A 62,527-nucleotide genomic window follows, 5' to 3' on the forward strand; every position below is an offset into this window, starting at 1 on the left:
CGCGCCACTATTGTTATGATGCGTGCTATATCTTATTCATGCCAGTGCACCATTATTATCATAAGGATCACAACATGTCACCATCATGGAGAAAACCTCTCAAAACTAAAAGACAATAAAGACAAGGGCCGAAGAAAGGGGAAAAAAACCGCCTCATATCCTAACACACCTTATGAAGTCCAGCGCTCCACCTAAACGCTTGCACGCCTAGGAGCAACACTGACTTGGGGGGCTTGTAGGGGTATGGTACTAAACCCGGCTTACGACCTTAATTTATTATGTCTGGCTTATTTTATTATATGGACTAATACAATATTATTGGGCTGGAGGGGGTTTTGTGGAGGTAACCCTAACTGGGCTAAGCCCATTAGGGTACCATGATGGTGGCCATGAGGCTCCCTATATTAGGAGGTCTCCACCTCCTTATTAAAGGCGGTTCTCAATAAGAGCCACCACCATAACCATTTTTGTGTCTGTAAACAAGAGATCCTCGAGATTTCTTAGCAGTCACCTCCACACCCCCAAAAACCATTGCAGGTCTGAGCGGAGGGAGAGCGAGATTTGGTTACATCATCCCGTAGAAGACGATCCGAGATTTGGTTAGATCTCAAGCTACCGGAGAAGAAGATCGAGGTCGTGGTTCGTTCATCTCGAAGACCGGCGAACATCGTCATGGATCAGGTCAGATTCATTTCATGTTTCTTCAGTAACTATTTTGATATTGGAGTAAGTGCAGTTTTTCCCTGATGTTTGCTCTAAAAATAACGTTCATTCAGCCTTCAAACTTTTAACTCTTTGGTTCACCAATTTGTAACAATTTTTGTCCCCTAACGTTAAATATCATAACAATCTTGTTAAGTCCCACTCTCACGCGAAAGGTATTATCATCATTTCATTTCCCTAAATCATTTCTCCCCTTTTATTTTAATAACCATCTAATCCTAGCTCTTGTGGGTCTCGAACATTTATTTCATCGAACCATCTTAATTTAAAGCTCGATGTCTTCAAAAACACGAGGCAATATTCTCATGTGGATCCAATAGCTAGGTCGTTGTTTCCAATGTCGTGAAGAACTTCAAAGTAATTTATTCTTTTTTCGATCTAATTTTTTAGGTTGTAAAGGTCAATTTTTGTGGTAACGTCCTAAGACGTCTAATGAAATCCAAATGTTCTTGTTCAATTTTGACTTTATTGTTGGCTTCATTAGGAGCAATACGTTCGTGTAAATGTTGTTCAAATCTGACTTCATTGAAATATATATGCTGCTAATCATGCATGTATCTAAAGATTAATTTCTTCATGCAAAGTACTGTAAATTGTGATGCATGTATCTTTAGATGGTTGTGGGGCACCTTGTGAAGTAGATTGTGATGCACCTTGACTCTTAACTTCTAGAATGGTGGCCCTTGTTCTTGCATTTGCCACAAGTTGTAGATGTTTTTTTCTTGTCAACTTCCTCTTAACTGAAAATCCTTGATGACTTTTTGCTTATCTTGTTTGAGGAATAGCTAGTGTGGTTGGGCAAGTAAATGTATACATACCATTGATTGGATGATCAATTGTGTTTCATGTATACTTTTTTCCATGTATTCAACCAATACCTTATAAACCATTTCCATGTATACCTTATAAACCCTTCTTTTGGAATATCAACTTCAATACCATGTCCTAAATTACTGCAAGAGATCAAGTCAACCCCCACTTCCTGCATGAACATGTTTTGAGCTACATAGCGACCACACATTGGTCAGACCAAGGTCCACTCACCTAACATAATTGCAAATAAAAACGAGACTTAGGACCAATTTAACATAGGATATCACAGCCTAATACCAATATAATTAAGCATATATAGTGTATTAGTTGAGAGGATTCGTGTTTTATGACACTGAATGTTATTGTTGCAAAATGTGTCAAATCTATCAATCAGTGGTCCTGGTTCATTAGATTTTTACAATCAACTTGCGTACAATAAGACCATACACGCCCCTTCACGTAGGAAACAGGGCTTTAAAGCCCTTATTCATAAAGTCCCGTTATGGTTTTAAAGCCCCATACTGCTCCACTATATATATACACATATATATGTATTTATGTGCATGAAAGAGAGAGTAAAAAGCATCCCATGCCCCAGCCACACCTCTCCCATGCAGCTCCATCCTTTATCACCCTCTATTACCGCCCCTCAACGGTGTTCCACACCCAAGCCACCCCCTTGCAGCCCTTATACCACTCACAGTGTGGTCCAACTATTTGTTTAATCATGTATTCCAAAATAAACTCTAAGTTCTTGTTCGTTTCAAGAATTTGAAAGGAATTTTAAAGAATGAGATTTAAATCCCATGAATTGATATGTTCGTTTCATCAAATGAAAGAATGAGAATGAAAACTAAATCCTATCAAATCCCATATTTCATGGGATTTTAAAATCCCACCTATTTGAAAGGATTGTTATGGAAAATAAAAACCCCTCCAAAAAAATTAATAAAAAAATCATAACTCAAAATATACATCGAAAATGAAAAATGTAAAAAAACTAAAACGTTTCCGCATTTGCCCTCGTTCTTAAAAAAAATAAGTATAAAAACCGGGAGAATGAACCGAAACCGAAAGTTGACGAAAACGAAACACGAACCAAAACTGAACCGAATTGATGGAAACCGAAAAAATCGATCAAAATGAAACAAAAAAACTGAAACCGAACAGAAATGAAACTGAAAAAAACCGACCACAACGAAACAAAAGGCCGAAAACGAATCCGTAACCGACCAAAAACAAACAAAAGAATATTCCAATTCCAATACATATTAACCAACCAAACACATGATAGGGATTCTCAAACATTCCATTTCATTCCAATTCCAAATCCTTTTAAAAAAAGTCCGTGAAATGAACGCAGCCCTAAAGACGTGATTACATGATTAGTTGTTACAAACCTCACACAAGTTATTTAAAAAAAACAATAATTATTGATCAAGATTTATAAGATATGAAACAATAATTTTGGATCAAGATAAATTATAAAAAAAAAAATCAAACAAATACATATAAATCATCCTCCTCCTCTTAACCATAGTTAATTAACTTCACCCTGAGTTAACTCACCTCCTCAATCTCTTCCTATACTTATTATTATTACTTACCCAACCCAACCATAGTCTCTCGTTAACTCCAAGAATCTCCCCGGCGTTTCTACACCGACGATTAATAATAATAATAATAATATTAATCATAGCATCTTCTCTCTTTTCACAATAACCCTAACCTGTTATGAGTGTTCTGATTCATCTCGTCCAATTACAATGGCGGAACTAATGAACCCAAACCCAAAACGATTCACTATCGGCTACGCCTTATTACTCAAGAAACAACGCAGCTTCATCCAGGATTCACTCGTCCATTCAGCCAAACTACGCGGCATCGACCTCATCAAGATCCACACCGACAAACCCTTGCTCGATCAAGGCTCCTTCGATTGCGTCCTTCACAAGCTGTACGGTCAAGATTGGCGTAACCAGCTTCAAGAGTATCTTCTTCGAAACCCTAACGCCATTGTCATCGACTTCCCAGACGCAATTGAAAGGTTACACAACAGGATTTCGATGCTTGACGTTGTTTCGGAGATTCGTATGTTGAAAGGCGACCAAACGGCGTCGTTCGGGGTGCCCAAACAGGTTGTCGTTTACGACCCGGAGAAGCTGAAGTCGAAAGACCCCGGTTTCGGTTTGAAGTTTCCGGTGATTGCGAAACCATTAGTGGCGGACGGGAGCGAGAAGTCGCATAAGATGCTTTTGATTTTCGATCCCGAGGGGTTCGAGAATTTGAAAACGCCTACTGTGTTGCAGGAGTTTGTGAACCATGGTGGGGTGATTTTTAAAGTGTATGTGGTTGGGAAGTATGTGAAATGTGTGAAGCGGAAGTCGTTGCCGGATATCGATGATGAGAAGCTGGAGAGTTTACACGGGTCGCTGTCGTTTTCGCAGATTTCGAATCTGACGTCTCACGAACGGAACGATGACAAGTATTATAAAATGATGGATTCGGAAGAGGCTGCGATGCCGCCGGTGGATTTGATTACGAATATTGCGTGGGGGCTGCGGAAGGCGATGAAGCTGCATCTTTTTAACTTTGATGTGATTAGGGATACCCGGGTTGGGAATCGGTACCTTGTTATTGATATTAATTATTTCCCGGGGTATGCGAAGATGCCTGGTTATGAGTCTGTGCTGACGGATTTCTTTTGGGATGTTTTGAATAAGAAAGAGGCGCGATCGTTTAACTGCGAGACGGGAGTGATGAAGCTTGTGGGTGACAGCGGATGTGATGAGGATGATGAAGAAGAAGCTTGAAAGTTCTGAACTTGCGGATGGGAATCGGGTCAGTTCTGCTAAAATGCATGCTGAAACTTGTTTTTCTGGTTATGGGCATTTCATTTTATTTTAGATAGTTGTTACTTGTTAGTACAGGAGTTACGAATAGGGTGGTTTTCGGTTTCTTTCAAAGTTTGTAGGAATGTTAAGTTTCTTTACGGGCGGATTATATTTCTTAGTTTGGGGAAGTTTTAAAAGGTGTGCCTTTGACTGTTTTGACAGCTTTGATCAATGAGTTTTGCCTTTATTCTAATTATTATTGTTTGAAACTCTTGAGCATGTTACAAACACCGCTTAATGTTGCTTAGTGTTGGTACGCATTGACATGGTAGCTAACCAAACTGTGGTTACTTGCATTTATACCACTACTAATACGGGTTTGATCCAAGTGTACATGAGTTGATGGAGTAGAGTATCATTTTCTTTAATGATTTTAGGTGCTGGATAGTTCTCATATTGTATATTCAAACAGATGGTCATTATTTCTATTCCTTAGGTATTTTGTGGCATTTTGCCATGGGGAAAGTGGGAATATATTTGTGTGTTCTTAGCCCTTAGGCATGTGTCTGGGGTACTAATTTTCTATTCTCTCACATTATAAATTAAGGAAGTTATGAATCATGTGTGATATTTACAAAATATAAGGAGTCAAGATGGTGCTAGGGCCAGTTTGCAGATCTGGTGCCGTGTCACTTCCATGCTTTGAGGTTAGACCTGGTCATAGTTAAAGGTCTTAAAAATGTTCACACGCCTTTTCTATCGAGAAGATAACTTTTCTCATGTTGAATGTTGTTTTATAGTTTGTACACACAACACATAACATATTTTTCCTCGTATTCGTGTCTTTAGCTATACTTGTTCTTGCATAAGTTCTGCTGTAACATGCTTTCATGAATAGATTGTGTTGGAATGTCACTTGGTTTCTGCTGGTTGTCTGTCTGTCTATTTGAGAGAAAGTATTTACATAATTACATCAACAAATAGGTTGAATTGTTGAAATGTGTGCAGATTTCTTTTTTTGGTGTCGGCATAAGGGAGAGTTAGAAGGTATACCAAGTGTTTATTTTCCTTTTTTCTCACTTAAAATTTATTGTTTCTGTCATCAGATCATAGGGGTTAGGTACATGGGGTCTTTCAAAATTTTACTTCGCATATATGCAAACTAGGAACAAATATGGAAAACTGAACATAGTAAGTCTAATACACAATGATAGCTCTCTCTTTTAACAGTTGGAAACATTATGTTATATATATAGTTAAGTCTTTCTTTTCGTGTAGTTTCTTTAATCGACACAATTTATGCAATCAGCATTGCAATGGGGTTAAGCTTTTCAAATCTGACCATTGATTGAACAAATGAGCAATGGGCTTTAGTGTTTAAAAGAAATATTATCTGTAAGTAACTTTTTAGTATATTTTTAGTAACAAACGCGTCGCATACCTGATGCTTGTGCTTTGCGCACCGGCTTTTGGGATCAAAACAAAACTGAGCACTGCACGACCAAATTTCCATAGTCTTGTCATGTTTGTGCTTCTTTGTTATGAAGTTTTCCAAGAAACTTATGTTCCATTGTACACTGGGCTTGTTTCTCATCATGTGCTTCGCGCACTAGCTTTTGGATCAAAACAAAACTGAGCGCCGCATGCTTTTTAAAAGCAAGGAACCAACACACTGACCAAATTTCCATAGTCTTGTCATGTTTGTGTTTTTTTTTTTTTGTTTTCCAGGAAATTTATGTTCCATTGTTCACTGGGCTTATTTCCTGATATTTGTTTTGAAATACAATAGTTGGCAAGTCTTCATAGTGGCCTATGTTTTTATAGTGTCAGTATTCACATTTTATGGTCATCCTTATGTTCATTATGAGTTCCTTCTCCTTAGCAAACCTGGTTACTTTTTGTTGAGTTTTTGACCGAGCTATCAGAGAAGATATTTGACTATGTAGCCTCCTTAATGCTTCAAATTTTATCAGTTATATGCTGTGTGGATTTTGGTTATGCAAAATTAATTTGCCTTAGTAGAGCGTCTCCATTGCTCCTTTTTTAGCTCACGAGGAGTCGAGGCATTTTTTAGTGCATCCACAAGATGTTGGACGCGCACCCTTCTAGATGTAACATAAACATATGAATTTTTCAGACGGCTTTATATATGCCATCACGTTCAAATACACATTCATACCAAGTCCTATATGGGCGTATACCAACAATCCCCCTTGTATCAAATCAATAGAGGGTTTTGTGAATTTGTATAGCCTATTATGTGTCAACTATGATTACAAGACCATACTTTAATTATCTATTATGAAATATTCATTATAAAACTACTCTATTTTAGCTATATTTTCCTTTAAAAGCTTTAACTATTTAACCCAAGTTAAAATGGTTGCTTCTATAATCGAAAATACATCCACTCTGCACCATGAAAGATAAAACAATACTCTTATGTGGTAAGGTGTAACGCGTTTGTTTATGTAACATGCTTAGTAATTCAAGAATTAAAAAGTAATCAACTATAATTACACAAAACCACAATTCTACAACTTACACAAGATTTGAACCATAATATTATATTAAAAACCACAAAAAAGTATGTGTAAAATTGATCTTATTCTTTAGCAAATCATCTTTTACTTCGGTTTCTTAAGAAGTAAAGGGCTTCTTCATGCTTTATACTTCATCGAAACTTAAGAAACTTCCAATGAAATCCTAGCAACAACGCATATTCCCATACCACGTAAAGACATGTTCTTAGCGTTTCCTGCAATTGAGATCATTTGCATGAGCAATCTTGATACTAACAAATATCTACCTATACTGTAGCCTGCCTTTTGTGAAAATATATATATATATGACAGAATTACAGAAACTGTCCTTTATCTTTACCTCAAATTTCACTTGTTGTCCCTTATCTTCAAAATTGATCTTTTTTGTCCTTTACGTTTCAAAATCCAACAGCGTTTGTCCTTTTCGCCTAACCCAGTTAACTTTTCTTGTTAAGTCAGGTCATGTGCCTGGCACATGAGGGCAAAATGGTCCTTTTACCCATTTAATTAAAAAACATTTTAATATATGTATATATATAATTAAATTTTCTTTTATATCCAACTGAACAAAACAACAAATCAAGAAAATAATCTGCAGCTTTTTTCAAGAACAAGAATAAGAAATCCACACAAATATGATCGTAAAATCAAACAAAACTTAACAGATTTCAATTAATCACTTTCACAACGAAAAACACCAGCAATAAAACGAATCAAGAAATCGACAAACAAAACCCCACCGGTTCTAACTCAACTTCCGGCGGCGGAGTCACCGTGATGGTGAAGCTCCGGTAGCCGTCCCTCTGGACGATATGAAGTGACGGTGGCAGACGCAAGGGTTCCGCCTAGCACCAACGACCCAAGTGGTGGTTCTCGCTAGGAAGATAACGAGATCTAAACCAGGATCAATCGCGAAGGACCACCTAAACCGCCGCCGAGCACGAGATCTACAACCTGCAAATTCCGATTGGTGGCTGTCAATTGACACAACAAGAACCACACCATCCCTGTTGTCTTTCTTTCTTCGACTTCCTGCCGACTGTGACGGCTGCTGGCGCCGGAGGTTAATTCTGCCACGTGGACAGGTGGCGCTGCTGCTGCTTCCATGGATTGATGAAATATACGAGGTTAAAATCCCACACACACCTTCAGATCTACTTCAATTCCAAAGTGGCCGGAGAAGGCGGCGCCGGCGGTGGTGGCCGCCGGAAAGCTTGGTGGTGGCTATGGAGGAAGAAGAAGGGGGGAGAGAGATAAAGAATATAAATATATATTAATTGTTTTTATTGTTTTTCTTTATTTATTAAAACACTTTTTTAATTTAATAGGTAAATTGACCATTTTGCCCTCATGTGCCAGGCAAATGACATGACTTAACGAGAAAAATTAACTGGGTTAGGCGAAAAGGACAAACGCTGTTGGATTTTAAAACGTAAAGAACAAAAAAGATCAATTTTGAAGATGAGGGACCACGAGTGAAATATGGATGAAAGATAAAGGACAATTTCTGTAATTCTGTCTATATATATAGAGTTAGGTTAGAATAAAAACCCACTTGAGTTGTGAAAACTCTAAAAACCCATTCTCAACCACATATTTTTAATTAAACATTAAATCTTGTGGTTCACAATTAAAGTTAATAAAAAATGTAAAAGTTAATTTACACTTTCTCTCTCCTGAAAACAATATATAAAAATTAGTAAAAAATGTAAAAAAAAAATAGCAAACATTTTATTTTTTAGTTTTCGATGTTTTGTATTAAATGTTACAACATATATTACATGTAACCCAACAAAAAAAAACGATTTTACATAGGGTTTTCACAACTCAAATGGGTTTTTCATTCTATACTTTGCCTATATATATATTAGTTTTGGTAAATCCAATCATAACGAAAGAAATGCACGCTCATCCTACTTAAGACAAGAAGATTTACCTTCAAAGACAAGAGATGTATCTACTGATTCTTCTTTATCTTAGAAGTTTTGAAAGTCGGCTTACGATCTTGGCTGGAGGCTCGTGTTATGAAAAGAAGTGTTTCTACAAGCATGCCCACAACCAATCCAAGGATGCCTCCAGCAGCATGCTGAAAATCAATCAAGATGATTTTTTGTTAATTTATTTTTCATAATGACATTATGCATTTTTTGTACAACGGTGCTTGAGTATACAAAAAGTTGTGATGGTTAAGTAGTACCATTACTACATTATGTCCAAACAATGCTCTGAATGTATAATATCCAACCAAATAGCCTGTAAACATCGTTAGCACCACATGTAAACCTGATGAAGTTCAACATTAATGTTAGACGCACGGAGTATGTGAAAAGCTAATTTAACATAATTTTTATCCCCTTTTCGGTATTTGTTTGACAATACCATTAACATTAGAGGTGATAAAATACAAGCGGAGGAATATGTCATAACGGGTCGGTTCAAAATAGGTAGGGGTCAGCCTTCAAACAAATTTTAGCTCTCCTTTTTGAATTTTTTACAAAACTACCATGAACATTTTAATTACAGGAAATATATTACAAAAACAATATAATCTTTTAATAAAACGATTTAGGAGGTTATATGTATCTTGTATGCACTTTGGTCACTAACCCATTTTCATATTAGCTAAACAATATAATTATGTCCATTTGGATCATAACTATATCCCAATTCAACATGTTCCTCAAATGAGTCGAAATTGTCACCTATGAGTTCTAATTTCAAAGCTGGAAATCAAAGACCATAACATTGAAAACTAAAAGCCCCAAAATCATTACTTTCTATAAATGCAAATCAACTAAAGGGTGTCTTGTCTTTTAAACAGAACTCACCAAATCCTATTTGATCCTTGTATGAAGAAAACGGCTCACTTTTGTCCCTTACTGGCGTAATATCCTTCACCAACTCCTTATATGCTTTCCTTTCCGCTGCTTCCTCAAATTTCCTGAGTCTTGCTTTCAACTCCTCACTCTAGGAATGCATACAGATCAACAAGAACATAAATCATCAACAACTGTTTTTGATAATCAAGCTTTACGGGTGTTTGGACATGCATTTACAAAGAGATTATAGTGATCTAGAATCAAGATAGCTATACGACTTTACATCTTAGATATTTAATTCAATAACAGTTTCCTTTTAATAATCTACAACTACTGCTTCTTCAAATAGGATCATTATGACATGCATTTAGGTGTTTGGATATGCGATTATAAAGTGCTTGGTTTAAAAAAGCAGGCTTGACACCTAGCCCTCGTAAATTATATATCCAATCATCAATCATATATAATGCTTAATCATAGCTAAATTTTTGGTTGCTAAAAACCTATGATACATATAAAAGAATCTATTATAAGTTTATAATCATTGCTCTTTTACAATCTGCAACTACTGCATCTCCAAATATGATCATTTTGAGCAGCAAAAAACCGGAATTCGCCTAACACTATCCAATTACTGATACCCAACTCAAATCATGACTTTATAAACATACCCATTAATATTTTTTGCAGGTAAAGCAACTAATGTGCACATAAATTCTACTTACTTAATTTTCTAAAAGAAAAAAGAAAACAATTAATTAAAAGTAACTGAAAGCCAGTTACCTTCTCTCGAGGTTTGGGACTGTTAAGAACAAACTGCGATCCGGATAAAAGAGCAGAGAGATCGGGTCGGGTAGAGGGATCGGATGCGACCCAAGTGGAGCGAAGAGATCTGTAGGGCAGGGAAGAGTATTGTTGGTGAGATAAGGATGAAGCGATTTGACGGAAGTGTGGAGAGAGGTGGGTGTTGTTGGCCGATGTGCAAAGAAACGATTCCAGGGTTTCTGTTTTTGAGATCATCAGGCCACCGGTGGTGGTGGTGGTGGTGGTGGTGGTGGTGGCGGTTGGGTTTGAAGACAGACACCTCTTGCTTGTTCATGGTAACCTGATTAGGATTTGGTCCTGCCGGATTTTGTTTTTAACACCCTTTGCGCGGGTGTAACATGTTTCTTTGATTTAGTCCATTAATCAAAATTAGAAGTAAAAACGTTAAACCGTATACACCTGTTGCGGCGTGTTAACACACAAAAAATATACCGAATTGTAAACCTTAGGATAACTAAGTTGACTTAGGATCTATGCTTTGTGATCGGGCAATTAAACAGGAAAAAAATAAATTTAAAATCGTTGCAGCGTGTCAACTTGCAAAATTTAGACGAAACGTCACACTCAAAAATTGCAAAAATTACAATGGTACAATATGAATAAATATATGAGTTGTGTTTGGGACAATTGAACACGCAGATCCAAAATCCGCTATCCATCCAACCAGACACTATTGACATATTAAAGGTGTTAAAACCGTATAAGATAAAAACTGAAAAAAGAAAAAACTAATAAAACCAGAAACGAAAATCTTAAAGAAGGGATGGAACCATTTGTTAACTTAGATTTGTGAAAATCATGTAAAGAAATGTACAAACCTATATGCACCGTGTAAAACCATATATGCAAAGAATCTTTGCTAATTGTATATATATACAATTGTTGGTAAAAGTTTTAATAATTCACTCAATTTTTTTATTTAAATAAAGGTGGAATTTTTAATTTAAAACAAAATAAATCTATGTAAAGAAGTAACGAACAAATCAAACGGTCTATCAATTTCAGAAATAAATTTAGGAAGTTACTATTGAAGAAAAAAAGAAATACCTGGGTAGCAGAGGTGTTTGAAGAGCTGGTCGCTTCAAATGGTTGATTAGGTAGTACCGTAGCAGATGGGTCACGATTTGGAATCGAAGAAGGAGAAAGAGTGGCGCTATTAGGTTGCGGGTTGAAAGAGAAGGAACGTTATATTAGGCTGAGGGTTGTTTTGGTTATAGCTTAATTCAACTTCAATTTCAACCTGAATAAATAGAGAGAAATAAAGCCCAATATTAAGAGGTGGTGTTTAGTTTAACTCAACCAAATGATCTGAAATCAATCTGTCCAAATGAGACCTAACTTCTTAATGATCTCATTCACACCCAAACAAACAGCCCTTACAAGATAGTAAATTTATTATTAAATTAAAAAAATAATTTTTAGATTTTAAATTTTTAATAAGCAATCATGTTTTACACTTTTTGTTAGAAAAAATAAAAGTATTATAATAGATAAACCAACGTTCCAAAACAATACCCATTCCACTGTCACAGTGAAAAAAAGTAAACATTAACATTCAGGTTTATATAAAAAAAAGTTATTTACTCTATGTTGCATCAAATCTTTTTTTTTTTCTAGAACATCTACCTCACACGCTCCAAATCTATTTCGAAATGCAAACTTTTTTTGTCCACTTGATTGCATCTGTTTTACGACTATCTTGTCACATTGTTTGTTGCTAGCGTTTTAGTTGTGCATTAGATTGTGTGGCCCTTTGGGGCTTCTCCACCCTAAACCATTAGCTCATAAGAACTTCAGCCAACACCACTGCTCACCCCTGGATTAATATTTTTACCTTCCTAATAACCCACCTCTTTCCACACCTCTCAATCTGAAGGGTTTCTGTTTTTCATGGTAACCTCAGGTTGGGATTGGTGTGGAGAGAGGTGTAGTTGCGGTGGCGGTTACGTCTTGGTTGTTGTTCATGGTAACCTCATATTAGGATTGGTCATGCTAGATTTTGGAACAAGTGTTTTCTAATTGTGCAATTGTGCCGGGTGAGCAGAAAACCGAATTAACCGAACCAAAACTGAAATGCCCTAATTGGGGGTAACTTTAATTAAACAAGCATACAACCAATTAGGATAAGAAGTTATATCAATCTTTCCACAAGAATTTAAACAACGGATCTTTTTTTTATCGAAAGATAACCCATAGATTTGATCGCCTTCCTAGTTTTAACCACACTAACCAGGATGTTGGATTGTATAGACTTATTCCTTGCTTGTCACGTGCATCAAAGGGACGTGAGTATAATTCCATGAATCATTTTAACCTTCCGCCTATCTATATTGCTATAGTTGAGATTCATCTACTGGTCTCTAACCGAGAGGCCATAAATGAGAGGAATGAAAGGCGGAATTGAATGGACCATGACAAAGGAAAAGAAGATAATTGTTGTTACAAAAAAAATAAGACTAAAATACTATTATAATGAAAAAAAATCATCAGAACAAAACATTCCAAAACAATATTCAACCCATTATCACAAAAAATCATTAGAACAAAAGTAAAGTAAACAACAACCATCATTCTCATCACTTGCCACACTTGTTGCATAAAAGTATTTTTTTAGAACAACTACATCACACACTCTAAACTAAATCTACACCCTTTTGTCTATCACGAGACTTAAACCTCACCACTTGGTTGCAACGTATCTTTTACGACTATCTTGTGATTCTTCTCGCTGCTCGCATTCCTAATGGCCAAAACGCTAACCCTGCACTAATTTTCAAAGGGAAAATATATTTTGACTTTGTTTCATGGGCATTTGACAAACAAACAGTATCTGATTGGCCTTTTGTCAATCATTTACCTATGTTTTAAAGTTTAAACTACACCAAATTACTAATAGCAAGGTTTATTGAGCATCAGTTACATGTCCATCACAAGTGACTAATGCAAGTCAAGATCGCAAATACAATCAATCCTTCAAATACATCTTCAACTACACAAGAACATGAATGGTATACTGTTGAAGTCAAGATCTACATATACCTTTTCGCTCGAAATTGACATCTAATCTGCCAACTTACTCCTATACAGTAGAAACTCGATAAATTAATACTCGATTATTTAATAAACTCTCTAAGATAATATTTTTTGCCGGTCCCGACTCGGGGATAGGGTGCTAAATTAATAATTCGCTAAAATTATAAGATAATACATTTTTGATAATTTCTTTAAACCCCATATAAAATATAAATTAATAATTTCTTATATATAGCATATTACATGAATGATTTATGAAGGTTTCTTGAAAAATGACTCAATTGTCTTTTGTTTTTTGTTGAAATCAATTTCCCCTTGAATCTCGTCTCTAATTTTTCTTAGCATGGTAAGAACTTCTAGTGTTGTTTTCTTATAGCTCAACAAGAAATTGTTCAATGTGATTGCCGCTTTAATAGCTTCGTTTCGCGAAGGGGGCTCCATTTTAGAATTTTCATCATCTTCTTCGTCGATATCATCTTTATTAATTCCAATAACGCTTTCAATAATTTCTTCATCAGTCAACAACTGTGCAACTACATTTTCTTCTGGGTGAGTTAGAACATCTTCGACATCCATTGCATTGCGATAACCCAACTCTTTGATCAAATTCTGGAGTTCTTGAGTGCTTTCACCACCTTCATTTGGGTTCTCAAAAGTCATGTTATCTGTTGATCGAAGTTTACAATGACGAAAGCAGTTCGCAATTGTATTTGCACGAACATCCATAGTCCATGCTGAAATTGCAAGATTCATTGCATCTAATACATTGAACACAAGAAGCATAATAAGGTGAGAGATTGAAGGTTTCTTTCAAATTGAGCCGTTCATTTGATATACATGTATTGTATACAATAATTAAGTGGAAGCTTGAAAGGTGTTTGTAAACTAAGTATTCTACTATAAATTAATAAAATATTAATTAATAATTATTAATTTATCGATTAATTAATAACTCTTTTAATTAATAAATTTTGGTAGTCCCAAGTGTATTATTTTATAGAGTTTCTATTGTATATCAACTCAACCACTTCAAAAAAATCCAATCAACGGGGTAACTAAGTCGATAGATGCACTAAGATAAAACGACTACAGATTACCGATGAAAATGTAGTCAATTATAAATTTCAAAAATATTATCCACTCTTTATATCATAATATCCCAAAATCATACCGAACAAAATCAAAACAATCTATCTTCTTCTCTAAAGCTCATCATGATCATCTTCCGGTGCCCCACCCGACCTCTGATAAACAGCCGTCACGATCGGGTTACAAATCGCCTCCACTTCTTTCAACTTCTCATCATACTCCTCTTTCTCAGCTGACTGATTATCTTCAAGCCATTCAAGTGCTTCCTTTGTTGCGGTTTCAATTCTCTCCTTTTCATCCGACTCGAGCTTATCGGCTAACTTATCTTTATCATTAACTTGGTTTTTCATGTTGTAGACATAAGTTTCAAGCGTGTTACGCGCGTCAATCTTGTCTTTCACCTTTTTGTCCTCCTCTGCGAACTCTTCACCTTCCCGAATCATACGCTCAATGTCTTCTTGGCTCAATCGATCCTTCTCGTTGGTGATGGTGATCTTTTCGAATTTGCCAGCCACCTTGTCCTCTGCCTTGACGTTTAAGATACCGTTGGAGTCTACTTCGAATGTGACTTCTATTTGTGGGGTTCCCCTGGATTAACAAATTTAAGTTGTAGCCTATGAGGATTAAGATAAGGTTAACATGAAAGATAATTAACAAACCTTGGTGCCGGAGGGATTCCAGAGAGATCAAATCTTCCAAGAAGCCTGCAGTCCTTTGTCAGACTTCTCTCACCTTCATAAACCTGTTACAAAAAGAAAACTAAAAATAAGTAAATTAAATAGAAGAGTATAAAAGAAAAGGAAAGAAAGAGTACCTTGATGGAGACAACAGTTTGTTGATCCTGGTATGTGCTAAATACTTGAGATTTTTTGGTCGGGACAACGGTGTTTCTTGAGATCAATTTGGTCATCACCCCTCCAACGGTTTCAATGCCGAGTGTAAGCGGAGCCACATCCAAAACAATGACATCTATAACACATTATAAGTAGCATTAGCATTGCTAGCTTTCTCAACATATTAATCTTGCATCAAACCAACCATAAAACAAATTGACATAAATTGATTACCTTTAATGTCATCACTACCCTCTTTACTCAAAATGGCCCCTTGAACAGCTGCACCAAAAGCCACTGCCTCATCAGGGTTCACACCCTTGTTTGGTTCTTTGCCATCAAAGTAATCTTTAATAAGTTGTTGAACCTTTGGAATCCTTGTGCTCCCGCCAACAAGAACGATCTCATCGATATCACGTTTCTCCAAACCCGCGTCCGCCATCGCCTTCTTCACGAACCCCATCGTCTTTCTAAACAAGTCGTTGTTCAGCTCCTCGAACCGGGCTCGGGTCAATGGCTCAGAAAAGTCAACACCTTCGAATAGTGACTCGATCTCCACACGAACCTGGTGCTGGCTGCTCAACGCTCGCTTGGCGCGCTCGGCTTCCCGCCTTAGCTTTCCAAGAGCTTTGTTGTCCTTGCTAATATCTTTCCCATACTTCTTCTTAATCAGTTTGATGAAGTATTCCATGATCCTTTGGTCAAAGTCCTCACCTTCAAATTGGTCAACTCATGATGTAAGAAACTATTTAATCATAGAAAGTTGGTAACACAATCCTAGGTTAATTACTTACCTCCAAGATGGGTGTCTCCATTTGTGGCAAGAACCTCAAAAACACCATCATCAAGTGTCAAGATGCTGACATCAAATGTTCCACCACCAAGGTCAAATACAAGAATGTTCTTCTCAACACCTTTCTTATTCAGACCGTATGCGATAGCCGCAGCCGTGGGTTCGTTAATGACTCTCACAACATTCAAACCAGCAATCAAACCGGCATCCTTGGTAGCCTGCCTTTGGGCATCATTGAAGTATGCTGCAAATAGAATCAAAAACGAAACCATTAATAAACATTAAGTGTTCATTAATTAATAATACAAAAATTTAGTAATATGCTTACCAGGAACCGTGACAACAGCATCCTTAATCTTCTTTCCAAGGAATGCTTCAGCCGTCTCCTTCATTTTAGTAAGAATCATGGCGCTAATCTCTTCGGGACTGAAAACCTTGGTCTCCCCATCCTTAACTTTAACTTGAACATAAGGCTTCCCATCTTTATTCACAATATCATACGGAACCAGCTTCATATCTCTTTGAACTTCTTTATCTTCAAACCTATCAAACAAAACATAACATAAAACACTCAACAATATAAAACATCATAATATCATTATCCAGACACAACAATATTATAAGTTCATACTTTCTCCCAATAAGTCTCTTAACATCAAAGATGGTCCTCTCGGCATTCACAGCCGCCTGATTCTTGGCCGCCTCACCGATCAACCTCTCCGAGTCTGTGAACGCCACCCATGATGGAGTGATACGGTTTCCTTGATCGTTTGCTATGATTTCCACGTGGCCGTTTTTATAAACGCCAACACAAGAATACGTGGTCCCGAGATCAATCCCGATAACAGTCCCTAACTTGTTATCATCTTCTTTCGCAATCGATGTTGCAAATAAGCAACCTGTCATCAACAAAATAAATAAACAATTGTAACAAACCAAATTATCAAATCGATATGTGAAAAACTTACCGATTAATATGAATGCTAGCACAATGCCGGAGCGAGCCATAACAATTAATAATCCTGTTGTTTAATTTGTCTGTGTGATTAAGTAAGGGGTTTTGAGTTTGAACTTGGATTCGTGCATGAAAAGGCTTATCTACACGCGCGTTCGGTTTGTTCGGTAGTGTCATTGATGATGACGTGGACCAATGAAACATTAGGAATGAGTTGTGGTGTGGGGGAGGGATGTCGTGTTTTGTCCTACGTGGCAGTAAGTCAATGGTTTGGTTTCTTCATGTGTTGGTTAATTGGATTATTCATTCCCCGAACTTTTGGGAAAAGTGACTTAAAGTTTCAATATTAAAAGTATACGGAGTATTATTTTGTTTTATGAGGTCTAAAGTTTTATGAAACCTCCAACATAAGTTTGAAAATCTAGGTCTAAAGATAGAAACATAATCACTATCAAAATATATATTAATAGTATGAAAGAATATATATATATAAGTTTCGTATTTATGCTTCATATACAAGATTAAAGTTATAATTTAATTTGTAATTTTTGGATCCGATTTATTAGTTAATAATTTTTATTTTCATTTTGGTTTAGTTAAGTCGGTTAATTTAACTATTTGCTCGCCCCCTAACACCGTTGTCTTCGTCGATCTGTTGCCACCCCACTGACCTCGCTCGTGTGAGTGTCAAGGGTGTTCAAGTGTTCAACGAAAAGAATTTAAAATTATTCGAATTAAACCTGCCTGATTTGGGTTGCAATTACAGGCACGATAATCATTAGTCTCTTCCTCAATATATAGTGTCAAAACGCATAACGGTATCTAAAATGAAGTTCAATTGTAAATAGTTATAAATTAAACAAGCATTAAAGAAAACGAATAATGATGTATCAAATGTCATAGACATTAGGGTTTAGATACTCTCATATGATGTTACAAAAAACTAATTGATCCTAAACCACACGAAAATGTATCTACTCTAGGTGATTATAATTATAATTATAGGAAATCTATATCAGATTTTATGTTCAAAATTCACAGAAATCGCAATAAAATCAATTCTTTCCAAAATTGCAAATGAAACATTCTTAGAACTTAAATAAAATGATGAAGCGTTGTTTAGAGATTGAAGTTCATGTCAAGTTCAAACTATCGACTTGATATCACGCAACTCATATGCAACCCACTTAATTATGAAAAACTAAATCTTAACGTGAACGCACTTAATTACCTCATGTAACCTATTTATCTCAAGGGTACAAATAGATGGGCATAAACAAGTTACTAGTCATAAAAAAAAAATTCATAGTTTTAACTTTAAAAGAATAATTTTGAGCATGGCTATTTATTAACAACAAACTTAAATCGTTTTCGTTAATTAAACGAGTTTTGAATCGATTTCAGTTAATCGGGTAAGAAGATTAATATTGAAAATGGAGAACACTACAATCAAATGTTGGATTTGCGAAGAAGATGGTAGACCGGATTCAGGATTTTTTAGAAAATGGTTCAATTAATCAAGATAATAGTATGAAATGTTGTTCACTTATCACAAGTAATTTTCTATTTAGCACAATATATCTTCCCCTGATTTATTAGCATTTAACTTGTTTAAACTTTAAAGGACCATGCTTCAGAAATTCAAAAATTGGGTTTTGGGCCTTCTAATACCCATAATACTTATGATATATGGTTGGGCCAAAGGGTATAAAAGAAGCCTAGATAGAGGTGCATAAATCGGGTTTTTCAAATACCCGGGTTCTGGTATGACCGAGTATTGAAAAATCGGGTATTGCCAATACCCGGGTTGGGTATTCTCTCAAAAAACCATACCCTATGCATCGAGTTCGGTTCGGGTATCGAACCGGGTATTCTAAAACCAGGTATTTGAATGCCCTATTTTCGGGCATTGAAAAACCCTATTTTTGGGTTTTTTTCGAATATAGATTGGATTTTTTTTAAAGGTTATAATTTTTAGGGGTATTTTCGGGTATTTTTTAGGTATTTTTCGGGTAATTTCGGGCATAGATCGGGTATTTAAAAAACCCGGTTTCGGATATTGGAAAAACCTAGTTCCAGGTATGGAACCGGTTCCGGTTTTCGGGTGTTACCGGGTATAAATCAGGTCCGGTTCCGGGTACGGGTTTTGGTACTGAAATGCATACCCTATCCGTACCCTACGGGTAGGGTCGGGTACGGGTTCGTTAAAAACCCGGGTATAAAAAAACCGGTTCCGGGTATTTTTCGGGTCCGGTTCCGGTTTTTTTTTTTTTTTTTTTCACCTCTAAGCCTTGATGTATGAAATTGGAAGCCTAATTCAGTTTCAACATAGGCCCAGACACATTTAAACTAGCTCATAATCATAATTTTTGGACCCCTCACCGACCGCGTGAACTCCCCCTCAGGCTCGGGCCTCCCTCATGAAGTATGTTTTGTTCATAAGGTAGTGAGAAGCAAAAGAGATCCATGAAATAGAAATTGGCCAATAGGAGGAAGAAAACAAATGAACCAAAGGAGGTTCGAGACTGAAAATTCAGAATTTGAGATTTTCGCGACTCCACAACGAATGATTCTCTAACATTATTGAATAACTAGAATTTGGTTCGATGCACCATCTTAGGTGAAGGTGAAGTGATCCCATGGAGACCAAAACGATCAAACTGGCTCTTAAAATGACTCATAATTCTAATAAAGTGACTCTTATAAGCTGAAAATCATGTCATCAACATTAGGTAGAGGTGTAAAAAAACATGTTTGGGCCTACTAACCCGGTTTATAACTCACCCAAAAAAACACCATCTTGGCTCAAACCGGTTTGGACCTGTCCCAACCCACCATTTCATAATTTCGTTACCTGAAACTTGTTTTTGGCCCGACCCAATTTAAAAAACATACCAAAAAACCGGTTTTTTTTATCCCAAACCATTCACATGTTGATGTCATACATGAAGAACTGTTTTATCTTTATGAGTATAGCATAAGCCATAAAGAACTATAGAAACCTTGAAATATTTGTGTGGGATCTATTAGAAAGGATTACACGAAAGTATGGGTGAAGCTTCCTTTAAGCCCTGGATCTACCCCTCCCCGATCACAAAAAAAAATAGAAAATAAAAACCTTTTTCTCACTACTCAGTACCGGTTTTCGTTTGAAATTTTTTATACGTAGTATGAATTTAATCATTTTCGTTCAAAATTTCAAGCCTCTTGCGTTTTCGTCTAAGCTTCGCCACTGAACATGTTATTTTGTTATCGACTTTCATAAAGTTGTGACATTCATTTTAAAAGAAGTTAACTAGATAATATATTATCAACTCATAATGAAGTTGTGGATAAGAAAAATGGATAGTATAGTTGTGTAGTGAAGTCGTCGGTAAATTACTCCATATCCTACTTTCTCATAAAAGTCCGAATTATGGAGGGGTAATATATCTTATCGTCTAAAACTAACAAACCAAAAGAAGTCAGCATTGCCTTCTTCGTTGAATATACAAAGAATTTGCATGCTTGACCATTGACTTCATAATTTTTTTCTCAAATACCTTTATGTGCAATAATTGAGCCATTTATTTTCTTCAAACAAAAGATAGTTATTGCAAAGTTTTACTTGGGTGAAATGATTTTAACGAGTTTCTTATCGTGCTTACATACACTTTTCAATTTATGTTGATAATATATAATAAGCCTTCTCACTGCATTTCGGTCCAAACCTGGACAATGTGATATAATAAAAAAAATAGCTGTTAAAAAAAACTAATAAACTTACCTATATAACAATTTAATCTAATTAAATTTAAGCATAACTAATTAACTTTCATGAAAACATGTGCGAAATCATACTTTTCATATATATTGTAACAATATTGGTTTTTACATGTTTGGTTGTTTGATTATGACTTTGGGAAGTTTCAACTTCTTTTCATTAAATGTCTTAATCATCACTATCTTTGTTTTGAAAACATGACATCCTAATTATATTTAATGAATATATTTTATTAATAATCATATACTAAAAAGTAAAGACTAGACTAACTAATCAAGAAATTGGAATCAAAATACTTTTATCATAGAAATCGGGTGCTTTTATTAAATAGGGTGTTCGGCTTTCATACGTCTCATTAACCACATTTTAGGGTCAACTTTTGTGACATCAATAGGCTTCCCAAGTCTAATCATTGAAATCATATCATTTGTTTCTTTATCGAGTCACTAATTTACAAAAAAAAAAATGTAATTTGACGAACTCGATTTCAGTCTCTAAACCCTTTTTTGCCTAGTAGTTTATGTGGTTTTCATTTTTCTCATTTGAGTCCCTAAGACCAACACTCTTACCAACTACCATTAATCTTTTGTGACATGACCAAAAATTGCAAGGAATACAAACCACACATAGTAGTAGACATTTTTGGGACTTAAACCGAGATTTTCATCAAACCACCAAGTCATAAACTGAAATTAACTCTATTATAAATAGCAAATAAAGAAATACGAGTAAATATACTACACCATCTTGGCAGCCTAAGTACACTTAAGACGACACCAAATAGCCAAAACATAACAATAAAACCAATTTCAAGCTGGTAATCTGAATATACATATAGGGTTTGCATAAAATACAAATTAAATTAACGTCCTAACTGTGAGAATCAAGTAGTGTAATTACATAACTACACTACTTGATTCTCACAGTTAGCATGTTAATTTAATTTATACATTAACTTTTCCATATATATATAATCAAATATTTAATTTCTTTTATTTTATTTGTGTATAGCAATGCAAGGTTAATAAGTAAAGTAGTGAATATGCTTTTTCATTCGTGTTGTTTTAATTATTATACATAATTTTGTTTCAATTTTGTCACCAAAATTTTGCTTTTAGTTTCATTTTGTTCGTTGACGCTTGCTCACAGTGGCGGATCCAGGAATTTTTTTTAGGTGGTTCCCTCTTAATTTATAAGGTGGTTCCTACGCGTCTTCTATATATCCGTACACTATTATTTCGAAACTCGGGTGGTTCCGGGGAACCACCCGTTTGTATGCTGGATCCGCCAATGCTTGCTCACCACGTAAATTGCCGAGTTGAAAACTGACTTGACATTGTCTCGAATTTCGTTTCAAGAAATTCCAAATTTCTTAATATTGAATAAATGTATTAGTGCCGTACTAAATGACTTCTTCTCCAAGTATGATAAGCAAGCATGGTCTTTCTTGGGATTATATCAAACACCTAAACAAAGTTTAACTAAACTAAAATATATAAGACATAGGTCACTTTTTATTTAAAAAAATAAAATAATAACATAAACACTGACGATACTCTCATTAGTAATGAGAAATAAAGTAGTACAATACCATTTACAAAACGAATAAATTGAATATAAAATATAATTTTTCTCTCCATATTCAAAATTAATATGCTCCGATGTTTTTAGCGGATTCTTTAACGGGTCTTCATTAAGTATCATTATCTTGTTTCTTCATCACATTTGGTCTTCGACTAAACACCTTGACTATCATAAAAACAAACGAAATATTGACGGTTGTGCCTGAGGATTCATGTTCAACCCGAGTCCCTTAAAACAAATTTCGCGCCTTTATTTAGACAACGCGTCTGTCTCCTAGGGTACAACAGCCGGAGCAGTATGTACAGCTAGGGAAGGCTACGCGCCCGAGGCTACACCGGATTCTTTAGTATGATAGAACTTGATAATATGAACATGAAGTTTAGAGAATTCTCCTCATACTAAGGTTTGTTTTAGATGATCATCATTTTTGTTCCAAAACTTCTCTTCTTCACCTTAGGCAAATTTATACAAGAAACATGGATGAGTGAAAGCTCTTATTTAATTTAAGACATAAACTCTAATAAATCTCATTAAGTGACATAAATAAAACTCTACCCAAAAGTTTATTTTTAATTCACCACATTAAGAGTTTCATTAATATTTCACTAAATAAAATATCCATTCATTTAACAAAAATTTCCAACAAAATATATTAGAACATAAAATGAATTTGAATTTGAAGAAAAAATAAAACCAAAGAGAAGATTCTAGAGATTAAAAACATATCTCTTGCAAGAGATGATTTTTGCAAAAATGGTAAGAATACATCATTTAACCGACATATAAAAAGCCTACACCCTCTTAATGGTTAAATTTGAAATGGACTTGATGGATCTAGTAACTTTGGATACTCTAGAACAAGTGGACATTGGACAAGATAAAGCATAATGTTCACAGACACTAGGGCTTAAAGTAGGTAAAGTAGTCGCCCATGGTCGATGGATCGACCGTGTAATTGACTGTCAGAGCCAAGCATAATAATATAATTAGATTAATTGAACGTGTTAATGATATGTTGTTGTTTTGAGGCGAGTATTGTGTGGGTAGATTTTAGATTTTTAGTGTTGTGGAACAATGCAATTCACACTAGTTATTTAGTTGAAGCCTTGAAGGTCCTTCACTCAACAGCAATGCACCAACTAACCAATGCGGTGGCGAACACGCTTTGTTGTATTTATATTATGTTATTATTTTGAGAAAAGAGTATTATGTTGGTAGGTTTTCTCATTTTAGCGTTGTGGAACAAAGTAGTTCATGTCCTATGACGTTTCTGTGTAATTTATAGAGGGTGTAACCATATAGAGGTCAATGTGGTGTATGTTAATTAATTTGTAATTCTTATAACATAATGTAATCACTATGCATGTTCATAAAGAAAGTCGTTGGATAAGCTTTATGGAGATTGCCAATAGTTTTCTTCTCTGATGGGGCATATATGTCAAAATGTGACTTTTAATAAACGATTTTATTCAGGGTTGTTTATGGTTAAAATGGTACACAGTTAAGCCATGAGTTATTTCACTTTTTCTTTTATACTCATTGATGGTAGTTAAAGCGATAGTGTGCCCCTATTGCCTTTTCTTTTAATATTGAGTAGTGATGCATTGTAGAAAAAAAAAAAAGTTATACACTAAGTCACTCTTCTAAAGCATGATTCGATTTTACACTGCGACACGTTGTTCAATCCCTCTAAAGGTTCAAATGGACAAGTTTTTTTCTCGTGGGGTTTTCTACGACACGCCCAAAACTTTTTATTTGTCATCTAAATATCATTTAGGTTTAGATATAAAGTTAAACCATTTGCGATGCCAATAGATGGAATAATAGATAACTTTTCAACTACATATATAGTTACCGGTTTCAATGGAATTGTAATGCTTGCAATAACTCTTACTTCACTCTTATTTCTCTTCTATTTTTATCATGATTCTAATCCTACAATTTGCGGCATTTTCTTACAAGTGGCATAATATGGTGACTTCACACAAGGATTTTTGTTTTAGAAGAGCAGGGGTGTACGGGTGGTGGTCTTTGCTACAAGTGTAGGAGTTAAAATTTAATTAATTATCATAAATTATGAAACTTTGTATTTGTAAGAAGTAATATCTATATATAACTTTAAAGAACATGATTACTATGATGAGTAAAGGGTAAAAAAACACTTCCTTTTTTCTATAGTTTTAAAATATGTGGTTAAAGTATATAATTAAATTAAATAAATACATAATAAAGTTGATTGCACGTGTTGCATATCAGGCAAAACAAACTAGTATATTCGAGTTGAAGTTGGATCATGGATTCATGGGATGGTTGTTGTTACTCCTAGATGTTGTTGTCTTGTTGAGCTGCCCATATTGACCCGCCCGAGATGATGACGTTGGATACTTTCTTGGTCCTTATACGGCTTCCTTTTAAAAAAAATCTTTTGGGGAAAACTGGAAAAGTAAAACATTTTTCAAGTATGACTCTCACACCAACCCCAAATTCATATACGAATTGTACCAATTCGCGTCTCTTTATATTACTCGTATAAGTCTTGCTAAGCCGATAAGTCTTAGCATATGCGAATGATATAAAGAGACAACCATATTGACGGTATTGTGCAGTCAATCAAATCGTATATGCATATACGAGTGATATACAATGAGTAGTATAAACACATATGACTCGTGTATGTAATAACTTTTTAAGAATTATTTGTTCTAATAAAACTAAACAGCCCAAGAAAAATTCTAATCTTTCATCAACATATAAATAGATTCAAAATCAAATCTAATATAATCAACAACAAAGAAAACAAAATGATATCTCATCAATCACTTAAAAACATTTCAGCTTTTTTTTATGACTTGGTTGTCAGAATATCAATATCGATTAAATCAACATAAAGTTTATCGTTATTCACTTACAGACGGATAAAGAGTGTCAATTCTATCGATAGAGTATCATTTCTTCTTCTTTTCTTTTTTTTGCAGGGAAATGTTTAAAAAAATCAAACATAATTAGGAACTTATGATAACAAACGAAATAAAAAATAAAATACCTTTCAAAAAAAACAAACGAAATAAAAAATAAAAACTTGATTAATGTTTTACGAAGTGACCCAAAAACAATTATTACGCCAAAGTCTACTCACAATCTTTGCACTCTCTTTTAATTGTATTATATATTTTTTACACCACAAAATGATAAAAATGAAAGTGAGTAACATTGACACGCTTCTCCTGTTACTTGAATGTGAAAGCGACAAAAGGGAGAACCAAAAGAGGGCAGCAATTTATTATATCCCTAGGAATAAGAATTCACGTTTTAAACAGCCCAAGGTTGTCGATAATTACTAGGGCCAGTCCACACGAACACGATTGCCAGCATTATAAAACAAAACGTGTTTTTTTTCAGTCATATATATAAAGCACGCATATATACCTTTTGTAGCACTATTATATTTTTAAAACCTTCACATGTTACACAATATTTCTCCATATCTTTTCTAACCATCATCATACATTGTGTATTCACAACAATCATGTAACATGTTAAATAAGTTTAGTTACAACTAATAAAATTTATACATAATACCAGGTTGACGTAAGTTGCGAAACAATCTAGACACAACAACAAATAACTAGAATAATTATAACTACTTTATAGTTTTAAACTAAAGTAATTACATTACGAAAAGTGAAGTATAGTTGTAGATTATAACATACTTTTAAGATAAAAAATAATATTTATAAATTAAATTGGATTTTAATAATCAAACTATTATCCATCAACTAATAATAATTTAACTAATATCAATTATAACTTACACTTAAAAAAAATCTTATATAAAAGAAATTTGGTTTACCTTAACTTTCATTGTGCACTTTTAAAATAATTCGTTACACTCTACTTGAAATTAAACCAGTTATTCTGTTGTTCAAATGAGATTGACTTTGACAATGAAAATAAAAGTTAAAAGTGTCATTGTCATATAAGGTGTGGATAAAATTGAAAAACCCAAATCTAAATAATTGAGCCCAATAAAAATCAATAATTTAGTTTTATGTTTCGTAAAAACTAACATTCTATTCAATTTCTCAATTTTACATGTAAATGAAACGGAGAAAACCAATCCAAATATATATATTACTTTTTCAAATTCAAAATTTTTTTAAGGTTTTAATAAATACAATAATTTAAGTCAAAATATATAATAATCAATTAACTAATTAACAAAAAAGAGTTAAATTCAAATAAAATTCTTTATTTGAGGCAATTTTTTTTTTCAACCCAAAGATTTAATAAAGTATAAAATAGAAAATCGTTAAAAACAAAAAATGAACCACACCCAAAACAGTAATTAGAAGAAGAGAAAATCACTGTTTGCGTCTATATGGTTTTAGGGCAGAGGCATATTGAGTCATTGAAAAAAAATTTGAACTGGTTGAGCTCCTATAGTTTCATAAACGAACAACTTGAGCCCCTATCACTAACTGAAATTGTGAAATTACTAGTTTACCATTTTTATGATCTGTATGAGTCCTTGTGGTTAAGTGACTGCTTAGTTTTAATCCCTTTATAAAAATTTTCTCCAAATTAAAGAATTAACCAGCAAACTATAACCAATCAAGCCATAAACAACCAACCAAATTATAATCAACTAAAAATAAATAAAACAAACTTTTTTTAACAAAAATAAAAATAAAAAAACCGAACTTTTTCTTTTAACAAAAATAAATGAACCGAACTAATTTTTTTAACAAAAATAAACGAACCGAATTAATTTTTTTTAAACAAAAATAAACGAACCAAACTTTTTTTAACTAAAAATTACAACCGAACTATTGTTTTTAACAAAAGTATACTAACCGAACTACTTTTTAATAAAATTAAACGAAGCGAGCCACTTTTTTTAACAAAAATAAATGAACCGAACTACATTTTTTAACAAAAATAAACGAACCGAGCTACTTTTTACTAAACTAAACGAACGTAACCACTTCTAAAATAAGTAATCGAATCGAACTCCACCTTAGCGCAAGCTACGCCGATATTTTTGTTACAAAATAAGTTCAGTTAGCTTATTTTTGTTTTAAAAAAGTTTGGTTCATTTATTTTAGTTAAAAAAAGTAGTTTGATTCTTTTTTTTTTTGGTTAAAAATAAGTTTGGTTCATTTTATTTAAAGTAGTTTGATACTTCTGTTTTTGTTAAAGCGAATTGTTCAATTTGTTTAGTTTAGTAAAAAAAAAGTAGTTTGTTTTGTTTATTTTGAAAAAAGGTATTTCGGTATTTTATTTTTGTTATAAAAAGTTGTTCGATTTGTTTATTTTTGTTAAAAAATAAGTTTGATTAGTTTTTTTTGTTAGTTTTGTTAAAATGTAGTTGGATTCGTTTATTTTTGTTAAGCGAAATGAACTAAACTGCTTGTTAAAAAAAGTGCTTCGGTTCGTTAGTTTAGTAAAATAAGTAGCTCGATTTGTTTATTTTTGTTAACAGATAAGTTTGGTTTGTTTATTTTTGTTAAAAAAATAAGTTTGGTTTATTTATTTTTGTTAGAAAAGTAGTTTGATTCGTTTGTTTTTGTTAAAAAATAAGTTCAGTTCGTTTATTTTTGTTAAAGAAGTAGTTCGATTCATTTATTTTTGTTAAACGAAATGAACTACTTGTTAAAAAAAGTGATTCGCTTCGTTCAGTTTGTTAAAAAAATTAGTTTGACCCGTTTATTTTTGTTAAAAAGCAGTTCAATTTGTTAAAAAAAATGGTTAGGTTTGTTTATTTTTATTAAAAAAGTTAATCTAGTTCATTTATTTTTGTTAAAAGGGGAAGGGGACTCAAGGTGATCAATGTATATATATAGAAGTAAAATATCGAATCTACCCCTGAGACTAACACTGATAAGTAACGATAGGGACTTAAATGATGAATTTTTGAAACCACAAAGAATCAACCGGTTCAAATTTTTCTTCAGAAACTCATTGTGCTTTCAACCTAAAACTACATGAACTCAAATTAGGGATGATCATTCAAACCGGTTCCTGGAACCGAACCGGAACCAAACCGGTTCCTACCCGTTTTTTGTAGGAACCGGACCCTATCTGATTCAACCCGATAATCCGTGACCGGTTCTTGCATTTCTGAGTGGGGGCGGGTAGGAACCGGAACCGGTTAGGAACCGGTTCCTAACCGGTTCTAGCCGTTGGATCGAGTATAGCCGTTGGAAATCGTTTTTTTGGCCGTTTTTTGACCGTTGGGGTCAAAAATAGCCGTTTTTTTGGCTCACCCAAGCACCCCACTACTAGTATAAATAGGTATTTGGTGTCATGGGTTCATCACAACACTCAAAACGCAAACCCGAACGCAAAAAAATACAAAAAAACGCTATTACAACATTTTGAGTTCCCTAATCTCTTGTTTTCTCTTCTTCTATATTCATATTTGTTGTTATGGCTGCCTCACAATCATCGGTTGGTCAAGGTTCCAACGCCGAACCAAGTTTCGTTCGTATTGTACCTCATAATCGTAATCAAGAGATTTGATGCAATTGGGATTTGGTTGAATTGAGTGACCATTCATTGAAGGCTCGGTGCAAGTTTTGTGGGGTTTATTTAAACCCACTTTCGAATTCAAATTTGAAGAAACACATCGAAAAACCGTATTGCAAGGCGTTGAAAAAGAACGTCGATTCGCAACAAACGCAAATGGATAGTGAAGGCGGAATATTTACATACCAAATTGATCGAGTTCAAGATCGTATGGCGAAGTTTGTGATTCAAGAAGCTTTGCCATTTAGCCACTTCGACAACCCTCGCTTAACCGCCATGATTCGAGATACGCTTCAACCACAATACACTCACGTAAGTCGTCATACTCTTAAACGTTATTGTTTAAAATTGTGGAAGAAGGCCAAAGAGGTACTAATTGCATATTTTGAAAATATAAATACGGGAATAAACTTAACTAGTGATGTTTGGTCGGCTCCACATGGTCTACCCGAATCTTATCTTTGTGTCACCGCTCATTGGGTAGACCCGTCATCGTGGGAAATGATGAAACGCACCATTGCTTTCGAACTCTTTGAGTATCCACATACGGGAGATAATTTGTTTGAAATTTTAGATTATGTTATAAAAACTTATAAACTAGAAAATAAAATATTTTCAATGGCATTTGATAACGCGTCGAATAATACATCGGCGGTTGATAAATTAAAATTAAAATATACGCCGATTTGCAATGGTGTATTTTTTCACTCAAGGTGTGTTGCACATATCATTAATTTAATCTTGCAAGACGGACTTGCTTCGGATGAGGTTACATCGGTTATAAACGATTTTAGACTAATGATACATGAAGTTTTTAAGAAAAGTAAAAAAAGACAAATGGATTATAGAAAATTTTGTAAAGATAAGGGAAGAAAAGCTTTGGGAGCTAATTGGGATGTACCTCATCGATGGAATTCCACTTGCATAATGTTTCAAAGTGTTTTGGAACAAAGAGAAACTTTACAAATGTTTCATTATAGTCTTGCCGAGAATGATTTGGCAATCCCCTTTTCAAATGAGAAATGGGAAATTATCAATGACTTATCGACTTTTCTTGAAGTTTTTAAAACATCAACTACGAAACTATCGGGAACGTATTATCCGACAAGTCCCTTGGTTCTTTCGGAGTTATTTTTAATCGTTAACAATCTTAAAGAATTTGAAAATAAAAGTCCAATGTTTTCAAACATCATATTACCAATGAAGTTTAAATTAAAAAAATACTTTCTTGAATTGCCACCGGTTTTTACTTGCGCCGCCGCTTTAAACCCAATGTTAAATGTTACGGGGGTTGAATGTGTGATAGACGAAATTTTTTCAGCCTTAGATATGCATGAAGTTGACCCAAACTTTTCAACAGAGGCAAAAAATGATTTTAAATTGAATTTTAAATTTATGTATGACTTTTATTTAAATAAATATGGGTCAAACATACACATGCCTATGCCGGGGGGGTCTTCATCAAGTTCAAGTGCTACTAGAGTACGAGATCCCATGATTAGCCTTATGAACACCGTTCGCAACGTAACGGCTAAAACACAAAGGGGTAACACCCCTTCAAGCGAACTAGGAAGGTATAGTGCAAATGATTACTCTACCGGTTTATCCGAAGAGGAATATGGCACTTTTGATGTTTTGGCTTGGTGGAAGGTAAAGGAAACCGAGTTTCCGATTCTTGCCACCATGGCCCGTGATTTATTAACCGTCCAAGCTTCTACGGTAGCTTCGGAATCCGCTTTTTCTCTTAGTGGCAGGGTAATATCGGTGAGAAGAACAAGACTAAATTCGGAGTCGGTGGAGATGTGCATTTGCTTAAAGGATCACTTGGACTCAATCGATCGTATTCAACACTTAACCACTCTCGAAGATGAAACACCACTTGATGTTCGAGTGCACGACGAACAAGAAGACATTTCTACAAGTAATTCCGAGGAGGAAGTCGCCGCTCAATAATTACGACGAACAAGAAGGCTTTTCTAGAAATAATATGTCACAACTTTATATTTATAAGTTTAATGTTTTGTTAGTTTGTTTTTGAAGATTTTAAAACATGTAACCTTTTTTTTAGAACTTCTTAAAGTAAATAAAATGAATTTTATGTTAATTGTTTTGTTTATTTTTCATGCTATACAAATACAAATCGTAGTTTAGAATCCAATCGCAAACGAAAAACGAAAAAAAAAAAAAATTTACACTGTAATGCAGGAACCGGGTTAGGAACCGGTAAGAACCGGTTCCATAGGTTAGGGGTCCGAGGGTGGGAGAACCGGTTCGGTTCCCTAACCGGTTTGAGCCTAGAACCGGTTTCAAATGAGGTTTTGAATATAGGAACCGGTTAGGAACCGGTTCCGGTTCCTAGTCCCAAACCGTTTTGAACATCTCTAACTCAAATGGTTAATTTTTCAAACCACCTACCTAACCGTTTCAAAATCTCAAAGTTATTTTTGAGTTCAAAATCAACCATTCTCACGGTCTTACCCCCATTCATTATCTACTAAAATTTGACCAAAATTTTACTTTTTTATAAAGTAAATTACCACCATCCACTACACTATCAAGTATCACCAGATACTTAAACAAATAAGAAAACAATAGAAACATAAACTGTATAAACACAATCCAACTAATCATTATAACAATTTTCACCCCCACACTTTTTCCTACTTCCAAAACTACTCCTTATAATCACCCATCATTCCAAAACTAACTTACCCTATCCTATCATCTGCTTCTTTGTACAAACTGACCAGCCAAAGGGCAATAATGACATTTCCCACACATAAACTGGGAGTTCAAACAAAACATAAACCAAAGGACCTTTGCATCAATGAACCAAATCTTCAGGGGGCTATTCAGTAATACTCCATTATTAATCCTCCCATTGGTGCCCTATGCGGAACCCCCTTCCTCCTCTTCGCTGTCCTGTAGCTTACCGCCGCCGGCGTTGACTGAGTCAACCTACGAACTCCGTTGCCGTACTTCATCCTCCGCCGCCCGTACGACTCATCTGAATCCCAAACTGCCGGCATCAAGTCCTTATTCTCCGACGAGCCAGTAACCTGCAACAGAATGATACAATTAAGCATTATTATTATTATTATTATAATTTGAACCCATTTTGTGGGTTTGTGGGTTTGCTTACCTTGCATCCAAGTGAGCAGAACCGGAAGGAGTCTAGAAGGCTCCGGTCACAGACCTCGCACGTGTTGGTCACACCTTTACCCGGACGCGGCTGCGGCCGTTTGTTCAAGAACGCAACTTTCGCACTGTTGATCACATAAGTCTGCACCGAGCCGATGTCTAAATGCTTCTGAATCTCAGAAACCCTAATTACGTCGTGATACGAGGATCTCCGTATCTGCAAATCAATTAACAAAATCAACAGTTAATAATCGAATTAATTAATTACTTAACAAAATTGATTTAAATATTTAATGATTAATTAACCTGAATGTGGCGGTGGTTGTGGTGGTCATCGAGGCAGAGAGAACACAAAGGCCCATTGACACAATCCAAACAGTACATATTACATTCAGATTTAGGTGAGTCCGTGTGTAATTTGCATTGACCGAAGAAGCCTTCACGGAGCATTGGCTTCAGCCATAGCGGCCACTTGTTGTCCTCTTCGGTTGGGGCCTGCATTACCTGAAAAAACAGCAGATTAATCAGCAATTAATGGTGAAGAGGAACAGAGGAATGAGACCATGATGTGGCGGTTGGTGGGTTTGATTTGGTGGATGGTGGTGGGTTGTTGGTTGTCGATAGCCAGCTTGACGGCGGAGAGTGGTGGACCGGCCGGAAGAAATAAGGGATTAGAGGGCGAAAGGGTGGTACTTATCTGCACATAAAGTTTCATAATGTAGAAGGCAAACACCGAACCTAGTTACGAGCCTGTACCCGGACCCGAGCCTAGAACTACGTCGGGCGCAAGGAACCGACCTTTTTCTGTCTTTTTTGGTTTCTTTTTCATGCCCTTTTTTCTTATTTCCCTTGTTTCATCATCATCATCGTACTCAGTATATCCCACCAATAGCAATGCTATGGTAGGGTCTGAGAAGGGTAAGATGTAGACAGCCTTACCTCTATCCCATAGGGATAGAGAGGCTGCTTCCGGAGAGACCCCCGGCTCGATAGTAGTTTTGCATCAAGCCTTGGACATAAGGCACATAGCACTCAATCATCGGGACACCGGCTGATCGGTTCATATGCCCTTGTCTTTCGGCTATCAACGCCACCACATGATGCCTGATTAACCTTCCGCCACTTTTAACGTTATTTTCACGAGATTAGTAAAATAACGTCAAAATTAGTGCAATTTTACTTTTGCCCACCCGAGGGTTCACACATATATACATTATATGCGTGCAATTTTACTTATTTCCCTTGTTTATTTTTTCTTATAATATTTCATTGTTTTCTTTAAATATAACTAGTTTTTTTATCCGCCATATTGCGACGGTGCATTAACGTGTATTCAGTTGGTATGCATGGTAATGCTCGACTGTTGCGACACCAAGCCGGTGCGAATTCTTTCAGTGTCAGTTACGTTTTTTATGTCGGTAAATCTGAGCGTTAAGACAGTGAGTCAACATGAAGTCGTTGGTATTTGTTACGGTGCCATAATTATTTAATGCAAAAACAAAGACATTAAATTAATCAAAAATACCTTTGTAACGTCGGTCTATGATATTTATAATTATAGTGGAAGTTACGAGAAAAGAATCACAGACAAAAAAAAAACGGAGCATTGGTACTGTTTCTATGAATTGGTGGCTTTTATTAAACTCTATCTATGCGATTTGATCCTATATTTATATGTATACAAATTGCCTAAAATTGAAATTTGTTTGAGTTAACCACCTCTACTATTGAGAACAAAACAGTAAACATGATACAAACCAGCAAAAACAACAAACGTTAGGTCATTACGTATACTTGAAATTAAACTCCACCCCATCTCAGTCGATATAAAAAAAATGTAGCCAAAATGACGTTCAAACTGACAACCATAGTCCAATTATGTTTACTGAAGAAACACTAATCGTACCCCGGGCAGTTTACGGATAAACTGGGGGTTAGATAGATGTTTCCCACGAGGGATTAGATCCGGCAAAGATGGTTCTTCTGATAACCTGCAAAACAGACACCGTGAGCTCGTCACTGAGAAGGGGGGGGGGTTCCTCCTTGTGACCACCCTCCGGCGTGAGAATCAGACTAGATTACTCTTGAATATAAATGTATATTAAGAGATTGCTATAGCAGTTATCAGGTATAATATGTAAGATACAAGATCAGATCAGATGAGATGATCATACCATTTGGGGTATTTATAGCCGAAGGTATGTTTCCAAGAAGGTGTAGCCGGCTGAATAGTATTCCTGTTCTACCAACTGTGGCCTACGCACGTGCCATGCTGGTAGTTGGTGGGTAGGCAGCGGCTGACAGTGACCAGGCCTGCTGTGTACTATTCCTTTTCCACCAACTACAGGCTATGCACGTGGTATGACAGGAGTTGGTGAGTAGGTAGCGGCTAATAGTGACATATAGTACAAGAGCATGCTGCTCGCCATACTGTTGTCAATGAGCTGTCGTATCTTTGGTCAGATCTTTTGCCCATACCTCGTCAGGTACAGTACAAAAGATCTTTCAGTATCGTACGGACTGGCTCATTTGGGCGGGAGTATTCCCCCTCCCGCCCTTGTGCGGGACTGATCCCGGCTTGCTCATTCCTTCAGGTGACTACTGAATTATTGAGAGTTAAGCCTTGTGCGTGTAGCCATGCTGCGCGGGTAGCCTTCCCTGATGGCTGGTATCCGTAACTGCGGGAACAGGCGGAGTACTTGGAAACCATTGGGAGGCGTTTCCTGCGGGAACAGCTTGCGTACTGCGCGTAAGGACGTCACGTCTCTGAGCGTGGTGGGTCCTGCTGATCCAGTTGGTTTCTGCGCAGACGTCCCTTTAGTTAAGTCTTGCGGGTTCAACCGCGCAGACGTCCGTTAAGGAGTCATGCGGGTTCAACTGCGCAGACGTCCCTTTTCAAGGTGAGTCTTGCGGGTCCAACTGGGCTCTGCTGGGACCTACCTCTTCAAGTCCCCCCAGTCCAATGTTCTTCTCATGAATGTTTAATAAAGTGAGGCGAACTTTTGGACTTAAGCAAAGGGTTTTTGAAAAGGGTTTAGTTTTAAGGTTTTCCATGGGGATTCTTCCCGCGGAAGTCCTAATGTCACGCAGAATTTCCCACTGTTCTGCTTGATCTTTGGGTATGATGCGGGTAGGTCTGTAACCTCCTCGCAAGTCAGGAGCGTTGAGTACCTCTTGTGTAGATTCTCCATGAGGTTTTGGTAGTTTTGAACATAGTGATCAATTATGCTAAAACCACCAATTCCCTCTTGAAGCTTCAAACAATCTAGTTCTCGACGTTCCCGCTATGCGGGGATGTTATTCCCGTTTCCGCAAGCATGGCCCAGAAGATCCTTCTTGGTTTCATTTCCCTACGGAGTGCTAGGTATGTGAAGGGTTTTGCCTTGACACTGTACCCGCACTCGTCTTATAGTTACTTTACTTCCAAGGTATTCCTGGCGTCAATTCCCTGCAGGTGCTAGGTATGTGAAGGGTTTTGCCTTAACACTGTACCCACACCCGTCTTATAGTTACTTGGTTGCCGAGGTATTCTTGGCTTCAATTCCCTGCGGGTGCTAAGTATGTGAAGGGTTTTGCCTTGACACTGTACCCGCACCCGTCTTATAGTTACTTGGTTGCCAAGGTAAGGGGTATATTCCCGCTTACTTTTGAATCTTTGAGACTTGCGTTATAAACGTTACATGAATTGCGCATGCATATTTTAGTTTATTTTAGCAATTTTCCCAGTGCTTTGGATAAGTTAACCGTTCGACGCGCGGTTATCAATAGGTTCGGTTTCTTATGATTTGTGCGGTTAGGACTGGCACTTTCATTTAGTGGAATGACCAAAGTTTACCTATGACTGACCTGCGTGAAGGTTTGCCGTTTTTTGGGTTTATGCGGGTTTTGCCGCCTTCCCCACGCAACTATTTTCCTCGTAATTATGCGGTGAAGACCGGCATATCCGGTTGGAAAGTTTATAAGTATAAATGTAAAATCATCAGCGTCAATGTTCTAAGGAGAATCATTTCCATTAGAAGTGGCTCTGGGCCTTTTATAAATTTGGAATTGATCTACATGTAACATTTGCGTAATTGAGCTCCGTTCCATGTTCTTGGGACGGGAGTGCCATCGAGCCTTTCGAGCCGGTATGCGCCCTTTCCCAGCACTTGTTTGATAACGTACGGACCTTCCCAGACAGGGGTCAGCTTTCCTGGGCGACTAGAATATGTATATTTTTAGCATGAACTAAAAGAAATGTTCAATATATACTCTCTTCAAAACCCAACATAACACGCAAGTACTAATAATTTGTGTTTACTTGCTTTTGTGATCTTCGTTATCCACTCATGTTTATCGCTTTTAAAATTGATGCATGTAAAAATGTCAATATAGTTAGTCACTATAAAAAATAAAATTAGCAAAATGATCAAAAATAAAAACCTAAATAAACCCTTGTAATACGGGGGCCAAAACTAGTGTGTGTGTGTGTGTGTATATATATATATGTATGTATATATATGGGAAAGTGAATATAGGGCTGTTGAGCATTTAACCTAAATTAGATGCGAAACTCACAAAACTACGTAGTTTTGACCTAAATCCAAACCATATTCACCATCATTCAGTTCCATATACTTTCTTGACGGTGACTTCTACGGCTCTTCTCCGCCATTCCTCTGAATTACACATGTCATGAACGAAATTCCACTTCTAAATGTAAATTTACTCATAAACCCGTTTGATTGTTTTATGTTTTTTCATTAATATGGATATATGCTACTTCGCCTTTTCAATCTGATAAACATTGATCCTTAACTGATTACTATTGATATCAATCCAAAATATAATTGACTCCCAAAGCCGTGTCTTTCTTCCTCTTCCTGTACCAATTACTTGGAATGACAATTGATATCAAATTCATGAAAGAATTTTGTTCAGTGCTTTAAAATAATGAAATAATTGTTATTAAATCAATTCTATTAGTTTACTACATAATTATGGACGAGTATTATTGCAGAACTCTTAATAATTTAAAAACTTAAAGGAACTCTTAATAACTAACGTTTTTTATAAAACTATTTGTATATTTATGTCATTTAAGTGTACTTTTATCACTTTTTATATCTATTTTTACGATTACAATTATTAAAAATTAGTTTCTACACATATGTAAACTTGTGATTTACATATATAATCAAAATTTTATTTTAGAAATATGATAAAACTACTCTCTAATAATAGTAATATATAAAAAATTTTCAAAAAAATAGTTGGTTGTTAAGAATTCTTAAAGTTTTTTAAAGTTCTGTAATGAAACTAACCATATATATATAATTATAGTGTCATTTATTCAGCATTGCGTTCATTTCAAAAATATATAGAAGTGTTAAGGCATATAACAGTTAAAATTAATTTAACTCTAGAAAACACACAGCAAAAAAGGTTTGTGACAAATACGATTTATTGAATGATAACTTGTATAAGATAAAGATTAAATACAAAGGTTTAGAAGTGATAAACGTTAAGTGATCTATATTTCTTAGGGGAGTCAATTGTTTCGGGTTGCCGGGTTGAAGGTTAAAATGTGTAACTCGAGCCCGACCCATATTACTATTTTTGTCAAGTATTACGACCCTAGCCTGCACACACATAAATTTGATCGACCTGAACACGGCTCGTTTAACTCATTCATGAAAAAGAAAAAAAAAATTAAAAACAAAGTTAATATAATCTAAAGCCGATGAAGTAATATGAATATTCTTCGACCGACTGACATTTTGGTGTTTAGATGGATAGGAGGAAAACATGCTTGTGTGGATTTGACAGGGGTTTCCCCTCTGGTGGGCTTAAAGAGTAGTGGTTTCACAGCCGGTCAAGCCGCTTTGAAAGCTGCTTCAGGCAAGGTGACCAAACATGAGAAGGCGTGTCTTGACAACCAACATGTGTTTATTCCTTTTGTTTTCGACACTTTTGGTTTCTTCGCGCCTAAAGCTGTGGAGTTACTTACCCGTGTCCAGCGGGTCATGCATAGTAATGCTATGACTCCAAGATCCGCAAATGTAGTTTTTAAAAGATTGGGTTTTGCAATTTAAAAAGGGGTAGCGGCGCAGCTTGTTGTCCGGTTACCTTCTGTTTCAATGTAATCTGAATACTTTATAACAATATGAAGGTTTTATTTCATTATTAATTTTCATAAAAAAGTTTGTTTAAAAAAAATTACAAAAGTTTTTTATATAAGTACTTAAACAAGTTAATGGGTCAAACTTGAACGCGACTTGTTTTTTAAAACGGGTCGAATTAGTCAACCAAAAACATTTCTTTTTCGCGTCAGATTCAGGTAGTGTTCCAAACAATTGTCGCCCCTAACGTTCATCTTACTATTTCAAATTTCAATAATTAATATTTATTCAGGCAATGACAACATTATAAACATATGATAAAAAGTTGCAAATGATTGACATAATAGAAAACCCAACACGCCTGTGAACTTTTCTCTTGCTGCTTAAATCTAATTTTCTTATACCTTTTAAACTAAAATAGTTTTGTTATACTTTACTATTTTTCTAAACAATATATAACAAGATTAAGAATTTTATTATTTTTACTTGAGAATAGTGTTACTATATCACTACATGTTTAAAAAATGTTGACGCAATGAGATTATAACGGTGTATCAAAACTAATTACGATGGTTTGTTCAAACCACTCACAACTAGGATGTAAATGCCCAACTCTAAATAAACGGTAAAAAATTATATAATGGTGTCTTCAAATTATTATGAAAATACTTCTTAAAAAAATTAGTAATGCAACGGAAGTATCAAATCCACCCTAAATATGAATGTCACATGACTCACATCACGTATGATTCATACAAAAGTAATCACTTTATACATGAACTATCTCACTTTAGTTAAAAGTAAGTTTTGTTTAATGATAAATATTATTTTTACTTAGCATCAAGTCACCAATAGTTTTGAATTACTCAATTGTTCAAATTTAAACTTGAAATCTACTCTCTAAGGTTATGTGTAGTGGAGGAGATTTTTGACACGTGGCCAAGGGGACGATATGTAGCCAAGGAGGGGCGATGTCGTAGCCCAAAATCGCCCAAAGCCAGCAATAAGTTCATCACCCCCCCCCCCCCTCCTATCGCTCATTTGTAGCAAGGGGACATGTTCTCACCCAATTTTCTTAGACTAGGAGTCATAAGTCTCTACACTTAGCAAGTGGGATGATTTCATATTAGAGAGAAAAAAAATAGTAGGTGAAGGATAAAATAATTAGAAAATACATATACGTATTTAACAGAAATGGTAGATGGCATTTATTCGAAAACAAATGAGGTGGCACATTATTCTTGTTTGAATTTAACGGGATTATTTTAACTTTTATTCTCTTTCATGGCATTGATGCTTTGTAAAGCCTTTTTTATGGAATGCCATTATTTTATCGTACTTTATACATTTGATCATTATTATAAGGTTGAATAATGGTCTTCATCCTCATTTTCTTTGTTTTTTTCTTGATTGCAAGGTTCAAAGTTGCCCCAGATTATGGACTTCTTCTTTGTAAAGCAAACTTCTTTTTTGTCCAAATGTACCCTAAATCAAACACTTTTAGATCATATCTTTAAAGAGATTGGGATCCTCATAATGTATATCTTTCTTTTGTTCCGTATTTACATTTGTCTACTTTAAAGTGTGCATTTAAAAATTGTTTGTAATGTATTACAATATGATTTTATTTGTAAAAGGACTCTAATACGTAACATTAGAAAACTTCACTGCAAAGTGAAGCCTATGGCCCTATACCGTATCAATCAAGTATCGTCTCGATGCTGTCATGTTCTTAGGTCGTTAGGCATTTATTTTCAAATTGTGAAGGCATGTTTATATCATCCGGAATTATATTGGTGTGGTGCCGAATTAGTTGATTTGGTGTTGTACTTGGGTTCTATGTTTCTATAAATTCATTTATATATATATATTTTCATCCAAATCCAAATCACTCTACAAAATGGAGAGACTTCGAGGATATACAAACCGAAACTTTATTATACGTGACAAGTATGAGTTACACATATCTTTCTTGTACAGAGGCGTAACATAATGATTTGTATATTGTGGTCTAATAGACAACTGCAACGTCACATAACACTTGTATAAAAAACTTACGTGCAGAATAATATCGAATATTCGTATTTTATAAACGAACTTGATGCCGGACTAACATCGATTCACCTAATACTTTCGGATACAGTAAAAATCTTGGATACACAACAAGAAGGTTTTGAAAAGTACACATATGTTACAAGATTTGTTGCTAAGGATAGTATGGTAGTTATATGATACGGCAGGATTAAAGTTTAATCAACTAAAAGGGACATCAATGTGAAAGAAGTTTGATTAAATGCTATTATCCATGGCAGCATGGCCCATGACCAAATTGAAGTGCATTTTATTATTTTATTTTCCAAAAATATTTTATTATTAATGAATTTATAAAAGAAATCGAAGCATACTATATAGTATACACCTAAAAGTACGCATTAACTTCATAGCATGTTCATTTGTCACTCTATTCTTCTTAAATCTTCACATCTTCAATTCCCTCATAAATAGAATAACATTCACCATATTCAGAACAACACAAGTGTATAGCATATCGAAGAAAACATATCTCCTCACTCTCCTTTAGCAAATCAAAGACTCACGTGGAGAGTGGAAGACGACCAACCTCCATCACCATCAATGTCACGTCTTTATTTTTTAAAATTATTTTTACTCCACCACATAAATTGAAATACATCAATAATAATTGTTTTAGCCCATGACAAATTGACGACACGAAAATATTGACTTTATTGAATCTAAACGACTTTCATAAAAGTATGAGAAAATAAGGTCTTCTTCAAAGTGTTTAATGCTACAAACAAGGGCGAAGCTTTATGGGGACGGGGATGACACCGGTCACTGTCGTTTTTCGGTTAATAGGTACATTTCATGATTTTTGTCCGAAAATTTTTATAGGTATTGAGCGTGGTCACCCCTAAGGTATTTCTCCAAAAAACTATCGGACATCACTGAATTTTTTTTTATAATATCCCAGCGTTTGATTTTTTTTATATATAAAACCTTGTATTTTTAAAAACAAATACTGGTCGAATACTAAAAGCTTTGTTTTTATAAAGCTCATTGAAGGGGCCTATTAATTTGTAATAATAATACACTTGTTTAAACAACCAAAAAAAAACGGGATTGTCATTGGGCTAGGGTTTGAAAACCATCTACCGTTCATCTCGATTCAGAACTCAAATTCACTACCTTACGGAGTCGCTAGACACCACCAGCCACCACTAAGCACACACTGTCGTCCGTCGTTGTCAGCCACCACACACAGGACAACGCACTCAAACTTGGAGACACCACACGCGCCGCAACATTGAGTAACTGCACCATTCATCTAGTATTATCATGAATATTTTATGTCTCTGTTGGTTAAAAAATTATCTAGTTTTTATTATTATTATTATTATTATTATTATTATTATAAGATAAATCATTTGTATGAATGAAGAAAAATTAGATATTTAGATACCATATTGTTTGACCCGACTCAAACCGGATCGGCGGCCCGAACCGAATCACCACCCGACCCGAATCAAAAATTTTTAGGTCCGTGACTTCGGTCGCCGCTGTGACGAAGCTCATGCTTCGCCACTGGGCCTACAAAGTTACACATCTTATTTCATCTTAAGACTCTTCATCATATTTTGGACTTTTCATCATACTTTTAGAAAACTGATGATCTCTTTAATTTCTTAGTTGTTTTAACTAAAAACCATTTTGGTTCTATTGTATAGTTTATATTCTCATCACTCTCGATATCATAGTTACGACATTAGCTAAACGCTTTCAATGAAAAACCTGTAAAATGATGTATATCCCTCGTGGTAACACCATGCACCTTGTCAATACTTCTTTCAAGTGTATTTCATAAGGGGAAAGTGAATACTCTTTCTAAGTATTAGAACGTGGATTAGTACAAGAACTTCTTAAGATTGACTGATTAACAACTTTGCTGATGTTATCTATCATCACCTTTTGATTTAGTAAATGGAGAGAAATAGGAGATATAATACAATCATAATCAAAAACTTGATCGATTATTCAAGAGCTATATGAAATACTTTCACGTCTCTGAATGATTAATATTCGTCTTGCTATATGAACCTGATCGGAATCCAATTTAATGAGCATGATTAATAGCTTCGTGCCCTACTGCATCAATCTTCGTCCTTCTTACTTGTTGATCACCGTAAACTGAGCGCCTTAGGGTTTGCACAACAGACGTATTTTGTTTTACGGATTAGTTTTTAGGAATTTTTTATGTTTTTATCAAAACTACTTAGTTTTGATGGGTTTACCGTATAAGATTAGGCGTCTCACAACACCGTATTCACTTTCCCTAAAATAATTTGCATGATTAATAGAAATATAGAATTCTTAGATTGATTTAACATATGTGAGATGGCATTCGTTTTTATTCTATCTACAATACAATCATGCAAATAGCATCTTAATTTCGGGTAGCAAAATGAGATTATATAATCAACTGGGGTTTTATCGGCGCGTTACGCCGGGTAGGTTTATCACACCCCGGCTCAGGGCCTGGGCGTGTGACCCAACGTTGGTACCTGTTTTGTAAATATATCAGAGTTTAAGGTTGTAAAGCGGAAGACTTTAATAAAATATTATTATATTTAAAAGACGGAATTTTAAAACACCCGTTAATTTGTACAAAAGTGTTTGGATTACAAAACCATGTTTCACATTATTTTAATAATAAAACATCTATTGAGCCATCAGATCGTCTAACGGCTATCCATCTTCTCCAAACACCTATTCTCCATTACCTGTAAAACAGTTATAAAATACGTCAGCAACACATGCTGGTGAACACGCTGACACAAAATATTTAAGTTACTTAGTTATCCCCTCGGGTATCTTATGACCCGGCCCATCGTGGCTTAGGAAACAACAAAGTTAGATTTACTATTATAAACCTCTAGTTATACTTGAAACCTCTCAGCGATACCGCAGCATCGAGGTCTTAACAACTATCAATATAAACGAGATAATCCCCTCTCGGACATTACTTAGGTCCGGCCCAACATGGCGGAGGCATTAGCAAGTGTGGTGCGGTGTGCCAACCGTCTACCCACATATGTAAGGATCCAGGCAAACATATATAATAGCCTGAGGGCCAGCATTACTTTTGTTTATAAAGTTTTAGGGATATAATCCCATGCAAACATTCACATACTTGTTTTATAAAAAGTTGGACGTATTCACCTTTCTTCTTGGTTGGTGTTTCTCACCAATTTGTCTCGTTACCTCGGACCTATAGTACGAAAATAACATTTTATAAGTACTAGATCAACAATCTAGCTTCAGACCTTTAGTCCGATTGCATAACCTTTACCTTGACATTTTATCTCTTTGTAAATATAAGGACCTCTAGTCCTTACTTTTGTTAATCATTTATAAACTACGTTTCTTCTTCAAGAAGAAACGTACATTTCACATTTCTTTTATCATAAGAAATATTTATAAAATCTTTAAAATAAAGACATAATATTTCATTTATAATTTTGACTTATAAAAATCTATTTTTCACTTTATTTATGATCAAGGTATGGACTATATCCCTGACTAGGGTCTACGCCATTTATAATATAATAATCGGGCAGAACCCCTACCTTGAATGGCTTATTACTCGAAATGCCTATACTCTACTTGGACCGCACTTCTATTTGGACCGCACTTCTACTTGGAAGGAGGTCGAGAGAGTAACTAGGTAGAGTTATGGCACGCACCTCGAGGTAAAACTTGGAGGGATATCGACATATCGGGTTATGGCACGTTTATCGAGGTTATATATGTGATTTGGAGTGTATTGGATGAATGAGGAACACCCCCATGGCCATTCTATTTATAGAATTTTTTCTGCAACTTCGCGTATCGCGAAGCTGCACTAGCTTCACTGAGTCACCGCGTAGGCTTGCCACGTGTCGCTACTGTCTTGCCACGTGTCCTGCATTTTCGCTTTATCGCGAAGATGCAACTCAGATTCTTCGCGTATCACGAAGATGCAAAACTTCTATTCTATTCATTTTTAGTCCCTGATCTTTTGGTAACTTACCATATCTTGATTTCGTCTCATCATCCAAAAATACAAAGGCGGCTCGCGGCGATGCGAGCGTGCGCCATCAAAGCGCCACATTGCGCCCATGCCCTTGCGCGTGCGCGTCGGGTGCTTCGCACCCTCCGTTAGGACTAAGGGAAGTGGTTTGCCACATAAGAACATTTCTATGGAATGTTCTCTCCTTATAAAGTGCTTTATATTTCTTTCTTCCTCCGATGTGAGACGGAGTCTCTTTACTTCATTTTCTTAACATAAGCTATTTCCATTCTTTGTCTTATGTTACCTATTCTTTATACCATGAATATTTTTAGTCCTTAAGTTTTATTAGTTTGTCAAATTTGGATCAAAATTTTCATGATGTTACAAGGTTGATAAAACCCAAGTGTTGTCGGTCCCGGACGTTAGGGCGATAAGTCATCATGAATTTGATCGGTTTCGGAGTCGTGCGCTATGATATAGTAACAAAAAACCAAAATAAAATGTAAAAAATATAAAAATTGAGGTGGAACAATAGGTGGCGTCGGTCGCTAAAACCCAAACGTTGGGAAGACTCGAGTGTTGTTGAGACGGTGAGTGTACGGCTGTACACAAATTCGACTGATTTCCGTCACGTTCGTTATGTTACCAGAGCTAAAACAAAAAAATTAGCATTTAGTTGGTTTTCGTTACGTGCGCTACTGTACCAAATTTAAAACAAAATGCGGTGAGTCTACTTGAATTCAGTCGGTTTCCGTCACGTTCGTTAGGATACCGAAACTAAAAAAACAAAATTAGCATTCAGTCAGTTTTCGTTACGGTAACATAGCAAAACGGATAACATAAAAATTGAGGTGCATGAATGGAGAGGTGTCCGTTGGTAAACTTGAGAGTTGTCGGTCTCGGACGTTGAGGCGATGAGTCTATGCGGAATCAGTCGGTTTCCATCACGCTTGTTACGTTACCAATTCAATCAAACAAAAAACCATAAAATTGATGTTTGATCGGCTTTCGTTATTTCGTTACGACACTAGAACTAAAACAAAAAAAAAACAATAAAAAACATAAAATAAATTGGAAAAAAGAATATAAAAAAAACAAAATAATTGACAAGTATGGTGCCGCAAAGTGACCCAATCAGGGCTTAGTGACACCAAACTTATCTGCTATTATAATAATCTACCTCTACCTTATACTATTAAAGCAATACTTTCTTTCCACATGTCATTCAACTAGACTTACACATAGACGCCAAGTGTATAACTTTTCATTTTTACAATTTCCATTTAAGGAACGATAAAATGAAAAATATGTTGTTGGTGGGAATTAAACTAACTACCTTAATTTTAAAATGTTTTTGGCTTACCAACTCAACTGCGATGAATTGATGTTATCTTTTCTTTTTTCTTAATTGATATAGATTCATAACATTCTATTTTGATTTTCTTTAAAATACAAATACAAAATATTATTACTAATCTATGTATTTTAGAAAAAATTATTTATATCTTATAAATTCATAAAGTATGTTATTATGTATATTATTAAATTTAACTCTTTTATTTACTTTTTAACCATCAATGTATCACAAGGGCTATATCGTAGTAAACTGATATATTGGGTTACATTTTCAATAAACAACAAAATATATGATTACTTTTTCTATCCAAATATTTTATCAAGCCTAACTTATAATTATTGCAAACTGTATACTATAACGTAACTATAATATGGTTATTGACCTAACAAGTGTATTTATTGTTTTCTAAAAGAATTAAGGGTATTATATACGTCACACATTTGTCTTTTGATATCTTCTAGAAACTATTAAGACAAAAGCAAGTCGTTTTTGTGTTGAGTGGGCCCAACGCTCACGGCGCGCCACCATTGACCATTTTACAGTACGGTTGACTTCTAAACCGCGTGTTATTTTCAATTTTTCATATTTTGTGGTGGTTGTGGCCGTTTTATTTCCAAGCCTTGTTTAAATGTTCACCAAAATCTGAACATACATAAACCGAATTTGATCAAACCATAATTCTATTTCCAAGCCTTGTTTAAATGTTAACCAAAATCTGAACATACATAAAACGAATTTGATCAAACCATAATTCTATACATACAATACATGTAGGTATATCCGGAGAGAGACTCGTTTTAGTTCATATGTGACAATATCTATCCTGTGTGATGATAACAAGCTGTGTTTTAGTTTCCATTAATTTTATTTGTATTTGTATTTTCTATTCATGGTATTTTATTTCGTAGTTTGTGCATATTTGGTTCACCTTATTTTAGTACATGATGTTTATGGCATGTTTTAGTTCATATGGATCATAGATCAAGTTCATAGTTTATGATAAGCTGATAACTGCGTGTGTATTACAGTTCATGGTGTTTTAGTTCACGGTTTGTATATTTCATGTTTACATTGTTTTAGTTCATGATTTATGTTCATGAGCGTTCACTATGTTTTAGTTCGTTTGTTTTATGATGATTAAAGGACTCAAGAGAGAAAATCAGCATATTGTGTTTTAGTTCAAGATGCTCGGCGTATTGTGTTGTAATTCATGATGTTCAACATATTGTTTGTAAGCTTTAAGAGAGAAAGTCAGCATATTGTGTTTTAGTTCACAATTAGGTTAGTTACCCATGTACTATGCAGGTTAAACAATTAGAATTAAATAAGTCTTATATTCATTATGAGTTATTTGGAGTTTTATATCCATCCTCATGAACATCAAATTCTTAGAAGCCGGCTGTGATAAATGTTGCTAATTTGATAATCTCGTTCTTCCACTAGATGAATGTGAAGAGCGGAGCAACAAATTCCAAAAAATCAACATACTTGCTAATCTTACCACTTACTAACAAGCTAGTGGTTGGCCTTGCAACTTTTAGCATCTCTAGTCTGAGCGTAGTGGGGCGGTATTTGGTGGGTTTTTGAGCAATGTTCGGCTACACCCCCTCCTCCCGGCGATATGTTGGGCGATGGAGGGGGATGCTTTTGTCGCTGATTGGGTTAAAAATAAAAATATTATTAAATGGACCAATAGCAACTGTTGGGGGGGTGGTTGCTACAACACTACTACACCCCTAAAATGAAAATAGCCTCTTCATTAGCGTGACGTCACATGTCGAACCCCCCTATTTTATAGCCCTCTATTACACATGGCCTAAAATTACAACCTACAATTAGTATGGTTTGTTTGACTTTTGGTGTCAAGCATACCTCTTTCATTTCCTCGAGAGTCGAGAATAATAGCATCATTTTATCCAAAGTCTATGCAATAATATTGAGTCGTAGAAAATATTATTTGGGATTACGTTTATAACATGAGAGAAATACTTACCCGTAGAGCAAATTGTTTTAGGTGATAGTATCGGAAAATTCATGCATGTTGGATAGAACAAAAACTTTTGATTCTGTGTTTTATTTTCAATTTTCATATTTTGTGATGGTTATTGTTTTTCATGTTCACCATAGTCTGAAAATATAAACCTAATTTGATCAAATCACATTTTTGCACTTCCCAAAAATGAATAACTTTATCTTCGCCATCGGATGTTAAATATTGCCCATAAAAACTAAATCTCATTATCCAAATCAAACAGTTTCCATGAGCTTTAGCTGTAACCCATTATGAACTCGGGTTCTTGTCGTTAGAAGTCGTAGCCAATCGACCAGCTAAGAGGACTATTCAAATTCGAAATTATATTTAAAGTAATGTTCGGTCTCTTTGCAGAAGGCTGTAAAAAGAGAGAAAGGGGCGGCTATCTAGCGGGAGCCGTTCAGTTGTAGAGCAATGTCTAGCCCAAAATTAATCGTGGACTGGACACGTAACTTACCAAATCAGTTGGATGTTACTGATTGTTGCTATAACTTAACAACCAAAATGCTAATATTACACTCGTTTTGTAGATATCCTAATCGAAAGTTTCTGCTCAAGATAGTGGTGGTGGTGAGGTGCAAAACTCGACTGGAAAAAGGATTTTATGAAATCTGCAAGTGTGCGATTTTGGAGCTTGGAGTTGAGACCATGTTTAGAATATAAGCAGTGGCTGACCTAAGATTTTCTTTTAATGGATCTTCTTTTTCCAATGTTCAGATATTGCACAACCAAATATTAGAATTTTCGATTAAGTCTTTTGGGTCAGATCAAGATGAGTAACATAACATACAAAATTATAAATAGCATATTGGCATTGTTGTGTGTTGACAACTTGACATCCCAAGGAGACGTATGTTAGCGATCCATAGACTATAGGTAGCTAATGTATATGGAAATATGATGAGACAAACATAAAAAGGGTAACAAAATATCAAATCAATTTCCCTTTTGATGTCGAAATTATTATAAACCTTGAAATCAATTTTCATTTCCACTATACAAATCATTTATAGCCTCAAGAAACAACTTAAAATAAAACCAATCACAAAACACAAAATAAAAGGGCTTACAACTACACAAAATTTTAATATTGGATACTACTGGTTCCATCTATTTATTCTTGTGGGTCCTTAAAATTTTAACATACTGTCTTTATCAAATTTTTATAAAATATTGGCGTCCCGGAACCCCAACCCACATAGAGTGAGTCCACCCCTGAATATAAACAAGAACTGAAACTTGAATAAAAAAAAATAAAGGAGAGAGGATTGAAACTAAAAGTGGAAGAAACCGGGATAAGAAACACGGCTTGCCCTTGTTAAAGGTTTATATGTACCTAGAGCCTTGGCTCTAATACCATGTGAATACCGAAGAGGTGAACGTCTAAGCTTTGTATGTACCTAGAGCCTTGGCTCTAATACCATGCAAGAGACTACAATGTGTAACACCCACTTCTTTTGTTTTTTATTTTTTTTTATTTTTTTTTTTAAGAAGCTTCACAAACAAACATTCTAAAATGATTAGCATATTTGAATCTTCAAACCTGTAAATTATTTATAAGTGATTTGTTTTACATGAAAAACAACATATAAAATTACGTGGAATAGGTCCCAAAGAATTAAGACCATCCCCCTTGATGATATTTTCCTTTGATCGGTTGCCACTTGTATTTAAGAAAGAAAGAAAATTACTTTCTTTGCAACCAAAACTCACGACCTGTTTGCTGCACCAACCAAAGCTTACAACTGGTTGCCCAATATTTTATTATTAAACACCAACATAGGACTATATGTTATTGGTTTCATTAAATTCTTTTTGCTCTTTTCTTTTTAAAAACTATTTATACTGTTTGACGCCTTTTAATAATTTAAAAGTTTCAAAAAATCTAAAGATGTTCGGATAGAAAATTTATAATAACAGAGTTCTTTTCAAAAAAGTTTTTTTTTTATATAATAGTAGAACTTGGGTAAACTTGAGGGTTGGTTTTTTCTCCAAATAATATTTTCTTTCTGTTTTAAATAATCATATATATATATATAATATTTTATATAAAAAAATTTTAGTTGGGTTATGAATGAGAATGAAAATTTTAGTTTGGTTGGTAATAGATTAATGAGAGAGAAATTAATTTTATAATGAAAAGTTTGATTGGGTTAGGTTGTGAATGAAAGTAATCTATACTTAGGTTGCCGTACCAAAGTCAATCCATTAAAAACATCATAAACTTGAAACTTTATCAAAGATTAGTTTTAAATATGGTTTTTACACATCATAAGAGGGAGATGTAGCTAGACGTCTTCATAAAACGAGAACAAAATATTGCCAATTTATGTCAATCCGAAATTTCCAAGCCGAAAACCACAACCGACCATTCACTTATTAAGTTCACTCACAAAACTAGCATGTGTGAAATCTATCAATTGGGCCAAAATTGAAAAGAAGGCAAACACTTTGGTCCCAAAATCAAACCCAATCCGAACCATTATTACATAAAAATGTAAACAGAAGCTTACCTCCTTGCGTTTATACTCTTTAGAGGATAATTTCAATTTTCAATCTTCATAAAACAGAAAAAAACTTTTTATTAAGAACTAGCCTCAAGGGCCTTTCAGACTATATTTATTTTGATTTCGTGTATAGCGTATCCATTATTTTACCACCATAATTTTTATAATATATCGAATCCATCATACATGCAAAGACATTCTCATGGCGTAGCAATTTACATGATGAATCCGCTTGATGTTTTTTCAATTCGACTACTTGATTTCTTAACAATAAATCCTTATTGCTATAACCATATTCATATATATTGCAACAACTCATAATTATATGACTTTGGTTGTCACCAATTTCATCTTTCTTATATCATGGTATAAAATTATATTACTTGTAACGTCCTCTTTTCTATAAATAAATAAATAAAATGTCTCGAGTTTGTTTTAGTTATCGTATCGAGTGACGTCAGTTAGATTAGTTAAATAATATGTAAAGATTGAATAAGATTAAGGGATGAGTATGAATTGGGTCTAAAAGTCTTAAGGTTTTGTCAATTTAAACCCTTAAACCCTAATTTATATCCTTATCCTCGTTATTTCATCATCATTCTCTCAATTATTATCACATCCACAAAATCTCCCGTGCACCAATATTTCTAAATCCAACCTCATCCTTCAAGTTATTCAAGTGTAACCGAATCCAAAAGGTAAACATTATAATGATTTCAATATATTTCTTATTAAGATTGTTAACAAGTAAACCGAGTCAAAACCGACATAAACGAACCATGATAAACGAACTTCAGCCAAATCTAATAAAAATAACAATAACGTGAGATTTACAAATAATATTGAATTGCAAAATATTAAGGGAAGCACGGCCGTAGCAGAGGCTCGGTGTAGGCTGGTTTTCAACGGAACCCGGATCCCCGAACGGCTCGACCCGAACCGTGAAACTCCAACCACCAGACCTAAATACTTGTTGTTCTGCATACGAATCACCAGCAGCCCTAACCCGAAGCCCGGATTTGAGTTCCGGCGAGGGGAAATTTGCCTCCGGTGAACAGTAGGTCTACGCCAAACCCGAATCCAATTAAGGACGGCCAAACAAACCAGACACGAACTCCGGCATGCGAAAAAAGACTATGCGAAAATCCCGAGCGAAATCCGGCATGCGAAATGGGTATCTCGCACAGCATGCGAAGTGGGTATTTCGCATGGCATGCGAATCCCTATGCGAAACGGATATTTCGCACGGCGTGCGAAAAGTCTATGCGAAGACCCGAGCGAAGCAAATCGTGGCTGTGCGAATCCCTGTTACGCGACTCGTTACCGGAAACAAGGAAGAGAGGGAGACGAGGTATGGTTGGTGTTGTGAGGGGACTACAGGTGGCGGCGGCGGTGAGCAAGAAGGGAAGAAGAAGAAGAGAAAAAGGAAGAAAGGGGGTAGGGTTATGGGGTGGGTGGGGTAGTTGGGGTGGGTATATAATAATAATAATAATAATAATAATGTAATAAGGAAGACGGTAGGAAACAAATGAGACTCGAATCCGAGACCCGACTCGTTTAGAACTCGTAGCCCGTCTTATGTCAAACCAATGACTTATTGAACTCGCTCAGTAACATTTGAACATTGTCACACCCCAGCCTAAGGCGGAAATGCCGGGGCGTGATCCGATTGCTCACAGCTCGAAGATACTATCATAATTATAAATGACAATATCTAATTAATTATTTTATTCAAATAATACACACAATAATCAAATACAACAAAAACAATTCAAATAAATAAATATAACAAGTTTAAATCCAAGTTTGTCTTTATTATAACCCTAAGGTCTTTCTAAGCGTCCATACTTCAAATTCAAACAACCTGCATATGTGTGGAAAATGGAGTTTTGTCAACAAATATGTTGAGTGAGTTTACCACCAAATTTTGACACCAAAAATAATGTTAATATAATAAATAAGCAAAACGTAATAAATGCGATAATGAAATCAAACCATAAGCAAATAAGTTGTCGACTGAACCATTGCCAAGCGAATCGAGCGCCGGTAAATCAACCATGAGCAAATAAATAGAATAAGACCGTTGCCAAGCGAATCGGGCGATGGTCAATAGAATGAGAACCCAATACATGGGAATATGCGGGACCTCTCCGAGCACGAATGCGCGCATAACAAGTAGATTTGATTAATCACACACAATTACACGTTTGCTATTTTTTATATGTATGTATATATAGATATGTATGTATAGTATGATATACGCATATGTCCCCAAAACATCTGTGAAAATTGAGTAAAATGGGGGAATGATAAAACTCACCTTAGATTAAAGGCAAGTGAGTACAATTAAGAATAAACGAGTCAACGGATAAGCGAGTCGTCCAATATGCGTCAAGCGAGATAACTGATAGAACCTGGAAAGTGAAAGGATCGATGATAAACGGAAGTCAAAGGTCCTAACGCAAGCAAAGTCAACGATCAAGTCTTGTATCTTTAACGAATATGTAAAAACCGAAGGGTTTACGAGATGGCAGAGACTAATGACGGCTGGAGGAGGTGTATTAGGGTTAGATTAAAGTTTACAGCAGGGAAATATGATATGTTCATATAGGAATAGCTAAAACGAACTAATTATGGCCTTTTTGGCCCGTTTAAGCAAGTAAATATCATTTTAAGGAAAGAATCATCGAAAGATTCATAAAGATCTGATCTTGGACAAGGGAAAACGAATTAGGAGTTGTATTTTAGTTATATTATGATTAATTGGTCCTTACTTCTCTCTAAAGTGCCTAAAATAACCGATTTTATACCATAAACGAGTTGTTAAACAAAAACGAACCAGATTCTGCCCAGCTAGGCCACCGCGTTGCGCGGCCAACATATGGACTAGCCACCGCGCGGCGCCTCGGGTCCAGGTGAGGGCAGGTTTCACAAGTTGTCACTTTTAGTCCTTGTTGGTCATTTAATGAAGTTTTTTCATGAATTGTTTAAGGTTTGAACAATATATAAAGTATGAGGGCTTTAAGTGAATATAAGGAAAGTTAAACTCTTATAATTATTTGATTTTTAGTAACAATAAAGATCTAAAATGTTTCATTCGGGTTAAACGTAAACGAATACGGGAAAATCCGAAATGTTACAAACATAAAGTTCAGTGCGAGCGAAAAGTGCCTTATAAAATATATATAAACAAATGTAATATAAAAAGAACGTGAAGTAAGAATAATGGGACAAGTATAGTGAACATATAAGCTTAATAATAGTAAATAAGGTGAAGTGAATCAAATTAACATGGTCGGTTCGGTTAACTTAAAAAGTTAACCCCGTTAACTTTAAAGACGAATGACAAGTGATTATAGAGAATTAATATGTGTACCTTATTAAACAGTTAGTCGAGCACAGTTGAAGAAAGGAATTACTATTAATTCAGAGAGGAATCGACTCCAGGTGAGTTCTAGCCCCTTTTCTGTGTCACGTTTTTCGGGGCTGTGTACATACTACGATGTGTTAGATTAATACACTACCTTAAATGGTAAGTGTATAGTAGATATAATTGTGTATGTATGTGAACATTATTGAATGATTAATTTAGTATGCCCGTAGTTATAATCAGGTATATTATAATTGAAGGATAAATGTATGAAACGAACGAATGTATGATTGTATGGTTGAACAGTTAGTAAAGGGTTGCGGACCCTACTAGCATCTGCGAAGAATACAGGGTTGCGGACCCTACTTACATCTGCGAAGAATACAGGGTTGCAGACCCTACTAATATCTGTGAAGAATACAGGGTTGCGGACCCTACTAATATCTGCGAAGAATAAAGGGTGGCGGACCCTAATAATATCTGCGAAGTTTATAGGATGAAAGGCTCGTTAAAATATAGAAGGGACGCGTAAGTATTAATTAAAGAAAGTCAGATAAAGTATGGAAGATTGTATGAATGTAGGTATGTATGCATGCATGTATGTATGTATGTGTGTATGTGTGTATGTATGATAGAATGATAGATGAACAAGTAAGTATTAATACGTATCTTCGGATGCGTATTGGTAAGTAAGTGAATCTAATGTCTGTTAATTAATTAGAACTCACTCAGCGTAGCTGACTTTTAGTATGCACGCAGGCAAATAGAATGAGACAAGTTGGTTGATGAGGACACGTGGCAATATGAGGAAGACTGGCATCGCTATGAAGAAGACACCCGTGTCGTTTATGTTTTATGTTTAAGACTTATGTTATGTTATTTTAGGACAAGATGTTTATCTTATGTATGAATGAATGACTTTTATTTTCGCGAATGTTTTAATTAACTCTGATTTTACGAATTATGTGAATGAGTAAATCCAACCAGCATGAAAGTATGGCACCCGGGTTGGGGGCCTTACAAATATACAACATGGATTCTAGCAATGCAATGTAGTTGGACTCTCATGTCGATCCGAATGAATCATCCTTTCCACGGAGGTAAATCTTTGCCTGTTAGGTAAGAGGATAGCAAGTTACAAATTCTGTCTCGGTAGGACATGTATCTCTATTACTATGAATTTCGTAAATGAAGTAGTTAATGGTGGGGTTACCATTATCCTTTTTGTAGTGACGAATCCTGCATGTGTTCCTAAGAAAAGGAATTTGTCCATTTTTCGGGGTCTCAAAGGAGCGTGGAAACACATAAGAACTCTTGAATGGAAATGAAAAAGAGATGGAACTCTAGTTCCTTCGGAAATGGTAAGATCTTTGGTGCAAAAAAAGGGGTTGATCCGTATCATCTTGACTTGGTTCTGCTTCCTCTATTATTTTAATGGAACACCCTATTATGCATGTGTTGAGTTCATCACTGTCATAAGATGTTGACTCGTTTAAAAAAGCCCAATTCATTTCAAGCACTAAGCTTTTATGCGTCAAAGTCTAAACTCATCACAAATTAGTTTCAAGGTTTAAACATAGTTTAGTCATACCAATCCATCTTTTACACTAGATGCAACCTTTCAAGCATGTTAAAACATCATTACAAAAACCCTCAAATTGGTCGTACAAAATTTTATCTTGGAGTCAAGTGATAATACTTTTTCTTTGATTCTAAGTGATTAATATAAGGGGAATTCTAAGGACATCCATACCTTTTTGCTAAAAAAAACAACCAATACGTCCCGTATAGCCATATACGGGCCATATAGGGCCCCGTATAGCCCTATAGGGAGGGTGTCTGGGTGTCCCTAGTTGGACACTTAATATACCTTGATGGGTCGTGCATATATTTTTTTGAGTTAATCATTATAACGTGACACACTATGTGACAAAAATCAAAATCACATGACTTTGTCTCTTTACGTTCTGACATCTGAGACTATCCACTATCGCAACCCAACTGAACCTAGCTATTTATTAAAAAACGAATTTATCTTTCTTCCACCTATACAACTTAACCCAATCCAATATTTTACTTACTATCACAACCCAACCCAACCTAAACTAATATTTTATTAAATAAAAATGCTTCATTTTTTTTTTATAAAATTTAAATCAAAATGTTCAATATTTTTTATAAATAAAACCACGTTGTTAGAATTTTTCTAAAAAAGGTTAAAAGTTGTAACTTTTATGAAAAACCAAGTTATATATGAAAGTTTAGTAGCAAACTTAGGTTAGTGAAACAACCTAGATTGTAACTAGTTGGGGATAGAAAAGATTTTCCAATTTTTTAACTAAAATCATTTTTTTGTCCTTTTATATCACCTTTGCAACCGATGTGATAAATAATCATATAGTGGATAGTCTGACACATGGCATATCCTGTCTAGTACCTTTAGTTGTTTATTAATATACATTTACTAAAATAATATAATTCGAGTCTATTCTCTAAATCCTAGAGATGTGTTGCTTTTTAATTGCTCGTTTAACTAATATATTAAAGCAACACAATTTTATTCACATGTCTTTCGTCTAGGTTGTTCACATAGACTTTCATGTCATCAACCTTCCATAAATCTAATTTCCACATATTCACAATAAAATTTAATCAATGATATTGATTTTTATATCTTTGTAACTTATTAATATAATTATGATATTAATTATTCGCAAGTTGTCCACATAGACTTCCATGTCATCAGCCTTCCATAAATCTAATTTCCACATATTTACAATAAATTTTTAATCAATGATATTGACTTTTATATCTTTGTAACTTATTAATGTAATTATGATATTAATTATTCTAATTATTGTTAGAATTAAAATACTTATCTAATCTAACTAATATATTAAAGCAACACAATTTTGTCCACACGTAATTCACCTAGGTTGTCCACATAGACTTCCATGTCATCAACCTTCCATAAATCTAATTTCCACATATTCACAATAAAATTTTAATCAATGATATTGACTTTTATATCTTTGTAACTTATTAATATAATTATGATATTAATTATTCTAATTATTGTTAGAATTAAAATACTTATCTAATCTAACTAATATATTAAAGCAACTCAATTCTTTCACATGTCATTAATCTAGCTTATCCACATAGGACTCCATGTCATCTTATTTCCATATAATTAATTTCCACATATTCACAATTAATTTTAATAAACAAAATCTAAAACCACGCGACCCGTTTTATTTCTATAACCCGAAAACCTGATACCTAGTTAAAGCTATTTGTTATCATCTTCTCAACCCTAATGTGACATTCGTCAAATTCCTAACCCGAAACCCGACCCATTTTGGAATTTTCTTTTCCGAGTTCATATAACTTATTAAAGTTATATATGTGCCTTATGTCCAAGGCTTGATGTAAAACTATTATCGAGCCGGGGGTCTCATCGGATATAACAAACCATAATAAAGAATAAAATAATCAAAGAAAGAAATGAAGAAAGAAATGAAGAAATGAGAAAGAAAAGAGAAGAAGTAAAAGGAAGAATGGAAAATATAAAGGAAAATTTCCATCCCACATTGGTGAAGGGAAGAAAATGGAAGGCTTCCACCATGATATAAATAGGATTTCTAACTCTTGTCCCACATCGCTAGATTACAAAACTTGTAAGCTCTTTATAAGGAAGAGAGTTCACATGATAATATTCTTATGTGCCAAATCACACCCAGTAGTCCTAGCAGAGGGTGGGAAGCACCCGACGGGCACGGGCTCGGGCGAAGTGCGATGGGCGCAATGTGGCGCTTTGATGGCACACTTTGCACTTCGCACGCTCGCATCGCCGCTTAAGGGCCACCTTAGTATTTTTGCACCTTTGCGATACACGAAGGATTCCTTCGCGATACGCGAAGAAGTATGCAACGTGTCGAGCCACGTGGCATAGCTAGGGCTGACTCGACAAACCTACTGCAACTTCGCGATACGCGAAGATGCTTCGCGATATGTGAAGATGCTCAATTTCAAGTATAAATAGGGTTGAAATCTGGACGTCACAAATCGTTCAGTTTCATTTTCTCTCTTAAAATTTCTTATATATAAGGCTAGTATTATACCCGAGTAGTTGTAACGGTACCTCTCCGATTGAAAGAACTTTTATCACACGAATCCAAAAGCTCTACCTAATCAGGTATGACATTGTGCCATCGTGTAAAGTTTCATGTCTCGTGATTATCTTTATGATTATGGGTTTATACTAATAAAAATATACTACATTGTGCTTAATCTAGGTGCTTAACATCAGAAGGCTTGTTAAATATAAACTTGCAGGGTGAGACATACGAGTTTTTGCACAACTCACATTTGCGTAAGACAACTGATTTTCCAAAGCTGTCATGATGCTTTTCTAAATCTATTAAACTCATGACAGATAGTCCAAATGTTTTCAAACGATTTTAAATACATTACTGTGATTAAGTCTCTGTAGACTTACGGGATGGTTACTACTGGTATTGTCGGGTTTTGTATACAAGGCTTGCCTACTGGGCTATTACACGTTACTTATTGGACAAGTGTTAGCCAATAAGTAATATGACCACAGTCACAGATACGGTCGAGTGACAAGTACCTTTCGGTAATTTGTAAGCAGGCAGATGTAAAAACATCTTAATGCTGTAACTGTAAAACGTGTCATTCATAAATGAATGTATTCACCAGTATTTCCTGCTGATCAAATATTTTTAAACATGTTTCAGGTGACTTGTTAGAGACAAAGGAATGATGCATGCGGGCTTCCAGCTTAAATAAGTGGCTTGTCACCAGAATAAAGAAACATGTTTTGTAAATTGGGGTTTATCCCTATAAAACTTATGTTTGTATAAAAATGGGTTTTTATCCCAGTTTATGAAATAAAAATTATGATGTTTTTATAACTCTAATTAATTTTCCTAACTACGGTTCTGATGAAATATTCCGCTGCAAATTATTTTAATAAACATCGATACCACCACTCAACGTTCGCGGCTCCCCTCCCGGGGTATAGGGATCGGGGGCTGTGACACCGGAAGCAGCCTCTCTATTCCTACGGGGTAGAGGTAAGGCTGTCTACATCTTACCCTCCTCATACCCTACCATAGCTTTGCTATTGGTGGGATTTACTGAGTACGATGGTAATGATGAACTTATTAAAGCACGTATTGTTTGACTGCAATTAAAGTTATTCAATTAGTTATATATTGTCTATAAATATTATATAATTAACTATAATTGGGATATTTCATGTATTTGAATATTTAAAAATTTTCAATTCACCAAAAGCATATTAACAATATAATTAGCTGCTACAAGATTTTTAATTTGGACTTTATTATATAATTAAGCATATTAACAATATAATTGGCTGCTACAAGATTTCATGTAACTTTGTCAATAGTGAAGAGTAGAGCCGGTATTAAGTTAGTCATACTCGACAAAGAATCACAGCTTACAACTAAAACTACAAACGTTGTTTACAAGGAGATTTTCGGAAACTTAATGTAATAAAGTTTAAACCTGGTATGTATTTATAAGCCTAGTTTTCAATTAATATTACAAAATTTGTTACTAATATGTGTTTTTTATTTTTTTCAGGTATAATGGTTCATTTATGTTATATTATTTCTTATTCACTGTATTGTTTATTTATAAAGTATTTTCTTTTTATGTTATAGACATGGTTTAACATCTTTTGTAATATTTGAAGCTAAAATACCTATGCCAAATATTTGTGTTGATTGAATATGTTGCTAATACTTTATATTATTTGTTGATATGTTTTCCACCCTTGTGTAACACGGGTTATTATCCTAGTTCTTTAATATTACGGCAAGTTAAAACCAAGAAAAACATAGTTGTAATTCATTTTTAATCAGTCAAAAGTAACTGCTACTTAAATAAATAATAACCAACAAATAAGCAGAAAAGCTGTTTCTGTTACGTGATTAGCCAATCGGAGATTTAATAAACTCACCGGAAGCAATGACGATATCCGGCTGCCACGTGGACGCACCAAACCAAACACTAATATTCTCCTACGGCACTCTGAAGCACGGATTCGCTAATCACAGACTAATGCAAGACCTAATCTCCAAAAACGACGCCGTATTCATAGGCAATTACACCACGGACCTCCGCCTGCCACTCGTCCACGGTCCGTACGGCGTGCCGTTCCTCCTCAACCTCCCCGGCGCCGCCCGCCACCGCGTCCGCGGCGAGCTGCACGCCGTCTCCGACGCCGGAATCCAACGCCTCCGATCACTGTTCGGGTGGAGGATTGTGACGGTGACGGTGACAGTGGAGTGGTGGTGGAGGCGGAGGCGTATTATGCGCACCGGAGCTTTGCGGAGGATATGTGGCGGAGGAGTGGAGAGGTAGGGTTTGAGGCGTTTGATGGTGAAGTGGCTAAAGGCTATGTGAGGAGAGATTTGAGGCCTAAGGATCGTAGCTTCCGCGAGCAGATTGCATTGTTTTGTGGGATTTGATTTCGGTGATTGTATGTGAGTTTCGTGATCTTCTTCAACAATTATCGTTGTTTGTTGTAATGATTTATGGATTTGGAGGTTCATGTTAAGAAATTAGATTAATCATTCATAACGTGTTATTCGACTCTGATCCATTTCATATGCATTTGATATCGTTTTGGTAAACGAGCTGAGCCGCTAGTAAGCTACTTGTAAAACTTGAGCGTAGGCTAGTTGTAGGTTTTTCTTATTATATATACAAATTATTAATTCATAAAATATAAAGGAGCTGAGCTTGAGCTTGAAAAACGATTCACAAGCTGAACTCAAGCTTTAGAAAAGATGCTCGAAACAAACCAAGCTCGAGCTCTCGTAAGTCAAAACGAGTCAAGTGCGAGCCTAGTTGGGCCGGCTTGCTTGCACTCCTAATGGAAATGCTTGAAATTTGAGTTATATGCGGATGAAAGCAACTGAAGTTGCTACGGCAATAAATCTTCAATCAAACTTGAATACTGATGGCATTATTGTGTGATGTTATTATGTGAGTCGTATAAAATGACAGTCAGATTGCAGTGAGTGTGTGTTTAAGGTTGGAAACTTGTAATAATAAGTTCACTGATTTATGATTCAGTGGACAAGATCTAATACTGAAGTATGATCAAATCTTGATAGGGGCAACAGCAACAATTTGTATGCTGTTAGACTATTATCTGTGAACACGTCATCATCAAGTTGGAAACAGAGCTTCGAATCCCCTCTCCACAACGCACTCATGTGGTTTAAAGCCCTCTTGTCGTCACATCTATCTACCTATTCTAACAAAGTAAAATAATTGTGGACACGTGTCAGTTTGTGGTTAAACATTGTAGTTTTTTCCCTCCAAACTAATTAATATGTCATATATCAATAACTATTCACTTTCCTTTTACACTCCATTTATCTATATCTATACTCTCTACAAGTTTTGCCACTTGTCACTCCCACATTAAACCTCATCATTTTAACAAATTTATAGTAGTAAAATAATATTTAACATTCTTAAAATTTATGCTTTAAAATTTGTTAATTTAATATTTACTTCCTATTTTTTTTCCAAATATTTGATATTTATAATAATCTTTTACTTTAAAACTGTTTTAAAAACTATTGTACAACGACTGTGTATTAATAGTGCTTAATAAGTTTATTGTTTCTTGTATATCAATTATTTATTAAATATTATATTTTCAAGAACTACCCGTATAATACGGGTCTCAAACTAGTATTATATGTATAACATGATTAAATTATTCACTTTCCTTTAAACTTTATTTTATTTATATACTATACATTTTTATAAAAATAAATATGCTTATAAATTATAAATATATGTTTTAAATCTATCCATTTATTTTTGAATTAATTTACTAAACTATAGATATGTTAAAATGTAATGATATACCATTCACTTTCATATATAATAAAGTTTATTATAATCAGTTTCTCTATTTTTTTTATCAATGATTGTTTCAGGTTTTTGTGAAACTTAATTTGATTGTTACGGGTTAAAAGTTGGTAAATAGATTATGTGGTACAAATTAACTACATTTGACTCAAAATTTGTTACGGGTCAAAAATGGGTAATATGAGTACTTTTAAAAGTTTGAGAATGCAAGTGGAGTTGTTACAAGTTCAAAGTTTTGACTTGAAAATGTCAAACAAATGAAAGTTAGAATTTTAAACGTGATTTAAGTTTCGAATTTATTTTTAATGACATTTTTGTAAATAATGAAAAGATTCGAGAGGCTAATCTACTATTTTTCTCACTACTATTAAAATTTAAGAAAAGACGGCAAACACTTTCGACATGCTACCTCCAGGCCTATCTATGCTTCTAAATTTTATCAAATTGTAACATTTGTGTCAGCAATGGCTTTTCCCTTAATGATGATTAAAATGTAGTGTGTGAAACATGCCATACAAAATTATGCTCAAGTGAAGCAAACCTTTCACAAAATTGAACAGGTTAACGTGTTATTTTATGTGTTGTCATTATGGTAAAGTCGAGAAGTTCCCTTAAAATTATAAAAAAAATCATTTTCATGGTGTAGCTCAGAACTATTATTGTATGAAAGACTTTTGAAATTGGTTCACAACTAAAATTCTTTCAATTATATATATGGTACTGAGAATCAAATTTCCAATAGATGGGCCGTTCTCAGGTATGTTTTTGCACTTGCGGTATTATTATTATTTTTTATTAAGTTCATTTTTTTTGAAAAAAATCATTTTCGAATATAAATAAAATCAGTTTATGCACACGTAATAT

General features: G+C 35.0%; 3 protein-coding genes and 2 pseudogenes across 4 annotated transcripts; 2 read left to right on the plus strand and 3 right to left on the minus strand.

Moving 5' to 3' along the window:
- The first annotated feature begins 3,292 nt into the window (after positions 1–3,292).
- Positions 3,293–4,803, plus strand: LOC143598723 (inositol-tetrakisphosphate 1-kinase 1 pseudogene; annotated as a pseudogene).
- Positions 4,804–8,850: 4,047 nt separating this feature from the next.
- On the minus strand, positions 8,851–10,759 carry LOC143598724 (uncharacterized). 2 transcript variants are annotated; one of them, XM_077076868.1, is made up of 4 exons: positions 10,516–10,759; positions 9,742–9,880; positions 9,117–9,196; positions 8,851–8,999 (listed from the first exon to the last, which is right to left on the minus strand). In XM_077076868.1, exons 1-4 carry the CDS (start codon positions 10,750–10,752, stop codon positions 8,871–8,873), a joined length of 585 nt encoding a protein of 194 aa, XP_076932983.1. In that variant the 5' UTR covers positions 10,753–10,759; the 3' UTR covers positions 8,851–8,870. The 2 variants fall into 2 exon arrangements, with proteins under 2 accessions (XP_076932983.1, XP_076932982.1); XM_077076867.1 differs by having other exon boundaries at positions 9,111–9,196.
- A 4,024-nt stretch (positions 10,760–14,783) lies between these two features.
- Positions 14,784–17,313, minus strand: LOC143598721 (luminal-binding protein 5-like). The gene is made up of 8 exons (XM_077076866.1): positions 17,274–17,313; positions 16,937–17,204; positions 16,634–16,848; positions 16,307–16,549; positions 15,747–16,226; positions 15,494–15,648; positions 15,339–15,421; positions 14,784–15,267 (listed from the first exon to the last, which is right to left on the minus strand). The coding sequence occupies exons 1-8, from the start codon at positions 17,311–17,313 to the stop codon at positions 14,793–14,795; spliced, it is 1,959 nt and encodes a 652-aa protein (XP_076932981.1). The 3' UTR covers positions 14,784–14,792.
- A 14,548-nt stretch (positions 17,314–31,861) lies between these two features.
- On the minus strand, positions 31,862–32,742 carry LOC143598725 (protein RGF1 INDUCIBLE TRANSCRIPTION FACTOR 1-like). Its single transcript, XM_077076871.1, has 3 exons — positions 32,583–32,742; positions 32,278–32,493; positions 31,862–32,194 (listed from the first exon to the last, which is right to left on the minus strand). The coding sequence occupies exons 1-3, from the start codon at positions 32,724–32,726 to the stop codon at positions 31,988–31,990; spliced, it is 567 nt and encodes a 188-aa protein (XP_076932986.1). The 5' UTR covers positions 32,727–32,742; the 3' UTR covers positions 31,862–31,987.
- Positions 32,743–59,663: 26,921 nt separating this feature from the next.
- On the plus strand, positions 59,664–60,240 carry LOC143598726 (putative gamma-glutamylcyclotransferase At3g02910 pseudogene; annotated as a pseudogene).
- The last annotated feature ends 2,287 nt before the right edge of the window (positions 60,241–62,527 follow it).

This window comes from Bidens hawaiensis, unplaced genomic scaffold (assembly GCF_021521415.1).
Source record: "Bidens hawaiensis isolate Kalapana, Puna unplaced genomic scaffold, B.hawaiensis_p1.1 tig00050764_1, whole genome shotgun sequence".
In the NCBI taxonomy this organism is placed as follows: Eukaryota; Viridiplantae; Streptophyta; class Magnoliopsida; order Asterales; family Asteraceae; genus Bidens; species Bidens hawaiensis.

Excerpts from the sequence above, each read along its gene's own strand:
- LOC143598724 (XM_077076867.1), bottom strand. The coding sequence starts at position 10,752 with ATGATCTCAAAAACAGAAACCCTGGAATCGTTTCTTTGCACATCGGCC. Across the intron at positions 9,197-9,741 it reads CAAGGATCAAATAGGATTTG|GTTTACATGTGGTGCTAACG; the intron begins GTGAGTTCTGTT and ends GAACTTCATCAG. Across the intron at positions 9,000-9,110 it reads TTGGACATAATGTAGTAATG|CATGCTGCTGGAGGCATCCT; the intron begins GTACTACTTAAC and ends ATTGATTTTCAG.
- LOC143598721 (XM_077076866.1), bottom strand. The coding sequence starts at position 17,313 with ATGGCTCGCTCCGGCATTGTGCTAGCATTCATATTAATCG. Across the intron at positions 16,227-16,306 it reads TGGAGACACCCATCTTGGAG|GTGAGGACTTTGACCAAAGG; the intron begins GTAAGTAATTAA and ends ACCAATTTGAAG. Across the intron at positions 15,268-15,338 it reads GGAATCCCTCCGGCACCAAG|GGGAACCCCACAAATAGAAG; the intron begins GTTTGTTAATTA and ends TTGTTAATCCAG.
- LOC143598725 (XM_077076871.1), bottom strand. The coding sequence starts at position 32,726 with ATGCTCCGTGAAGGCTTCTTCGGTCAATGCAAATTACACACGGACTCA. Across the intron at positions 32,494-32,582 it reads ACAACCACCGCCACATTCAG|ATACGGAGATCCTCGTATCA; the intron begins GTTAATTAATCA and ends ATTGATTTGCAG. Across the intron at positions 32,195-32,277 it reads TCTGCTCACTTGGATGCAAG|GTTACTGGCTCGTCGGAGAA; the intron begins GTAAGCAAACCC and ends ATTCTGTTGCAG.